Genomic DNA, 72,089 nt, shown 5'->3' on the forward strand with positions numbered 1-72,089 from the left:
TTGCATCCATGGGTCAAATGGTTGAGTAGGGATTGTAAGTAAGGTTAAACAAGTACGGTTGTTTTATTTAGAACTTCAAGAATCGAAGTAAGCTCATTACAAAGGGAAAAAAAAGAAAGACTATTCACTTTGGATGCAAATATTCCAGAGTTAAAATCAACCATGTTTTCACATAGCCATGGCATTGTGGAGGACATTGATATGTGGCATAAGTGAATATCCAAAAGCTAAAGTCTATGAAAACCAAAGGGATTATTGGTGATTTGCCACAAGATTCAAGTATGATGGAAGCAATCATGTATGTGATGCATGTTAGTTTAGTAAGCAGGCAAGACTTTCATTTCCACAGGCTAGTCAAATGAGTAGGAGGCCTTTGGAAATCATTCATAGTGATATTTGGGGGTCCAGCACAAACCCGATTCAAAAATGTTTGCAAGTATTATGTCACCTTCATTTAGGACTATAGTAGAATGACATGAATTTACTTCTTGAAAGAAAAAGGTGAACATTTGCAAAGTTCAAAGAGTTTATATGTTGAGAAGAAATATAGACAATGGATTAAATGTTTAAGGATATATGATGGAGGTGAGTTCACCTCACATGCATTTAATGATTTCTTGAGAGATCATGGGATACGAAGGCAACTTACATACAAGCACAAACCTCAACAAAATGGAGTTGCTGAGAGAAAGAAGAGAGTCATCGGTGAGTTAGTACAAGCCATGCTTAATGAGAAGAGTATGTCAAATTACTATTGGTGGATAGAAGCATGTGCAACAACAGTGTACTTGTTGAACAAGACACCTACAATAGCTATTCATGAGAGCACACTAGAAATGAGGATGACTGGCTATAGACCTAACATTGGACACTCGAAAGTTTTTGGTTGTGTGGCTTATGTACATGTGTCTAATGAGAAGAGAAGAAAATTGGATCCGAGGGTAGAAAAGTGTGTATTCATTGGGTATGCACAAGAAAGTATACAAGTGTTACAATTGAGTGACAAAACATGTCCTCTGATGTGATATTTGATACGATGGCTAGTTGGTATAAAAAAAGTGAGAATGTTATAGTTGATGACATTGATGCCAATGTGGATGTACACTTACCATTGGAGGAGTCTCCTAGTAGTGATAATGTGAGTGCATGGTCAGTCTAGGCCACATGCGACATCTAGTAGTGATTATGTGAGTCCATGGTCAAGGAGATTGAGACATGATGTGAGCACTAAAGAAGAAAGTTGAAGACATTGGCATTGAAAATGCAGATTATGAATCATCTAGTTCGGAGAGTCTTGAGGATAAGTTGAGAATTCCAATGATTAGGACTCCAAGTGTAAAGCATGGCACGTATATGTCGCCACATACTAGAGCTCATAATGCTCGTGATGACCCCCACAACCATTGAGGAGATCACACAAGGGTGAGATATCCAATGCAGAGGTTGACATATAAAGGATATACCATGCATTATGCATAAATGATATCTATACTGAAGCATGTGGAACCTACTTGTTTTGATGAGGCTATACGTAAAGAAGCTTGGAAATAAGCTATGCATTAAGAGATGGATACATTGGTATATAATAATGAGATATGGGATCTCATTCAATTACCAAATGGCAAGAATTTGATTGACTGTAAATGGATTTATAAGGTCTAATATAGGTTGGATGGATCTGTGGAAAGATATAAGACAAGGTTGGTCACCAAGGGTTATACACAAACTCATGAGCTTGATTATGATGAGACATTTAGTCCAGTGGCTAAGATGACTTCTGTAAGATCAATGATTTCATTGGCTACATCTAAAGGTTAGAAATTACATCAAACGAATGTTAAGAATGCTTTCTTGAATGGAGAGTTGCAAGAAGAGGTATTTATGGAACTACCACAAGATTATGTACATCCAAATTTTTCCACATGTATATAGATTGAAGAAAGCATTATATGGGGTGAAACAAGCACCATGTGCATGGAGTGACAAGATCAGCAAGTATCTCATTAGCATTGGATTTTATGTGAAAACTTTACTGTATGTGCAAAAAACACAGAATGGTATGATGGTGATTGTGATTTATGTGGATGACTTGATAGTCACATGTGATTGTTGGAATAACATTGCCAATGTGAAGGTATCATTAAGCAACTAGTTTAACATGAAAGATTTAAAAGACTTGAGATTCTTTCTTCGCACACGGATTATCAAGATATCAAATGGTATATGGTTGGTGCAAAGATAATATGCCTTGGATATCTTAGCAAAGTATGTCATGACTAGATGTAAGCTTATGGTGATACCATTGGAGCAAAACATAAAGCTAAGGGTTGATCTTGGTGATGAGTTGGATAATGTTACTATGTACATGAAGATGGTCAGCAGCTTGATTGTCACTAAACCAGATTTATGTTATGTGGTGGGACTAGTTCATTAGTTTATGCAGAGTTTCATGAAGCCACATTTAGATGTTAGAAGGATCATGAGAGATGTTAAAACCACTGCTCATTATGATTTATTTTATGAGCATGGAAAGGATGTGAGTGTATGGTTACACAGATGCAGATTGACAAGTAGTGCTTATGACAGGCCAGCAATAAGTAACCCACATTTCTTTATCTAGCACAGAGACAAAGTATACAGGAGCAGCTATGTAAAGTGGTATGGGTGAAAAAGTTACTTGATGATTTGGGATAGCGTCATGATAGGGTTGTCATATATCGTGGCAACATGAGCAATATTCAGTTGACTAGTAATCTAATTTATCATGCGAGGGCCAAACACATAGAGGTCCATTCTCATTTCATCAAGGAGAAGCAATTGGGTGGACAGGTTGACTGGACATATGTGTAGACACAAGAACAGATTGCAAATATCTTTACGAAATCACTCAATAGAGAGAAGTATAAGTACTTCAAAGACTTGACTTGGAGGACATGAGATAGACATGGTGAGCTTGAGGGAAAGTGTTGAGAATAAAAGCTCATCGACTACTGTTGGATAGCATTAGATGTATGACAGTAGTGTTGGATAGCATTAGATGTATGACAGTAGTTTAATGGTGTGTGGACAATAATGGTCATGCCCAACTAGCCAAATGTGTGTGAACATTAGTACTAGGCTATGTTATGCGTAAACTTATCACAATGTACTAATTTTGGTGAATGACAATGACACTAGCGATGGAGCTTCTCTACGTTTTGTGAGATGGATTAATGAGAGAAATTAAGATTTGTGTGCATCTTCTCCAATCTAATCTATTCTCTTTTCATCTCAATGTTCACAAAACATATATAAGTTCTCTCAATGTACAAAAAGAAAATCATGCCTTGCAAACCTACCAAACTTGATGCCAACCACGCTCTAATGTGCTTTCTATCCTTACAAACGCTCACAAACTATGAATTAAAAGATGATAAGTGCCACAATTTTGCATAGTCCACAACGCATTTGTGATCATCTTGCAAAACTCAACAAAAAAGTAAAAAACAAGAGGAAATGTTTATTGTTTGATTTGCTCTCAATATCAAACACCTGCCTTGATCTCACATATCAACCATGCCTTCAATTCAAGAGTTCCTTTTTACACAATGTCAATATCCACATACAAGAGTCCACTTAAAAATTAGAAAAACTCTTCTCAAAATGGTTGAAGCAAGAAAAACCCTTATCTAAAAATTTCAAGTTTTAGTTATAACTAGATGAAACTAATGCATGTTCGATTTTACCATTTCTCTTCAAGCCTTGGTAAAAAGAATTGATGTAATGTTAAGTAATTTTTGAAACACTATTCACAAAGATGCAAGTCAAGGATATGATCAACAAGATATAATAAGAAGGTGCCAAGGAAGAACACAATGAGTACACGTGTTTTTTTAATACCCAAAAAGCTAATAATGCAACATACAATAACTGGTACCACGTGAGGCAATTCATCCACCAGAAGTTTAGAAATAAATTAAATTATTTTAAATAAAATAATATAATGATTGAAGGATGTCTTTTGCATTAAAAAGGTGCCACGGAAGATAAAAAGGATTAGGGTAGCTCTATGGATCATATCATATTTGCAAGTTTTAGAAGCATTTGTGCCCATAAATTTTGAATTAATAATCGAAAAGCATTCACGCATTATCTAAAAACAAAGTTCAAATAAGTGTTAAATTACCTATAACAATATGTTTTGCATCTCAGTTAAAAGAAAATAACAACCTGAAAACAATTAGGGGAATGTTTCAAAGGGAATGAGCAATTTGCATAGTGCTAGATAACCTTTGAAAGGGTGTATTAAATTAAGGTCAAAAATTATCAAATCACCAGAATATGATAGATATTCACAACTTGAACACGTAGTAGGACAACTTACACCATCTCTTGCTTTTTGTAGCCACACGCACATACATATGCATGTATGTATGTATGTATTATATATATATATATATATGTATGTATGTATGTATGTATGTATGTATGTATGTATATAATACCTACATATATATATATATATATATATATATATATGTATATGTATTATATATATATAATACATGTATACATGTATTATATATATAATACATATACATATATATATATATATATATATATGTATATGTATTATATATATATAATACATGTATATATATATATGTATATGTATTATATATATAATACATGTATACATGTATTATATATATATAATACATATACATATATATATATATATATATATATATATATATATGTAGGTATATGTATTCTATATATATATATATATATATATGTAGGTATATGTATTCTATATATATATATATATATATATATATATATATATATATGTATGCACATACATATATGTATGTGCATACATATATATATATGCATATATATATATATATATATATATATGTATTATATATATATATATGTATGCACATATATATATATAATACATATATATATATATATATATATATATGCATATATATATATGTATGCACATACATATATGTATGTGCATACATATATATATATATAATACATATATATATATATATATATATATATATATATATATATGTATTATATATATATATACATATATACATATATATACATATATATATATATACACATATATATATATACACATATATATATATATGTATGCACATACATATATGTATGTGCATACATATATATATATATATATATATATATATATATATATATATATATATATATATATGTATATATGTATATATGTATTTATATATGTATATATGTATTTATATATATATATATATGCATACATATATATATATATATATATATATATATATATATGCATACATATATATATATATATATATATATATATATATATATATATATATATATATATATATAGAGAGAGAGAGAGAGAGAGAGAGAGAGAGAGAGAGAACCTACTTCAAATCACTATGATGATGACTGACATATTGGACCTAACCTCATTAAATATAAAATCAAGGCAATAGTGTAATTACACCAAAATTGATATCTGACATATTGGACCTAACCTCATTAAATATAAAATCAAGGCAACAGTGTAATTATCTTATAGCATCAAATCAATGGTGAGGGAGCACATGTTTTATAAACATGGACGTACAAAGGCTTAAGCAACAATATGTCAAACTAATGGTAAGTAGTTATTGCCATGTATACCCATCATCATCAAGTAAACAATCATGGTGACAACAAGGGAAGACCAAATTCTGGTGACCCATATGAGCACAATCAATCATCCTACCGTCTGCATCCAAGCCTACTTGGAGAGGCTTTGCCATTGCACCATCAAAACCCGCCCTGAAGATTATCTGCACCATGGACACTGGTCAGGGCCCCTTGGGAATCAGGGTGGAGTATGTATTTTGGTGGGAGAGTCAGTGGCTCCCCGGGCCGTGGACACAGACACAGTAGTCCCTGAAAGAGAAGTCGTTGATTCTGGGGAAACCCGACTTGACCTCCTCAACATCTAGACTCCTAATGGAGCAGCGGATCACACCACCTTTTGGATTCAAGTGGGCCATGGTCTACCCCCTGATGCTTCATGCAAGGGAGGAAACTTTAACATGCTTGAGGACCCTGAGGACCGCAGGGGCGGCAACCCAGACCCCACCATTTCAAGACCTGAGTGCTCTCCCCGGGTGGAGCTTGCTCTTCACATCAGAGGCCAGGATACCTGGCACCTCTGGGAATTTGGCTGGCATCTCCTTCTCCCGCTCAGACCACCAAATGGACAGCCCTAACTTGTCCCGTCTGCACCGCTTCTACGTGGATGAGTGGGGCTGTGACGGGGCCGGCGTGGTGGGCATCCTCACCGCCACCCCTCTTTCTGACCATGCCTGGTGATTCTTCATTTGGCTGATCTTTGGCAGCAGACTGCCAACAGTCAGTGCAGATCCTGGACGACCTCCTATAGGACCCCACCATCATTAGCGGATCAAGGAGATATGGTCCACTTGCTCCTTCCCCCACAGGGTGCCACACAGACCCCCTGGACGGCGCCCTCCATGAGGTTAGCCATTTCCTCCAGACGGCAGGCCAGGAGAAGCTCGGGGCTTTCAAAGAGCGAGAGTGAGGCGCCCTGCCGCAGCCTTGCCTCTCTTCAGCGCCTTCAGAAGTAGTCTCCAGATAGCCCTTTGGTTGGAGCTGAGAGCTTGAGACAGCCTGTACCACACTCACGAACTTGGAAGAGCAGAGACTGGAGTACAGATATCATGCTCATGTATCCTGGTCTCAGGGCCGCGACAAAATCTCCCAGGATTTTTTTGCCATTGCTGGGCCTCATTTCCACCGCGAGGGCATTCTATCCTTGAGGAGGCCAGACCAATCGATTGCAGCCCCTCCCCCAGACATTTGGACGTCACCTCGGAGTGTTACCAAACCTTGCTCTCTGCTGAGCCAGACCCCCCCCCAGCATGAGGAGGCCCCCAAGAAGGTCTAGCTAGTAGCACCACATTCACCTCTAACAATGTTGGATCTCTCTTTCTCCTCAGATGATCTTCTTCTTGCCCTCATAGCACTCCCTCGCAGGAGGTGCCTCGGGCAGGACAGACTCCCAATTTCTCTTTATGCAACATCTGGACCTCATGAAGGCTGGCCTCCAAGCAGCTTTCAACCAGGTTATGCAGTGGGCTCCCTTCCCGAGTGCATGGCGGGGAGTCTCGTTTGCCTCGTCACTAAGGAGGGAGGTGACAGACTCAAGATTCGCCAGTGGAGACCCATTGGCCTTTTAGGCATGGCCTATACGATCCTCGCCACCAAGGTGCTCAAGCCTCAGCCTCCGTCTTCAACCACACCTCTCGGGTCTGATCACTCGTCACAGACAGGCTTTACCTGGGATAGGAGCATCCTGGACAACATCTTCATTTTTTGGGAGGCCACCGCTAGACAGCAAGTATGCAGGGGGGAGGACCATGCAGTTCTCCTCGATTTCAATAATGTATTCAATAGAGTGGATTATGCCCTCTTGCATGGACCTGTGATCTATGATCCGGCTAGGCTTCTCACCATCTTGGAATTGAGGGGTCTCTGCCTTGTACTTTGTCATCCATAGCCAGGTCTTCAAACAGGGTGGGGGAGGGGATTATTAGCATCCAGGATCACACACATGAAGCTACGGAGGATGAAAGATATCCATGATACGGGTGTGGAAGTAGAATGCAAGTAGAGTGATGAGATTGGAAGCTCAAGCCATGACAATGGTGCCCCGGGGGGTGGGGGGGGGGGGGGTGGAGAAGAGAGAGAGGGCACAATGGAGAGAGATTGCACAACACAATGATGAATAAATTGTGATAATATTTCCCACCATGTACATTGCTTTTAGAGGCATAAGCCTCATCTTTTGACCTAGACCTTAAATAAGGGTTGTTCACACCCTAAGAGGTGTTTACACCACCTAACTCCGAAATACCCACAACAAACCCCCCTTCAGAGTGATGGAGGTAATGCTTGACAAATCTTCAATAGTCTCTATACTCCATCACTAGCAAAGAAACAAGACATGGTCCCTGCAACTGGCTCAAAAGCTCATGAGCAAGGCATAAAAGCACGGCTCAAAGGCTCATGTAGCATGGCCCAATGCGAAAGACTCAAGAGGTCCTGCCTTGGGAGACAAAGGCGTCCTACATCAATTCATCAGAGCCCGCCCCCCCCCCTCCGCGCCATAGGTAAAAAGGTGATGATGGAGTGTTACAAAATATTCAGATTTCGGGGGACTTCCCAGGAACAGAACACATGACTACAAAATATTCAGATTTTGGGGAACTTCCTGGGCAAAAAATCCATGACTAATAACTAGAAATAGATCCATTTTTGGAAGTTAAAAAACTTCCCGTCGTAGAGCATCGATGATGATCTGATGTTGTCTTCTTGCACGACGTTTCCAACATTTGGACACTTAATTGTCAAGTGTGGGAATCGTACTTGCAAACAACAAATATGTCATGATGATGCTTGCAGTACTCACAATGAAAGCCCATGTCGGTGCAGCAAGGAATGCATACATTGAACACCCGTGGCGATAATGGCCATAAGAATCAGAAGAAAGTATGGACAGCTCCATGTGATCATGCCATTAAAAGACAAGAATAATTTTAAAATTACAAACTTGCTATCTTTGATTTTTCTTTTTCTTTTTCTTTTTTATTTTTATTTATTTATTTATTTATTTTATTTTTTTTTTTGGGGGGGGGGGGGGGGGGGGCGGCAGAGGTGGGTGTGCAGCTGGACAACCTGCAGAGGGACTGGAACGGAGCAAAAAACGAAGCACAAGGACGGAACCTGTGGCGAACAGGCAGTTCAGCTGGCAGCTCCAATCCTGGATACACAGTGGGCTGACACGCACCTGAATGGGCGGAAAAAACGCAAGGTAGCTGGAGCGCAGACAGCAGGTGGAGAAGGTGGCAGTTGAGGCGGTTGCCCTGCAGGGGGTCTACGTGCGCAGAATAGTACAGGTGCCGGCAGGAGGTGGCACGAAGGGCAGCACGGTACGCTTAGCACTTGCGGGCCGCAGCACCTGCGCTTGGTGGAGATGGGGGGGCTGCCACTGCTCTCGGCACTAGAGCTGCTGGCATCTGGCGGTGATGTGGGACTGCGAGCTGGCAGCAGTGGAGCTCCAGGTAGTTGTGCCACCTATGGGAGTGGCGCGATTGCTGCAGGTCAACAAGAACGCACCATGGCTGTAGGCCAACAGAAAAGAGATGTAGTTCAGCCTAGCTCTGATACCATATTAGCATCCAAGATCACGCATCTGCAGCTATGGAGGATGAAAGATATCCATGACATGAGAGGTGTGTAGAAGTAGAATGCAAGTAGAGAGATGAGATGGAAGCTCAAGCCATGACAATGGTCCACAGGTGTCAGGGGGGGGGGGGGGGGAGAGAGAGAGAGAGAGAGAGAGGGCACCATGGAGAGAGATTGCACAACAGTGGTGAATGAATTATGATAATACTTCCACCTTGTACATTGCTTTTATAGGTATCAAGTCTCATCTTTTGACCTGTACCTTGATAAGGGCTGTTCACACCCTAAGAGGGTATTCACACCAACTAACTACAAAATACCCAACAAGAATGGCGTAGCCATTTCTCGCGCTCTGTGCGGCAGGGCTGTCACTAATGCCCTTTCTCTTCCTCTGTAGCGGAGGCGATGCATTTTTGCCTCCAGGCCACGACACACAACTCCAAGTCCTTTGCCTTCCCATCCACACTCTCAAGGAGCTCCTAGATAAGTTTGCCAGACACCTTTTCCCTGCTGCGTACTTAGAGGGCTCGGAGGCGATGCATTTTTGCCTTTAGGCACACGACACGGGACTCCAAGTCCTTTGCCTTCCCATCCACACTCTCAAGGAGCTCCTGGATAAATTTGCCAAAGACACCTTTTCCCCACTGCATACCTAGAGGGCTCGGGGGGTAACCTCCACCGGGCAGCGATCTGTTGGATATTCGGTCTAGCAGGTGGGAATGCCCTCTTAGGTGTGAACACCATCTATATGTGTACTTATTATGAGCATGTGAACACTCCCTATGAATCATAGGATAAGTGTGCCATGTGTCGTTAGCGCGCGTGTGTGTGTGTGTGTGTGTGTGTGTGTGTGTGTGTTATGTGCCATGCGTCCAACTATGCGTCAAAAGATAAGCCTACTCCCTAGCCTAAAAAAACCTGTACTTGGTGACGGCTTCAATCAATCAAATCATCATTGAGTGTCGTGCATGCATCGTGCAATACTCTGTCCCTTGTGCCTTGTCACATCTCTCTCTCTCTCTCTCTCTCTCTCTCTCTCTCTCTCTCAGCGGTATGGGCGCCAGGCCTTGCTACCCATTGGTGGACACAGATAGAGAGACCACAGGCCCTCATGATGGCACGCATGATACGCAGCAAACTGTCAATACCTCATGACATTATCCGAGCAGAGTTTGCTGCGCCTCCTATGATGGTAGAGGCCATATTTCAGACTATATGCCTGCTAGACAGATTCAGAGAGATGCCACAGGACAGATTGTCATACAGAGCTTTTGAGGCATCTAGACAGCTGGCTGAGGCAGGAGATAGAGGATCATGGTATGCACAAGTCACACATTGGTTCTCACAGCATGGCCTAGACATGGATCATCTCACACCATTCCAGTATGACAGGGATGCACCACATATCCGTCTCTCTCATAGTGAGAGGAACAAAGTATTGAGATAGGATCTATGGCAGCTCTATACACGAGAGACATGGATATCGCCTACACAGCCTCTTCCACCGAAGTTGCTATACTACAGAGATCACTTCATGAGTATCACTGATGATGGATTTATAGAGAGGCCTAGATACATGGAGGGCTTTTTACCACACGGCTCCCGAGTGGCTATTGGTCAGCTCAGAGTTTCATCACACCGATTGGAGATTGAGACTAGCAGAGCAGCACGGATCCCCCGAGAGGAGAGGGTATGCATATTGTGCAGAGAGGAGGTGGAGAGTGAGGAGCATTATGTATGCAGATGCAGAGCATATACAGCCATCAGAGAGAGATATCCCATTTTATTCAGAGAGCCACATTCCCTACGCCAGATCTTTGAGGCAATAGACCAGCGCATACTGGGGAGATACATTCTAGACATACAGTGCCACATAGAGACATTATTACAGGCTCAGACAACTCTAGAGGGGGGGCGACAGACACAGATTACTACATTTTTTCAAAGATCCATCCCCCTCCCAGCCCCTACACGGCAGGGAATTACTCTCCAGAGAGCAGAGACACTTAGAGCCCGCAGGAGACAGAGGACACCTGGCTTTCGGACACCACGCCTATACCAGAGAGAGATGACAGAGATCAGAGCTCAGTTTCACAGAGAGGGTGCGGAGCGACTGACTCGCTTCAGAGCACACCCAGGCATGTTCTTCAGGGAGCTGTGGACACCCCCTTCACTGATGTATACCATTTTATACCCCCAGTATGGTACAGGATGGAGCTAGCTAGGTTGCATATCATGATTGTATACTCCATGCATATAGCTTTGCATTCTCCTAGTAGTAGAGCTCCATCCCCTGCACACCCAGATTCAGCTTTTTTTGTTCAGTACTTTTTCATTTTGTTGGGATGACAGAGGATACCCCATACAGGTACTCCGATTTGTCTCATAGGCCGAGTTTGGTCTTTTGGAAGACGTTAATAAAATCTTTCTTTCTTTCTTTCTCTCTACACACACAACATGGATCTCTTTCATCCCCCATAGCTTAGGCTTGTACCTATGTAAATCCTAAATTCAATAATGGGTATCAGAGCTGGAAGAAGCTACAGAAGCCGCAGAATCCATACAGCTCTGTGCGCTGCAACTACAGAAAGTCTTGTACAATGGAGTGTGGTGAAGTCGGTTCCTATACATGTAGTGTGGAAAAATTGGATGTATATGAACCTGGTCGGTTGTCTGATGTAACTAGACTTTCCCGGATTCATTTCGGAGAGTGGAAATGTTTGAGGAGGGAAAGTATGTTACGTACCCGTACGTGATGCTAACCACAGGGTTAGCTGGCCTAATCTTAGATTAGGGGACCTTAAAGGTTAGTGCGACAGGCTGATTACATGGGCTATGGTGTTAATTAGTGTTATTCCATAAGTTATAGCTATTTATAGGTCTATAGTGACTATATAAGTGGGGTGAGCCTATTGAGTATGCCGCTTGGGACACAGTCCACTCCGAGCCTTAGCCCTTGTGCTCGGGGTTGGTCTGCAGATTCAGACCTACGGTTGATAGTGAGCTAGCCTGCACAACTGCTAATTTGGAAGCTAAATGGGTTTGTTCTGTATTTAGGAGATCCATGGTGGGCGTAACAATCCCACTCTCAACGTTGGACAGGCCAACCCTCATTCCAGCCCATAATTTTTACAAGCTCTTACTGTCAGACTCCCTGTATTTGTATGTGTCCGGCGTCCGCCCACAATGCCATAAGTGACTGCAAGCACTTTTATTTTTGCCAGCTGGTGTGATCACACATGAAACAGCCTCCATGACAAGACCTTCCGGAAGCCACCTGGCATTCTCTTCTTCAGGCCACAGCCCTTACACCAGCACTGTTTCCCTTGTACTCTTATAAAGAAATACTTCAACCTGGACCTGATTCATTATGGCTCAAATAAATCTCAAGCTAGTGTTAGCACAGTTCACGTGATGTGATCTGCCTGTTGCACTTATTTTTTTTCCATTTTCCGACACAGTTCTTGTTTACTTTACTCCATTTTTCTTTTAAACTTTCAAGCCAGGTGCACTTGTTTTTGCTTTCACTTTCTGCTTTCCACGTTGTCTATGTATTTAACCTTATATTTTCTGCTTTCCACATTGTCTATTATTTAACCTTATTACAAAGGTTTATCCAACTCAAAACACATACCATCACCAACGTCTGACAGGCAGAATTCACCTGCTCTGTGACATATGACTTTCAAGGAATTCCACACCCATCTCTATCAGCTTTGGACTCGGGGCTGTCGGTCCCTGCCATGTCCATGGCCCAAAGTCAGACATTCTCCAGAGAAAGGCTCTTGTATTTGCCAACTGCCCTTTTCTGGAAAATTTGCCTCCCCAGGGCAAATCATTCTTTTTACATCTGATTGAAAAATGCTTTAAAAAATACAATTTTGATGATAACCTTCCATGGAAACAACACACAAACAAATGGGCAAATAGAATCGGAGTAAAACCAAATATCCAAAGTCAAAAAGGTAATGGCATTCAAAAAAAAAACTTGTAGTTGGCCTTCACAAGACCATCGGAACAGTTGCTCATCACCCATTGCAACAGCTTGGACTCCTTGATAAGAGAGAAAGGAGTAGCCAGAACCAGGCATTTTGAAAGTTCTGAGAGGGGTCGAGAAAGCCACATTCCAATGGAAGCCTATTTGAAACCTTGTCCAGAACTACAAGTTGGGCAGTTCTACAAGGCCAATAGTGATGTAATCCACTAAAGAATACATGCATGATGATGAACGGACTAGCAGCTAACATTTAGACTACCCAATGTGTCAGAGCTTCCAAAGAGCACCATTAATGCCTCAACATGAAGCGCGGATGCAGCATTCATAATATTAATAGCATGAAAAGAGAAGAATTTCAATGGAGAGCTATTACAACCTTACAAATTTACAGAAGGTGATCCTCAAAAGTGCCCTCATAAATCAACATCCGTGTATCCTTTCAACACTTCATTTCTATCCGGTTGCTTCAACTTCCGCATGGCCTTGGCCTCGATCTGGCGAACTCTCTCTCGGGTCACATTGAACACTTTGCCTATCTCTTCAAGAGTCCTCATTCTACCATCTTCGAGCCCATAGCGCAGCTTCACCACGCCGATTTCTCTTTCATTCAGAGTTTTCAACACCTTATTCAAGTCTTGCTTTAGCAACTGCTTTGCAATTTTGGACTCTGGGTGCTCTAATGTCTCGTCGGCAATGAGCTCCTGCACAAGTACATTTTAGGTTATGAAAGGCCATTAAAGCTTCAGGATTCAAATGCATCAGCTCTAACTTTCAAATGCATGTGTCATGCTAGACAAGCTTGACTAGTTAGAATTTGAGACTTTTAACCGCAATTGTGAGCCCTAGTTGGTGAACTTTGTGTTGATTCACATCAGTTGGTTTAATTTGCATTAGTTGCAGACATTATGTCAAGACTACTTTAGTTTGTGTTAGTTGTGTTCACATTAGCCTCTTTTGTGCCTTGATAAATTAGATCTCACAACATGGGTTGATTCTTCTGCTGAACCATAAACCTGACTAGTGGAGACTTACCCTAACCCTAATTGGTAGCCTAGCATAATACATGTATGAGAGAGTTGAAGCTGAGGCATGTCACATAAGGTTTAAAGAACACAAATTGAGTAATAAACCAAACGATAAATTTCATGTAAAACCTATGCCAACTTTGGGCCCACACAAGGGATGAGAAAATTTACCCCCAAGGTTGAGTTCATATCTTTGCCAATTGGCTTTTCCAAAGACCTGCAGGACTTGGTTGACCTGGCAATCGACCTCAACTTTTCCACCGTCATCCCCATCAGCTCCGCAACATCACTTTCACGAGGTGGGCATCGATACTCTTGGGAGATTATTCTCTTTGCTTTTCGTATACGTGCCATAACCTCAAAAAGATGAGCCTGCAAATCACGGGATAAACTCAATTTCTTTTTGTATGTGTGGCATGCTTCGAACAGATGAGCCAGTAAATGCTGCTTGTGGTACAAAATGTCGTACAGGTAGACGAACAGTGCGAGACTGTTCGGATATTGCCCTTGTAACCGCCTGTCTTATCCACCAGTGTGCGTACGTGGAGAACTTAAACCCCTTCTCTGGATCAAACTTCTCACAGCCCCGAATGAGACCCATGCTTCCTTCCTGCCAAAAAACATAAGGGATCCAGACATATAAAAACAAAGGACTGTTCACTTCAAACGACATTATCCCTTCCTGAACAAGTGCAAAAAAGCAAGGTGCATTACACATATGCCCCACATGTATACGGCGAGTGATCTATGGATGAGGGCAATTTCCCGTCCATGAGCCCCAGTGTCGTTAGATATTCAGAGGTCTACAATCTAAAGTGTGTCCTAGCTTTCGAGCATGTCTCTCACACTGGTTTTAGGCTCTATATGTCCTCATCTTGATGACTGCATTGTTTTGTATGGCCATGGCACATGTGTCCACTCCTCCCCCTCCTATATATATATATATATATATATATATATATATATATATATATATATATACCTAGATGAATCCAAGAACATGCCCAAATTCACCTTTTAGGAACATGCATGTTATTACATCCCTAATATGCATGTTTTTACATCCCTAATTGGGCTAGGCGAGTATTCACGGAGGGTCAAGTAACCCAAACTCAACTAGGCTGAGGGTTAGGGCTAAAATGCTGAGGTCTCGAGTGGCCTTTGGTCAATCAAAAGCGAACTAGTGGCTATAAACAGCTAATAGCTAAATAATAGAGCTAGGGGCTGATTATAGCCAAGTTTGTATTATATACCTGGCACTGAAGTCCACCATGCCTTGGTTGACATCTCGATGTGAGGAGACCTCGTAATAATCACAAGTGAGCTGTAGGCACACTAGTAGCAGGCACACGGTCTAATGGTATGGGACTACACCTCATGCTCAGGGGTGATTCCAAAAGGGGGCCTACAGCTGGGAGAAGAGTCGCTAGCCAAATTCTATGGCTGTCATCAACATTTGATTCAGTGTGGGTTATCTTAACCCTGATAGGGTTCTCACATATGGGGCCCTAATATTGGTATCAGAGCCAGACCTACTGGTACGAAGCATCAGGAACTCCAAAGGGGAAAGGAGTGAATCTGTCACCACCCTGAAACACATATTAAACAGCACTTAATCATGCTTAAGATGTCTCCTTTCTGTTTTTGAGCCTCCCCCCTTCCATCCTGGGCCTCACAACACCACTATGGATCTTGGAAGTCTTGGTAATTAGCCCCTTCGCCAGATTAGGAGAGCTTAGTTTGATTAACCCATGGCCCTGGAAAATCATGCGCATGCTGCTCTGAGGGTCCTACATGGTGCCGAAGGTTGTATTGACATGAGCGTTGACTATACAGGGTGTATAGAGGACACATGGAGTCATATACAGACTGGCTGATTGGGGTCGAGATGGACGAAAAAGGACTGCATGTGGGCAGGCCTGATGGGAAAAAACTTGGGAAAAGGGGGCTTATGGAAGATCTTTGCACATGTACGCCTATAATTTATATATTTTAGAGTAGACGAAAAAGAATAGGCAGCGCCAGAGTGAAAAGGTGATATGCCCTTTTTGGCAAGCACTTGTGTGAAAACATGTAAGTCTAAAAAGTGCACACTAGCACACTCTTTAAAGATCGACCATTGAAAGGGGGACTTTTTGGCATGAGACACACAGCTTCACAAAGTTGTTTCAACTTCAAGACCATCTTATGAACTCTATATTATAGACCCAAATCCCTTGTGGGAAATATGATCTGCATTAAAAGGAAGACTAGAGTCTGAGAGCTTATAGTCTTTCGTTGAACTACTCTATGAATGCATGATGACTCTTGGAGTCAAGTCTTACTGGGCCTAGACTAAGTTTACTTGGGGAGAATCTCAATCTTCAAAGCAAGTTAGTTAACTTGGAAGAATCTTGATTCTTTGCAAATAAGTCGATTAACTTGAAAGAAATGACAATTCTTTTGTGGCAAGTTAACTAAGGACGAGAACTCTGAAGTGTCAAACTTGGTGACATAGATTTGAAGGTTTTTGGAACCTTCGAGCATAGAGTTTAGTACATGAGGTTTGGTATCACAGGCTACACTACACAATTTTGCGGTGCAGGGGTTTCAAGAATCTTTTCTAGGTTGTCTTTGGTGAGACTCATGGTATTGCCTTCTAGCTTTCTCATGCGAATCCATTTCCAGAGAATCTGATTCTGACACTCAGTCAACAGGAAACTCAATTGCTAAGTAGGTTACCTTGTAAGGATTCTGATGTTCAAGATATACTTGGAACACGTCCATAGAATTTGAGCTTCATAGCAGAGATCTACTCGTGATTGTATATAGTTCCATAAGCTAGCTAAGGTAAGGTCTAGGTAACTTAACATGGAATGCTTAACATGGATGATAATGCTATGGTGATAGCACTTCGTGCTACTAGCTCAACTCTAAGACACGTGCTTGTGCCAAAACCAGCTATGGCTCTGTCTACTAGAGTCAACTCTAAGTGAGTTTGTTGAGCAACTCGCTTGAAGATAACATCCTTTGTACCGTTGCAATCAAACACAACTACAACCTATTGGTCATTATGTCACCATTTGGCCACCCGAATGGTTCACTCTTGCTTTCACACTATGTACATATTGGATTGGTGTCCATGGCTTATGGAATGTGCCTATGCATGTGATTGACACGTGTCATGCTGTATAGTTGGATATGAATATTCCGCTGGGACTTGATGTTATCATGCCAGGAATATCTGGAGGACTTGGCTTTCCGCTGGGACTTGTGCCTTTGTGTACATGCCCGGAAACGCCTGGAGGATTGGCTTTCCACTGGGTCTGGTATCGCATAAACTTGCCTGGAAACGCCTGGTCTTATATGGTTTCATGAACGGAAATTGCTCATGCCAATGCTGCATTGCATAGCATCTTTATGTGCTTGCCTGCAAATGAAATTGCATGCTGTTTTCATGCCTGCATGACCTATGTGAAGTTCCGGGCTAGGGGACGCCCGTGCGTGTGAAACTGTCTGCTGACATGGTTGTGTGGCATGTGAACAGGTGGAAAGTATTACCCAATCTAGGCTCAAATAGCCCTTAGGACTTAGCCAATATTTATAAGTGAGTGCGTTCCCACTTCATTAAAGTTTGGGCGCCCAAAAGTCACTTTTAAATTATGACCGCTTCCAAGTTCACACTCACTGAAGTCCTGAGGCGGACAAGACTCAATGTCCAAGACTTGATCCTCCCTTTTTACTCATAAATGGGCATCTCCCCATGTCCCCTCACCTGATTGGACCCCAATTCACTTACTTATTAAGAGAAAATTCGTGTTTTCTCTTCATGAGGATTTTTGGAGACTGAAAACTCTGTTTTTCCACCATTTCTCTCCATTTCCAAGCTCTCCATAGCCATACCCAACTTGCTAGGGTGTTTTCCAAGCTTCCAAGAGTGCTTCCAAGTGCTAATCACTCTCCTACTCACTCCCAATGACTGAAATTCAATATAACAACTCTCATTTTTGTTGTAATTTCTAGTCTTTTTGCTGAAAACCCTAATTTCAGCCTTCCTTTCTCAAGTTGAACCATAAGGGAAGCTTTTCCAAGGTTCCCTTCAGCCTCTTGAAGACTTTTGTTGCGAAGGATTGCGGCAAATCGAAGATATCAACACTTCTAAAGCTTCCAATGCGAAGGCTTCCGCTTGCAACAACTTCTATGAAGACTGGTAAGCTAATTGGACAATGTGTTGTCATTACTTATTCAGTAGAAGGGCAGGACTCCTTGTTTAGCCGCCCTGTGTAGTATTTCTCTTGTCCTATGTGCTCTTGAAGATGTTGCTACCTTGCTTGGTAGAACATAGAGCCAATGGTAGAGAATTACGATTTTTCCAAACGCGTATAGATAGGTCCCATCATTCTTGGTCAACCAATTTTATTATTGTCAGGCAAATCAAAGGACCGCCCACAACCACTGTCCACTAGCCGACTGCCACATGGAAATTGTGCTTGTCAAATGGCTGATAGGTCCCATCATTCCTGATCAACGTATTTTATCATTGTCAGGAAGATCAAAGGATTGCCCACGACTAGTGTCCACTAGCCGACTACCACAACCAACTACCACATGGCAATTGCGCTTGTCAAATGGTTGCCCGCCTATACTGCATACCATAGTTGCAATGAAACGCATTTCATTCCGCTTGTTTCAACAGAAACGTTTCATTCGAATGAAACGTGTCATTCAAGTCCAGTTGGATAGTTGTATGATTTAGGCAATTTTTTTTATCCAAAGAGCCCTTTTTTTTAAAAAAATGTCTACTTGCACATGTGAAACGTTTGAAGGAGATGTTGCGTTGCAACAATCAGCTCCTTCCAACTCCTCCCGCACTTCTCAGCTTTCGTGCCTGCCATCTTTTGGGTTGGTTGTGCTAATCCGTGCCTTTTTTCTTCAATTTTGCCAAAACAAAATACTGATTTTGAAATTTGGGGGTTTTCATGCCAGGGTGCCAATCTTGCCCTGCCTTTCTCAAGATGCCTCACACTAAAGATGCCATGTGGGCCCATGTCACTCTTGTATCATGATATGGTGGTTCAGGCACCCAAAAGTGAAAATGTAATTTTGTGAGGTTTGCTCAAGAGGGTCCATAATCCATGTTAAGGCCCATTTCACAAGTTTAACCGGGGAATACATTGGTGCATGCAAATTGGTGCCTGCAAACATCAAAGCCGAGCTACAATAATGGAAAAGACAGCAATTGGTAGGATGCGGTTGTGGGCCTCTACCTGAGGATATTGAGGCTAGTGAGGATACAGGTGATGCATCAAAGAGAACACAATTGGGTTCATAGGAAGATGCACATAGCCAAGCAGGATTCAAGGGTGCTGGTAGTTCCACTCCCACAGCAACACAAAGCCCTTTGCGTCAGGACTTAGAGCCTCTCTAAAGAGAGCAGGCATTCAAGCAGGCATGCAAAAGCAGGCAATTAATAATGCAGCTATGAAACTCACTAGGCTTTTCATCCAATGCGCTTTGTCTTTTCACATTGTACACACCCCACGATGGAAAAAGGGCATGATGGTGATCAGCCGCATTGGATGTAAGTGGGAGGGACGCTCCTATGAGACCTTGGGCACTAAAGAGCTCAGAAGAGAGCAAGCAATGGAGGTGGAGATGTTAAAAGCCACTTGGACCAAGTATGGTTGCACATTGTTATGTGATGGGTGGTCAAATATACGCAAGAGGAATGTGTACAATGTTTTGGTGTCCTCTTGCAAGGGCACTATGTTTTTGCGTGCCAAGACAACTTGTTTCTCTTCTTTGTATGGAAGAGAGCCCATGTGCTCGAGTTCCTCTCACAAGGACCCTAACTGCAATCCAATGAGAAGACTCGAATGGTGAGGCATTTTTGCCATTAAAAGACAAACACCGAGGGCTACTAATCCCATACTTCTCCCGCCATGAGACTGGCTGAAGCTGTCTCTCTCACATGATAGCAGCCTGTCTTCCAAATGCGTGATTGGCACTCCGATACACTAGCCGCTTATCCTTCGAGCGTCTCATGAGCTCCACGTCGCCTCCTGTCCATTTCTGAATGTAATCTTGCCATCCGTCTTCCAACTCTTCATTAACATATTGCGCCTCACTCCATCAAAGAGGGTGCAATATGTGGGCAACCACGTGGATTGGTCTATGAAACCAATCCCACCAGTCATTCCAAACCCGTCGAATGTTCTCAACCTTGAAAATTAGCCATGAATGATCAAAGCTCTTAGCTAAAGCCTATGATACAAGTTACAACAAGAAGGCAACTAGTTGAAAGTCCAAACTTGGCATGTTGAGTACCTCTCATCTATCAAGAATGCATCGGTTAAGAGCCTCTCCAATCCGATCCATGAACTCGCACAAGAGTCCAAGAGTGCTACCCTCCATGTCAGTGATGCGAAGGACACTATAGATTGGTTGAAGAGTGCTCAACAAAGCCTCTATCTCCTTCCACCAACCTTCTTGCATCACTTTGCATGCAAAAGCAACTGGGGTCAGGTGCTCATACTCCTCCAAGCTCATCCACCCTCTCAACCACAATGAACATATATGCAAACCTGGTTTGTGAGAGCTTCAGAAGCTCAAGGTCACTATTTGCACGATATATTGCCAAGACCCTGGGCCTCTTGGTAACAAACTTCACCAAGCTACGCGCAATGTCAAAGATGTCAGCAATCCACCTAATCTTTGCAAGATCTTCAATAAGCAAGTCTAGGCTATGGGATGCACATGTAGTCCATGCAATATGCGAAAACTCGTCCTCTAGCATCCGTCCCATAGAGACACAGTTCCTACCATTGTCAGTGACCACCTGCACTATGTTTTGTGGGCCTATCTCCTTGATAGCCTCTTGGAGGTGTAACCATATAAACTCTCATGTCACCACTGTCCCAGGCACAGATGCATCAAACTGCTTAGTTGGAGCGGTTGGTGTATTGCCATTGCAATCTCCACCTAATTGAGCAATCGGGCAATCTAATAGAGCCTCGCCAAGTCAATGTCGATAAAATCGACATTGAGAAGGTGAAAGATGTCCCATAGATTCCTTTGGAGGAGTGCGACATACATGCCATGTTGTATGAGGAGTTGATGGCAGTTGCTCACACCACACGAGCATCAACACAAGCATTATCAAGCGGTGCTTGTACTAGTGCAACAACTAAGATGAGTGCAGTAGCAAGGCAACATCGTCCTTTTCTAAGAGTGATGCAGAGTCAACCAAGGATGCTACTAATGAGGACATTGAGGATGTTGAGGATTGAGTGCCCAGACTCCAGATTAAGGACTCTAATCTTTGGGGCTATCAGGCTCCTCTAGCTTGTCATGCATCTATCAGCATGCTTTACTTTGTGTATTTCAGATTTCAGTTGTCTTTTTTTGTATCAGCTCAGGATTTAGACTTTTTGTGATCACTTTGAGTGCTCAATGGACTATGGCACTCTTGCCTACAGGCTGCTTTATATTATTTCTGGAGTTTTGAGCAATTGCCATTATTGATGATGGAATCCGGATCTTGATTCTGCCAATTGGTCGGTTGGGTGTCCACTGTAATTGGGTCACCTAGATTCTTTAGTTTTAACTTGTAAACATGTTTTAATGTGTAAACGATGCATGTTTAATACTGTTTTACAAGGAAGGCAACATATTTTTTACATATTATAAACTTATATATAAATTTTGAAGCCTATATCCCCCCCTTTGTATGAAACGTATGGGATTTGAAAGAAACGTTTCTCAAACGTGTTTCAAAAAACCCCTCGCAACTATGTTGCACACCTAATCTGAGGCCGAGCTACTGTCCACGTGTACCTACACGTGAGATGTGTCACGCATCCCCCATGTTAACTCACTTGGAGTGCTGGGAAAAACAATGCACCTTTGCTCCTTTTCTAACCTGGTCTATCTATAGGCTCATCTCGAAATCCTTTTCAACTGCCACTACTACCTCCACCGGAACTATCGGCACTTCACGCTGCTTCGCTAATAGTTGCTCTTCCAAAAAAGAACTGAGGACATGAGAATCTCCTCTTATCACCATGGGAACTTCTGTAGCACTTGTTTCATTCTCCTCCATACTAACTCAATGAGACATACTTGAATTGTTGGTGTTGCCCAATGCCACCACTTTGGAAAACTGTTGGATCTCAGCCATTGGCTTTGGAAATAGTGCAATTGGATAATTGCACCTCTTGGCCGACCTTGACATGTGGATCCGACACTATTGCTGGACTATCTATGGTAACCCTTTGTCCTTGGTCTTAACTGTAGCACTCTAATCTTATCAACGTTATCTTCCACCGCTACTTCCTTGATTGTACTTGGCCTCATGATAGCCATTATGTTCTCCAACTCTTTCAAGCATCTTACTAGCTCTTGATCCTAGCGATTCTGCTCCTTATTTACCCACTTCCATTTGGCCATACGTTCTTCTCATTGCCATTTGAGCTCGGCTTCAATCTCTTCAACTCTTTGCCGATAGCAGGCATCTCTTTCCGGTTGTTCCTCTCGAAGAACAAGAAGAGAGGTTTTGGTCGAGGGAGTATCGGAAAGAAACCATTTCCTACCTAGGGTAGACGTAGGCTAAGACTTTTGCGAGTCCTAGACTACATGCAACCTATGCAAAGCCCTAAAAACGAATTTGCATTGAAACTATTCTTTATTACTTAAGTACATCTAAAGTGCAGTTTAGCTAAGGCTAAGGTTGTGTTATGACGGTCGTTTAATCCTCCCATGTCACACCCCCTCTTCTCCTGTGTGCTTTTTCTTCTTTCCACCTCCTTTCTTCCTCGGCGGCCCCAGCTTACTGCCTTCCTTCCCATTGTGCCCCAGTTTGCCTGATTTTCACCCTGCTATCCTAGCCCTTGTGCACCCTTGCCTCCAATTCTTCTCGCCTCGTCTTTCAAGTCTATCTTCCAGCCCTTCTTCTCCGCCTTCTCCTGCCTCAATGCCACCCTTTGTCCCCTCCTTTGTTCCTCCCCGCCCTCCACCCAGGCCTTTTCTTTCCGCACCCCTGCCCCGGCTCGTCCCCCCCCCCCCCCCCCAAACACCCTCTTTTTTGTTTTCCTGGTGAGGTGCTATTAGCTTTCAGGTACTTCTCTTAGGCAAGTTTCGACAACCTTTGGTCTTAAACCCCAAGAGGACTCCATGGCAACCGCTCCATCATCCCTAACCCAAGGCCGCCATCACTTGCCTCTCTTTCTCAGAAGCTGACCTCCAAACGGTCGCATCTTTGGAGGCCTCCACCTTGCTATGCAAGATTGTGGGTAGCCACCCGGAGCGCAGATAGCTCAGGGATCTCTTACTAGCAAGCCTTCTTGGCACACTTGGAAAGATCACTGAAAGATTGCGGGTAGCCACCCGGCGCGCGGATAGCTCAGGGATCTATTACAAGCAAGCCTTCTTGGCAAAACTTGGAAAGATCACTGAAATTCATCCCTTGGGGCATGGCTACCACCAAGTTGAGTTCGATTCACAAGCAAGCCTCCACCTTGGTATGCAAGACTGTGGGTAGCCACCTGGCGTGCGGATAGCTCAAGGATCTGTTACAAGCAACTTAGCAAGGCCTCTTGGCACACTTGGAAAGATCACTGAAACTCATCCCTTGGGGCATGGCTACTACCAAGTTGAGTTCGATTCACCTGAAGCTTCGGACACAGTCATGCAGCTGAGCCCCGTCGCATTGCGTATAGCCCAGGCCTTCTTTGCAAGGTGGCACCATGGCTTCGACCGAGCGTCTGACCCTTTGGTTGGCGTCTCAGGCTTTCCCGTGACAGTCTGCTTTCTAGGTCTTAGGAAGGAATATGTTCCTCTCCTCCCGGTGATAGGTGGGGCTATCGAAAGAAAGTGGACCCCCCCCCCCCAAAAAAAAAAACCGCCACCTCGGTTCTTGCTCGGACGGTTGGGATTCCATCCCTTCGTATCTGTATAGCCTCTCCGGAGTCAGTGCCTCATGCCATATCACTTCCTTGTCTCTCGAGGGACCCTATTTTGCAGAGAGTTGAGTACTCTAGCCTTCTAGGCCAATGTTTCATCTATCAACGTATAGGACACCTCATGTAACATGCGGAAGCTTGACGGGTAGAATTCGTAACTTCAATGGACAGAATTCAGCAATATTTCGCGCGACGAAGATAACACACAAGATAGTAGTATTAGCATTCGGCCATAGCATCATCATCAACATCATCATCATCAACCCATCATCATCACAATCAGCATTAATAGCATAAGAGGGGCATTGAAGACGAGTTATCAGACCCGGTCGGCTGGTTGTAGGGCTTCAAGGCAGCAGGTGGCAAGAACCAGGAGACAAGGCAGCATTTGTGGGCAGCATTCGCAGCAGTTTAGGGGATTTATTCCCATAATTTCAGGTCCACAACAGGCCGACAGCCTCTACAGCTGGCCAACCTGAACCTTAGTAGCATATTTGATGAAGGCATAAATCAAGTCATTCATCAAGGTCGTTTAGTTATTCATCATAGAAGTCATCAGTAGAGTCATGTGAAAGGCCAAGGGTCACCCCTTTGGGGCTGACCTAGGGCTCATCTGAAACCGATCCCGTCAAGTGGGAAAGACTCCGCTGGACACCCACACGCGTAATAGCACAACTTTAAAACCACAATTTGAAATGGACAACTTAATATAACTTGAAATTGAAAAGAAATGAAATGAAAAGATGTACACCAGCACTGGGGCCGGAACGGGCCGACCCCCCCCCCCCCTCAATATATGATATATTTATTGGGAGTATTTAATAAATACAATGCTCCATGGGTTCCAAGAACCAGATGATGTCCATGTACATATGAAAACAGTACCAAACAAATAGGCTCGAAGCCGAAATTCGATGTAGATACTCGAAGCAGAATGACCACTAGTGTGGTCCAGTCTCTACGGTCCTGTGCTTTCACTGGACTCCGCGGAGAGCGCCTCACTGGTGTTCCGAGACCACGCAACAGACAGGCGCTCTCGTACTAACGCCTGGCTCTCCCGATCTCAGCACCTTTGGACCGAGGTTCTCCAATAGAGCTTGGACTACCCGGCATCGAACGAGTGTTACCGTGGGGGAAGAATCCCTTATTAGATTTAACACAGAATACTTTATTTAAATCTGAAAATTCACTTACTTGTGGGTGGTAGAGGAAGTCCACTACCCATGTGTACAGTTACTTGAGTGAAACACCAGTTGTAGCCACTTGAAGATGTGCAACCTTGTTGAGATGGCACAGCTGCCTCGTAGAGAACTTAGCGCAGCCACCAGGATAAGTACAACCTCAAAGACCACAGCCGCCTGCTGTGAGAGGAGGAGTACCCACTAGCAAGGGAGGAGATGCCTGGCTGCTGTGTGGAGGAGCCGGCTGATTTGAATGTGCAGCCGTCAGAAGATGGTGGGCAGTCCTGTTGGAAGACAGGCGCTGCACGTGAGGTTTGCAGCCACCAGTAGATTGTGAGCAGCCGCCTATAGATGGTGGGGATGCAGTCGCCTGGGAGAAGTGCAGCCGTCTGCTAGGAACCGCCTGTAGTCTGCGCTGGCTGAAGGTACAGCCGCCTGTAGAAGTGCATGCGCAACAGTTCTTGAAGTGAAGGAGGAGGAGGCGCACCCAAAGTGTCTACTGTAGACAGGCGCAGCATACAGTCGTACAGCCTACAGTGCAGAGGGTACAGCCCGTTGAAGAACTAGCGCAGCCACCTCTAGCCTGTGGAGTTGCCAGCAACGATGGAGAAGGAAGCATGCACAACCGGCTCAGCCGTCAGCAAACGATGGAGCGCAAGGTGATGGAGGCGCACAAAATCATATCTTCAAAGGTGGTCGCCGGCTTCTTTTATTAAGGTTGGAGGAAGGGTAAACAAGATGTGCTGGCTGGCTCCCCACGCTTGCATGTGGGCGGCCAGCTCTTTGGGAGTGTGGGTATGTCATGTGCACAGTGGGTATCTATCGTGTGCTATACGCATGCAAGACTAGTTTCGAGGCTTGGGGAAGCTTGGAACTAGGCAGGCTGATTGACGAGCTGAGTTAGGGATATACTAACGGGCGGGCACCCAAGTATGGACGGGCGGGCGGCCAAGTGTGATGACCGGCCAAGAGCCTATAAAAGGGTGGCCAAGGTTAGTTATTGTATTATAGAGAGTCTCGCGAGTTTGTGAGAGCTCTATGGTCTTGGAGCCCGGATCTAGTGCAGACGTGCACCTGCTTTATGCAGCCAGCAATCTCGAGGCCCACGAGGGCAGCTTCGTGGCGGTATGGGACGTCACGAGGAGGAGATTGGTCGGTACGTCAACCTAGTTAGCTCAGCTCGTGGCTCGGTGGGGACAGCCAAGACTGTGGGCTTGCCCACGGCTGTCATGGTTGGGAGGTGAGTCAGGCCTGCACCCCCTTGCTTGTTTGTTTATTCGTTTGTTTGCAGGATTCGAGTTTCGAACCAAGATCGATCACGAGGGGATCCGTGGGGATTTGACAGTGGTATCAGAGCATACCTCGTGAACGAGCAAGTCGGTAGGTAGAGAAAAAGAGGTCGAAGAACGGTATGTGTTAAAAAGCTTGCTGTTTTTTCTGTGCATACTGCAGTTTTCAGATTAGTATGTGTTTTTTCTTCATCAAAGAACCCCATGTTGATGGGAGATGGTAGGTTTAGAAGGGTTGAATGCTTTTGCAAATAAGAGGAAACATGCAGTCGCATAAACTGCAGGGAGAGAAACTGAAAAAAGAGAGAGCGAAAAAGCAAGTTTGCTTTTCGTGGAGGAGGAGAGAGAGAGCACGTGTGTGTCTCGTTTGTACTGCCGGTTGAGTACTGATGTACTGGGCGTAAGCGTAGGCGTTGGGCTACTAGCAGATATAGGCCAGGCCAGGCGGCCTAGGCCTGCGTAGCCAGGCGGCCAGGCCTGCCAAGCCAGGCAGCGCCTAGGCCAGGCCTACGCAGCCTAGCGCAGGCGGCCCAGGCCACGTACAGCAGGTTGGCGCCCAGGCAGACCAGCGCTCACGCCAAGCAGTCGGCACCCAGACCACGCACAGCAGGCGGGCGCCCAGGCATTCGTGGCAGGCGCAGGTTGGCGCAAGGAAGTAGGCGACGTCAGCATCAGCACACGCCGGCGGGTATTTCCAGGAGAAGGAAAAAAAAACAACAAGGAAAGCACGTTTCTTTTTTAGCTTTCAGTTTTTTTTTTGGAGTTTAAAATTTTTAAGGTTTAAAAGTCCTCTCCTCTCTAAGGTTTCCAAGGTATTTTTTCTTTTTTAAGAAAAGAGAATATATATATATATCCATATATATATATATATATATATTTATTCAAGGAAAAAAAACACAAAAGCTAAAGCAAAAGCTAAGCATAGCTTTTCGAGATTTTTTTTGGCTTTTGGGAAACCTTTATAAACCCCCTCACGTGGGCTTCTTGCCACACATCTCTCGAGTTCTCAAGTCCTCAAGTTTTCAAGCTCTCAAGTTCGCTCGCACTTTCATTGTGCAAAGATCGAATTTTCTCTCTACGTACCCTCTTCACGATGTCGACCCAAGAATCAGAGTTGGAGCCCCTCGTGGAACGCGAAGGCTTGCCGGCTACGAAAGGAACCGATGCCGATCTTTTTGACGATTTTGTGTCAAAATCAGATTTCCAAGAGTTCAAAGTAGCTCTCGAAGCTTCTTCGTCGGAACGTCAAGCACAAATCGCAGCCCAGATGCAGGCTTTGCAGAACTCCATCACTCTATTGACCACTATCCTCTCTACTTTCTCGGGAATGGATACCTTGGCTTCAGCTTTAGGCCCCAATATTACTCCGGAACCGTTCAGGGGCGAGCAAAAGCAGCGAACCAAGGAGATCGTGGACACGTGGCTACACAAGTGGCAAGTTCACTTTCAGTTTCATCCATATGATGATGGAAAGAAGATTCAATTAGCAGCAGGTTTCCTGTCCGGCAAAGCTTTGCTTTGGTGGAAGAAACTGAACCCTAAGCCAACGACTTGGACACAATTTGAAGACATTTTCAAGAAAGAATTCCTCAAGAAAGAGGATGACTATGATGTTGTTGCCCGGTTTTCAGCTTTGACCATGACCTCGCAGCACCTCACTTATGAGGTCTACCTCCAGAAATTTCGTGACTTGCAGATGAAAGCTACAAAGATGGATCCCACTACTCTTTTGGGATTTTTCGTAGCTGGTTTACCAGACTCGTACCGTTTACAGGTTAAAAATAACAAATGCAAAACATTGGACGAGGCCATTCATTCAGCTCGTATCTATGATGATACGATGGTCTCTTCCAAGTCGAAACCCGTTACCGAGCAGGGGAACAAGCATAAAAGAAAGTTCTCCGCACCTAAGGCTAACACGACAGAAGGAAAGTCTTCGGACCAACCTTCGAAGAATTCCAGTTCGACACCAGCGAAGAAGAAACGACTCCTTCGGGCTCTGAAGCTCAAGAAGGAAGGACGTTGTTTTATTTGCAAAGAAAAAGGACACATGCGTAACGAGTGCCCGAAGCAAAAGGGTACCAAGTCAAACGCAGGACCCAAGCCAAAGACAGCTAACCAATTGTCTTTGACAGGTACGTCAATTACTGTACTTTCTCGCCCTAGTACTTGTTCTAATTGTCTGTTCAATTCTAAGGTATTTGGCATGCATGATCTTCTCCACGTTTATGGAGAAGTGAATGGCCATAAGGTTCACATTCTTTTAGACCCTGGCAGTTCGCATAACTTTGTTAACTACAAACTTGTGCAGAAATTGCGCCTTGATACGACACTCAGCGACCATACCTATGAGGTACGTCTACCTGCGGGCAGACAAGTTTGGGATCGCAAGGTGGAGATGCTTCCAATCCAGATTCAAGACTACAAAGATACTCTGGAATGCTATGTTATGCATCTCGAAAATGTAGACTTGTTATTAGGGATTGAGTGGTTTAAGACTCTTGACGTCCAGATAGATTGGTCTAGTCATATTTTTTCTTTTTAGCATAGGGACACCAAGTATAGTATTTTAGGTGATTGTATTCATCCCTCTCAGGGACCTCTTGTAAATACAATTGATTTTGGAAATATAATGAATTCTTCTTTGTATACCGCTTTCCATTGTGTATTGATTCCACTTTCTTCTTTTCTCATCCCTTCCATGGATGTGAATGAATTAAGTGTGTTTGAAAGCAAAGAATTACAGAAGATACTTGATTCGTTTCAAGATGTATTTCCTAAGGAATTGCCATCAGGTTTACCACCTGAACGGGCAGTAGATCATCGTATTGACTTGATCCCTGGTGCTCATCCTGTGAGTATTCCACCTTATAGAATGAGCCAAGCTGAGGAAGATGAGTTGGCTAAACAACTCGAAGATTATTTGAGGATGGGCCAGATCCGTCCAAGTAGATCACCTTGGGGTGCACTTGTGTTGCTTAGGAGAAAGAAGGACAATACTTGGAGAATGTGTATAGATTACAAAAGATTGAACAAGTTGACTGACTTATTTCAGTCATTGAGAGGGCTTTGCAGGACTGATAGTTATTTTGGTCCATTTTGGTAGAAGATCCAGGACGGGAGCTCATTGATTGACCAAGACTCGGTGACTGAGCAGTCTACTATTCAGGCTGCAGGAGGCCAGTGGATGATTCGGAATGGTTTGCTATTCCGTAATGACAAAATTTGTGTGCCACAGATCCCGGACATTAGGTCCAAGATTCTGAAGGAGTGTCACGACGCCCCTTCTGTTGGACACCCTGGGATACACAGGACACTATCATTAGTGAAACACACTTTTTATTGGCCGAAGATGAAAGGGTATGTAGAAGATTATGTTCTCAAGTGTCAGATTTGTCAGGCAAATAAAGCTGAACGCTTTAGACAGGCTGGGTTGTTGCATCCTTTGCAAATCCCAGGTAATAAATGGAAAAGTATTTCCATGGATTTTATTACCGAATTGCCAAGAACACATCAAGGCCACGATTCTATTTGGGTTGTGGTAGATCGCTTGACAAAAATGGCTAGATTTTTACCAACCCGGAAGACTATTACAGCTACGCAAAAGTCACTCGTAAACTTAGAGTCCCTATCACTGACTATGTCCTGCGGTAACCCGTACAGTCTAAACAATTGCTCGATAAACTGCCGAGCTAATTGCTGGAAACTTGTTTTTGAGAAGTTGGAAACAACTTTGAATTTGAGTTCCTCTGATCATCCTCAATCTGATGGCCAGACTGAAAGAGTGAATCAGATTTTGGAGGATATGCTTCGAGCATATGTATCCAAAAGACAGAGTTCATGGGAGGATTATCTTCCTATGTTAGAATTTGCATATAACAATACTAAGCATACGAGTACAGGGTTTAGTCCTTTCATGCTTATGTATGGTTTTCAACCTAGATCACCTGTTACAGTAGGATTCTCAGGACTTCAGCATGATGCAGCACGTAATTTTTTGCAAGATATGCAGGAAATGTTACAAGTTGCAAAGGAATCTATTAGAAGTGCTCAAGACCGAGACAGGTTTTATTCTAATAGACATCGTTCACCTAGAGAGTTCTCTAAAGGAACGATGGTGTATTTGCGAGTTCCGAAAGATTCCGAGACTTTACGGACAGGTAGATCTCCGAAATTATCCCCTAGATACTGTGGACCATTTCGTGTTACACGACGGATTGGTTCAGTTGCATATGAATTGGATTTGCCTTCGCATGTGAAAGTTCATCCTGTATTTCATGTCAGTAGACTTAAGGAAGTACTGGGTGGAGTAGATCAGTTAGTTACTCCTCAAGAAATTATAGATGTCCAGGACATGACATTTGTTCCACACGAATCTGAAAAGATTCTTGGCTTTCGTGAACGAAGATTGCATCATACGCTTATCACGGAATACAAGATCAAGTGGAAGGATGGTGTTGAGGAGGACGCTACATGGGAAACATTGACTTCTCTTCAGAGAGATTACCCTGGCTTTTTAGTGAGCTCAGGAGTGAGCTCTTAGAGGAAGGGGAGTATGTCATGTGCACAGTGGGTATCTACCATGTGCTATACGCATGCAAGACTAGTTTCGAGGCTTGGGGAAGCTTGGAACTAGGCAGGCTCATTGACGAGCTGAGTTAGGGATATACTAACGGGCGGGCACCCAAGTATGGACGAGCGGGCGGCCAAGTGTGGACGCCCGATGACCGGCCAAGAGCCTATAAAAGGGTGGCCGAGGTTAGTTATTGTATTATAGAGAGTCTCGCGAGTTTGTGAGAGCTCTATGGTCTTGGAGCCCGGATCTAGTGCAGACGTGCACCTGCTTTATGCAGCCGAGGCCGACAGCAATCTCGAGGCCTGCGAGGGCAACTTCGTGGCGGTATGGGACGTCACGAGGAGGAGATTGGTCGGTACGTCAACCTAGTTAGCTCAGCTCGTGGCTCGGTGGGGACAGCCAAGACTGTGGGCTTGCCCACGGCTGTCATGGTTGGGAGGTGAGTCAGGCCTGCACCCCCTTGCTTGTTTGTTTGTTCGTTTGTTTGCAGGATTCGAGTTTTGAACCAAGATCGATCACGAGGGGATTCGTGGGGATTTGACAGGGTAGGTGACCATGCACCCACCCCCACACACTCACTTAAGTGGGGCTCCCCACCTTGGCCCCTAAGTGGTTGCCCAAAGGGGGTGCCCACATTTAAGTGTGTGAACAAAAGACCTTATAAATCAAAGGGTTAAAAATTAAAATATTAAAACAACATGTGCGGTATACTTACCACCTGTTCACATACAACAAAACTCGTCAGAATACAGAACACACTTCACGACTCACTGGCAGGCGTCCCCGCTCAGTAAGTAACACGTCAAGCAGGCAAACACAAAAATACATTTCATGCAAAAACAGTTTCAAACATGCAGAACATGTGTGCATGTGCAAAAAGTAACATGGACATATCTCCCGTTCATGGAACAAGTACAAAATATCTGTCGGCACAAAAACTGGCATGACGTAAAACATAAAAACCTGGTCTTCCTATGGAGTGACAGTCCCATAGGTAAGACAGTTCCAGGCACGAGCCTCCCTATTGTGTGACAGTCCCATAAGCAAAACACGGCACGAATACTGGCTCTTCCATGGCGTGACAATCCCATGGGTCGAACACAGTCCAGGTCATACACGGGTGGCACCAGTCTGGCTCCCGTCCATGTCAGCAAAATACTGGCCTCTTCACATGAGACACCGGCCTGGCCTCAAGTGAACGAGACGCAAAAACTGGAGATGGACCAAATGGTCGGCCAATTGGTGACATCGTCCATGTACATATAATCAGCAACCTTTTTGTACCATACAAATACAAAGAAAAACCTAACACCAATCTCTCTCCTTTGTCTTAATCATGTTTAAATCAGCGTCTTGTTCTTAATCAAGCTTAGGGCTTTGGATCAGTACAGCACGGCTTCCGCGCATGTAACAAAAGAGACACTAGCCCCCAAGCACCAGAGTACCAGCCTCCAGGACCCGACCTTGGTTGATCTCGACGCAAGAGAGTGACGGACCGTTGGCCCAAGGCAGCACCGCAAACAAACTTCGAGATCAAATGGTGCCGCCAGGCATGCCAAGCTAGCAGGATTCAAGAGGATACGTTGTGTCGGAGAACCTTTACGAGCATTTATCTTAGCAACCCCCCCGATGGTGATGCCCCCCCCCCCTCCTCCTCCTCCCTCCTAAGTACCCTCGAGGAACCCGCCTCTAGGGCCCCCTATCTCGAGACCGTTTCCTCGTCCTAACCCCTCTCCACGTGTATTCCCATGAGGCTCTCTAACCCTTCAAAGCCTTGGGCGGGCCTAACCTCACCCCCCCCCCAAACACCCTCGCCTTCTACTAGGACTCTTCCCCCTACAGCTCCATCTTTATCGGAACCCCCTCCTCCCCCCCTCTCCGCCTCTCCGGAGCATTCCAATTGCCCTCCGAACGCCCTCGACCCGCAGCGGAGACACCCAACTCAATCCGTCGTTTGATCGATCGTTTCCACGAAGCCAGTAGAGATGACCATCACTACCTCTCCGATGGGGACTCTCCCTCGAGAGTCGCCAAGGGAACCCCCAAGATGCTGGGGCAACCAGTTGACTCGATCTTCTTCCGATGTCTTCCCATCAAAGAAGCTAGTATGTGTTTAAGGAGACGGTGGCTCCCATTCATATGTGTGGTGTTACATCACTCCAAACCTTCCACCCCAGAGAGTGGTGCTATGATCTTCTCCTCCCCCTAAGTGCAACGTAGGAACCGGATTGGAGCACGGAGTCGATGTCCGCCGCTATTCATGGGCAGGCAATAGACACCCTTTGCATGAAATGCGTATCACTGATGTGCTTACCCACCTAGGGCCTTTCGCGTGGATGGAGTTGGGTGGCTCTGGCAATAGAGACCACGGAGGGGAGATGGTCTCCTCCAGCCTAGAGGTGCTTCTTTTTGTGTTTCTTCATGTTTCAATGGCAGTACCACTTCCCCCCTCCAACAAATACCTGCATTGCGACAAGTGGAGTCCAGAGTATGCATACTCTGGGGCAACGACAAAGTGGCTCCACATGGAGGGCAGGATTTGTACCCATCTGGCAGTGTGGCTTCACCCCGAGACCGATAGCGACTACTCTCCATCGAAACCCACACCCAAGACTCTTCAAGTGGAGGGCAACAATTCTACCTCTCACAAATCTTAGTTATGCAAATTATCTCATGGAACATCCAGAGTTTGGGAGATCCACAATGCTTTCAGGGGCATGGTGTCCTTAGAGAGGAGCTTCACAGAGCAGCAGTTGGTGGACCCGTTGACATTCTCTTCATTCAAGAGCACCATCTTTCAGAGGGGTGTGCCCACCACTACGAGAAGATCCTACAGGGCAGGAGTTACACCTTTTGGTCCCATTCTTTTGGCCCCTCCGAGACATACAGTGGAATATGCATTTCCAACAGTGAGCATCTATTGCTAGCAGTGGTCGAACCTGGCACCATTGTAACTAGACGAGCTCAATGGATGACCACCAGGATTGGAGAGGACTATGTGGGCTTTCTTAACGTATATGCACCGAACACCGCAACAAGCAGAGCCACCCTTTGGAGTACAGTTCGTCAATCCCTCCTATATGCGGATTTCTAGTGTATGGGTGGGGATTTTAACATGCTAGAGTTGGACTCGAAGGTGGCATGGCTACAATTTCTGGTAGAGTACTCGGCCTGGGAGGAGTTGATTTTGGCTCTTAGGAGGCAGAAGCCTAGGAAGACTCCCTGATTCATGGTCTCTTCCTACTGACTCATTGTGGGAAGATTTGACAGTTTTCTCGAAGCGCAAGTAAACAATCCACTAGAGACGTAGTGGCTGACTCTAGGATATATTCCCCTGAGCTTGTACAAACCATCCACTAGAAAAAAAAATCCTTATACTTTTACAAGGAAGAAAGGGGAAAGCGGAAGGGAAAGCTCATGATAATAGATTGGTCCCAATTACAGGCCCCCACCCATAGGTGTATTTGCTTTATTGCTGATGATGCAAAACTGAAGTACAGTGGTTGTTGCTTGAACTACACTCGACTTCGACCTGTGTTTCCCCTTTATGGACAAAAGAACACGCATAGAGCTCTGGCTCTCTTCTGCTGCTGCCCCACTGGACTGCTTGAGGCTGCTTCTGCAACAAGAGGACCACGTTTAGCTACTGCACCAAATGCCTGCTTGTCTCATGAATTGAAAACACTAGTGAACTCTAGATCATGCGATGATGGAGATGGAGTGCCCCGCATCATTTTTATGCACACATAAGAGCTAGTCAACCCCCTTACAATCCACCCAAGTCACCCATAGGGCTGGTCATGAGGTTGGCTGGCTGGCCCAACAGCTATTATTTAAAGTGATTTAAGGTTCGGCCAACCCATCAAGGTGGGGCCTTCATACTTGGGCACCCGCAGGTAGCATGATGGGCCACCTTTGTGCCCATGTCCCATATCCCCTTTTTTTCCAATCTTAAAAGATTATCTCCATTACAGAGGTATCTTGCTTGCTAGCGCTATTGCTTGGTACCTAAGTTTCGCACCCAGCCTTGACCAACAAACGGACTTTGACTGCCCTTACTGGAATTCTGGTGCCTGGCAACTACCTAATAAGCACCCAGAATCCATGTACCGCTTTACATCATACAAGTGGGTTACAATACCTATGCGGGACTTCCACAACCAATTTGTGCTACACTCGCAAAACTTGACCTAACCAACCCTCACAATGCACGTGAGAGTCTTATCCCTTGTTTGCACCACCTTGACATAGAATTCAAGGTGGCTATCCAAGCAATCAACTGCAACAGAGGCTTTATTGAATGCTAGTGTAACTTGGTTGAACACAATGCTAATCAATACACTTAAATACACCAAGATTTAATGGACAACATGCTCAATACAAGAAGTAATTTACTGAATTGACAAGAGACACACAATGAGCCGGAATGGCCGGACCCTCCCTAAAATAAAGTATATTGATCTTGGGAGAATCAAGTACATACCAATGCATATGAATACAGTATTGCAAACAATGTGGTTGTCAGTGTAGACTTACAACTCACACTACCCTCTCAAATGCCCATGTTCCCTACCATTTGCTCTCTATCGTTCCACCAACACATGGTAGCAACAATCTGCAAGAGAGCACATAGGACAAGAGAACACTACACAGGGTATGTGATCATGGAGTCCAGTTCCTCCCTCCTGCTACTTGCTTCCATATTTAAGCATCAAAGCTTACCAATTGCAAGTAAAGTCGATGACACTGGAAGTCTTTGCGATGCAAGAGCTTGGAGTGTTGAAATCTTCGATTTGTCGCAATCCTCCGCGACAAAAGTCTTCAAAGTTCAAGAGGATGAATTTGTTCCGAGTTCATTGTTCGAGGCTTTTTGGGACGTGAAGTGTTTTCCGTCCACTGTTGGGGATTATGGGCGCGGTGTGTCCAGCAGCTCATCATCTATTCTTGGAGTTCACTACACACTTGTGTGGGAATTTGTAGCCAGGCAAAGTTCCTTGATATTCGTGGTGGTATTTTGTTTCAAGGAAACAGGTTGGCGCGTACTCTCTCCGAGGTGATTCTAGTATTCGCGTTGCTAGAGGGTCCATGGTTGCATCTTCATCAGCTTATCTTCTTCAGACTCTTGCACACTATGAGCTGCAGAGGGGGTGTTAGAATTTATGCATCTCATTGTATTTGGGGTTGTCCCGTTAACTAGGTATTTTAGTCCTTTTTCTCCTATTTTAGGAGTCGTGGAGCTATCGGTCAGCTCTATGCGCAGTCGGCCAGTTTCCACACTACACTATAAAAGGGGTCTCCCCACTGTGCACTTTCCTATCCACTCCTTGCACAAGTTCAACATTCTCTTGCTGGCTATTGCCATTGTAAAGCTTCAAGCTATTATAAACGGTGATCTTGTCCACAAGCTCTCTCTACTCTCTCTCTAGTTTTGTTTATACTTCCGCCTGTGCATTCTCCAACAAAATAGACGTGCTCCAAGCAAGTACACGAGGTACCAGACCCAATGGAACACCAATCCTCCAAGCATTTCCGAGTATGTACACAGGCACAAGTCCCAACGGAAAGCCCAAGTCTCGAGTATCACATAAGTGGCATCAATCCCCGGCATATGTAACTGCCATGGATGCCAGTCCAATGTACATACATAATGAGAAAGCACGCGTGGACCAATTGGGTGGCCAAATGGTGACAACTGGCATGCCCGGTGCCCAGTGGACACTGAGCTAGCTGTCAAACCACTCTTGATTTTGAAGGCTTCGAAAAAAATTCTGGATCCCGAAAGTTATTTGAAAACAGCTATACACGTACAACAATCTCGACAGCAAAGGCATGTGGCTCTACAAGCTCTGGAGACATACATGTTTCTTTAGATTATGTACGCACACCCCCCAATGCAACAACTCCACCAGTGACCATTCCATCATGATGGCCTAAGTGTCGTGGTTTTTCTTTCAACTGCAAACAGCAATCATATTCAACTTCCTCCCATGCAATCAACGAGCCTTCTTTCCTGTTGGGAAAAGTATAATAAGTGATAATGCAAGCTTAATGAGAGCATGGAGTGATGAAAGAGCTATGGTGGTTCAAGATAAGCCATGATGGTCACATGAGCAAAAGTGTAATTAACTAGTACTTAATCAAAGATTAAGAGATCATAATAACAGCACAATAAGGAGCATCACATAGCATATAAATTCGTGTTTTTCTCATTAGGAGGGCCACCATTTTATAGCCAAAGTGTACATGATTGAATGACATCATTGCTTACATTTCATCAAGAGCATCCAAGGCCATCTCCCCCCACATGGCTCCCTAGAATATAGCCTCCATGGAATCTTCTGAAACTCGCCTACTTCAAGTGGGGTTTGACCCTTACATTCACCTGGATTCTCTTCACATTACATGGTCCTTTTACATTTTATTGTGTGCTTTAACCTTAGACCATGACATTGATCATAAATTCCAACATATTCCAACACCCTTCCTTGATCATGGCATGGTATATTGCCCTCCCTTGATCCAAACATTACATGAAAGAAAAAGCTTAACTCATAAGGAGTATAGCTCTACAGTACATAAAAGAAATTAGCATCGCTCATAGGGAGCATAGCTTCTACATTGCGAAAAGAAAATGACATGACATGAAAACATTCCTACATGAAAACATTCCTCTCCCATACCCCATCATCATCATAGCATCATCATCATCATATCCATGGGCATCATCATCATCATTTGTTGGTCATGGAGACCCAACTCCCCATCAATCCCCCCTTGAGGGCTACATGGCCTACTGAGAGATATTGTGGGCATCATAATAACACATAACCTACATCATCGGTGGTTAGAGGTGTCCATACATAAACATTTGGGTAAGAGAGGGCATAAACATTGTTGGCTTTAGAAAGCCCATTCTGCATCTACCTCTGCATCAAAAGAGGTAGTAACATTGTTACATGCTTGAATTGCTTCTTCGGAATCATTCGAAATGCTTGCCATATTTGCCTGGTTGGTGTAACATTTGTCGGCGAGGTGACCTGGCTTTCCACATTTGGTGCATATTCGCTTTGGCTTGTCTTTGTGGTAGCAATTCTTGGCAAGATGTCCTGTCCTTCCACAATGTGTACATTGGAGTGGTTTGCCGGTTTGCTTTTGAACAAGGTATGCCTGGTTTGAGACAAGATCAATGGCTCTACCTTTAAACTTCTTCTCCTTCTCTTCTTCTAAGAGAACACTCTCTATTCCCTCCAAAGTGGGATCCTGCATGTACTTTAAGGTCGGCATGAGTGTATCATACTCGGATGGCATTGACTTTAGGAGGATGGCTATGGCATCACTCTCCTTGACTGGTTCATTGATGGCTTCGAGCTGGGCCATCAAGCTCTTCATGGTGTTGATGTGAGATGCAAGTGTCTCATCAATCTTGTACTCTAGACTGTAAAAGTCTACTTTGAGCCTGATTTTGCTGTGGAGGCCTTGAGCACCAAAAGATTTATCCAGTGAATTCCAAGCAATTTGTGAAGATGTTCCATTACCAATGTAATGTATATAACTATCTTCAACTCCAAGGGCAATGAGAGCTAATGCTTTCTTATCCTTGGTTTGCCAAGAGATTTCTCCTTCTCGTGTGGCAGGTTTAGGTATAGTACCATTGACTATGCCCCAAACTCCTTCTTTCATTAGTAAAAATCTCATTTTGACTTCCAAGTGTGGAAGTCATGACCGTTGAATTTCTTGATGAAAGAGGATGATATGTAAGTTGACCCCATGATTGGAACTGAACAATGCAATAGATTAAAAGCTAGAATCCCCCTTCACCATATAGATGCATGAAATTACTCAAGAATTCCCCAAACCCATAAGCCTTTGCATAGTGATAATAACTGGGCCTAGACTTGATCCTAGGTTTTCTAGTTTTGCTTTTGGATTTCAATGATTTCTTGATATAATCTTCATTAGATGATTCAGCATCCGAATGCATGACTACAAAGAGATATTCAACTCAATATGCATATTAGAATGTCATCTCAATAGATAATTATATGATGATTAGTGGAGATGATTAATTCAAAGAGGAAAAAAACTGCCCCCAAAAATAGAGTGAGCTTTGAGCAATTGAATGAGGCTCTTCCCAAATGAGAAACATAAAATGCTTTAAACCAAGTGAAAACCAAGGTATTGGCTCTAAGCTCAGCACTCAAACATGCCAAGATGTTGCTTCAATCTCTGTAAATCTGCTTTGCAACACAGCATGTACTGTCACTGATAAATTAGTTCAAACAGCAGCTACAGTGGACCATTGCTCATGAAAATCAATACGTGGGAGCTTCATAGCATCAATGTTATGCTCACAAGAGGAATTAGCAAACCATTCTTTGTACAGCTCCAATTTGATGAATTTCGCAGCGCAGAGGCGGGCTGTTGCAGGGCTGAATTCGCCGCGTGTACTTCGTGGGAGCTCAAATGGAGCTAGGTGTAGAATGCGCCGGCTGTTAGCTCTCTTTTGAATCAAAAAGCTTGAGATTTGATGGAGTATAGAGCTCATATGAAGCAAAAGACCAGCAGGGGGTGCAGTGAAGCTTTAATGGAAAGCTTGAAAAAATGAAAAACTAATCAATGTGGTTAATTACTATGCCTAGGAATAATCATGGCTCTGATACCATGTTGGGAAAAGTATAATAAGTGATAATGCAAGCTTAATGAGAGCATGGAGTGATGAAAGAGCTATGGTGGTTCAAGATAAGCCATGATGGTCATATGAGCAAAAGTGTAATTAACTAGTACTTAATCAAAGATTAAGAGATCATAATAACAGCACAATAAGGAGCATCACATAGCATATAAATTCGTGTTTTTCTCATTAGGAGGGCCACCATTTTATAGCCAAAGTGTACATGATTGAATGACATCATTGCTTACATTTCATCAAGAGCATCCAAGGCCATCTCCCCCCACATGGCTCCCTAGAATATAGCCTCCATGGAATCTTCTGAAACTCGCCTACTTCAAGTGGGGTTTGACCCTTACATTCACCTGGATTCTCTTCACATTACATGGTCCTTTTACATTTTATTGTGTGCTTTAACCTTAGACCATGACATTGATCATAAATTCCAACATATTCCAACATTTCCATCGTAGACAAAGGGCTTCTACCGCTCTCAGAGACATTCAACTTCCTCCCATGCAATCAACGAGCCTTCTTTCCATCGTAGACAAAGGGCTTCTATCGCTCTCAGAGGCATTCTACACCAATTTGCTCAAACCCTGTCTTTCTAAATCATTGATAGCTTGTCTTCCCATGCTTTCTTTGCAAATGCAGTGGAATCTACTCGCTTGTTGGCACTCAGTTTCTTGACTTAAATCCAACGTAGTAAGAGGTTCCAATAGAGAGCCAAACATATGATTGCTTTTTGAGTAGTAAGCCAGAATTACTGTTATGGAATAACGAGAAAAAGGCAATATAAAATCATGGATAATCATTTTAACTTATTAAACTCTGTGATCTTCTTCAAATTGCATTGTTAGGCCTCCTCCTATCTCAGCCAAAGCTGTCTGTCTTTGACATCACATGCAAGCTTGCAGCTCCTCTCCAGCTTTTTTCTTCTCAACGCTGCTCGTCTTCTAGAAATGCTCATGAAACATCTTCTGCATGTTCACACCATTGGAACCCCACAAGAAACAGGCATCTGAATCTGGGTGGCTAGAGGTAGTGTACCTGTAAAGAACCCACTTGCCCAAAACTCAAGACTTCTTGGTGTGAGATGTCCACTGGTGCTTGTCCGTGGGGGCCATGCCTGTAGGTAACACTAGTGCAATACTGCTCTAAAGTGCCTGGAAATGCTTCTAGCCCCATTCCCTATGTACTTGAAGGGATACAGCGCCAGCACCGAGTCCTGATGACAACCACCCACACCGGCCCCCCCGCCCCTCCCAAAAAAACAAACACCCCCACAAAGTATTTGCTATACTGAATTGAAAATGAAGGTACAAACATGCCACCATAATCTGCTGACCCCATGGTGCAGCAACCCAACCAATGTTTAATTTGCAGGTTCCCAAATGATTCATGGATACAATTGCAACATACTCCTTGCCTCATGCACACATTGTGAGGGCTCTATTGGCACCTGCTATGTGCATACCAAAAATTCAACCATCTTAACTTCACACCTCACTCCACTTTCCTACCACTTAAGCTGCTTTTTAATCTGTTACGAGCAGAAGTTTTCTTCCCATTATATATTAACCTACTTACCATTATAATCCTGTTGTATAAAAGCCCTTACATGCTAATTCTCAAGCACTTTATTTGATTTTACTAGAGAAACAGTGAGACCAAAGAACGTAAAGAGAAACAGTGAGACCAAAGAACATAACCTACTTACCATTATAATCCTGTTGTATAAAAGCCCTTACATGCTAATTCTCAAGCACTTTATTTGATTTTACTAGAGAAACAGTGAGACCAAAGAACATAAAGAGACTCTTCCAAACCTGGATAAGATCTTGCACGCTCATTCCTCTCCCCTGGTACTTTTTGGCCACTGAGACCACAAGTCTAAGGTTGCACTGTATCATTCTGTCCTTTGACTGCCGGCCATCATTCAGCCGGGTTGAAAAGGCTCCAACTTCCATGCCCACAGCCTTTGCCCATTCTGCTAATGTTGGTTCCCTGCCTATCTGCTCCTGTAGGCTTCCTTTCACTGCCTCCAATGCTAGAAGGTCCTGCAGAACCACCAACAGATGTTGCAATCCCAAAGAGAGCAAGTTAGTACAGATAACTGTGCATTACATCACCCTTATATCCTGAATGACTCATTGCAAGCTACAGAGACATGAAACTAGGTTATCACCTGAACCTTCCGAGACAGCTCGATTTCCTCAGTGGCCGTAAGAAGCTTAGATCTTCTTGAGCCATTTGTTGCTAAAAATGATCTAATGGGATCCATTGAAGAATTCTGACTTGATACCTTCCTTGATCTACCCTGTTTAGGTGGTGGAGTTGTTAGAGCTGCAGCAGCCGCAGCAGTAGCCGCTGCTGCCTTTCCAGCTTTTGTGCTTGCTCGTGTCCGTTTTGCTAACCTCTCACTGCGTCGCTTAGATCTTGCTGCAACTGGCTCCCTCTTTTCCAAGAGTAATGCTGACCCATTTTCTTGGGGTAATAAGCCTCCTTGCATAGCATGAGAAGATTCCAATGCTGAAGATGATGGTTGATCACAGGGAGAAACCCAAACCTGCCCCCCATAATCCATGATGGACCTCTCCTCAGGAACCTCAAATATATTGATCTCCATTTCACTCAACCTTGCTCTTTCTAGCCGCAGAAGGTCTATTTCTGAGGGAAAGTCAACTACTGATTCCTGCCAACCACTAGAACTTGCAAGAGCTGCCGCGTCTTTAGCAGCTTGAGCAGCTGCTCTCGCTAAGGCTACAGCTGCTGCGGCTTCTGCTGCCCTTGCCCGAGCCACTGCTTCTGCCGCAGCAGCTGCCGCTTCATCACTGGTTACTATCCTAGGTTCAACAGCTAAAGTTGCTTCAACCTTGACACCAGGCAAGGCATTCTTGTGCTTCCACGCCAGACAAGGCCCATGCCCAAACGTCCCAAATCCTCTGAACTGAGATGAAGCTGCTGCAAGCCTGGACCAAATTGAAATCCATTATGAGGGTGCATTGGAAAAGAAGACAGCGGTATCATGTCAGAAAGCAAGAGCACATCATGCAGAAAAAGCAAAACGCAAATGTTTGATTACCTTGTTGAGGAGCACCTGGTGAGAGGGGTAGCACAGATTTCTGGAGTCCGGCCTTGCACAATGTTACAAGAGCAATGGTGAAGTGCAACAGGCACCATTATCCCACATGGGTAGAGATGCTATACAGTGATAACCACAAGCTCAAACAGGAAAAGCCCACTGACAGAAAAACGTGTAAAAAAGGAATTTGCTTGATGAGCAGCTAGGCAGAAAAACACTTGTATCTGGGGTTTATATATATGTATTCACATAAATATGGCAATTTCTGTGAGCGTTAACGCAGTCGCATGGGAGGGGCGGGGGGGGGGGCGGGGGCGGGGAACTTTAGCTTACGCCCCAAAGTGAGGGCCTTATTGAAAGATAAGGCGACAAACAAACAAACAAACAAACAAAAAAAAGGGGACCGTTTGCTTAGCATATAATCCTGCTGTGACTAAACGCAATGCAGGAAATGGGCTGAGAGGAGAGCGGCAGCTCCCTTAAACCGCCCCTAAACCCGAGATTAAAGGGCTATATCGGACAAAACCCACTTCCACAATCCTGTTTTTGCATACTGGGTCCAAGTTAAATTATGGAATTAAGCCAACTTCACCTCCACGCTCCCGCCATAGCCAGCAGCAGCACCGAGGCCCGACAGCAAGAAGTGTTTCTATAAAAGTGAGGGCTGGCTAGCGATTACCCACCGTTGGATCTTAGATCTCACGGCTCACACCCTGCCACGCGTGCTTCGCCTCCCAAGTGTTCTCCTCTCCACAAAACCCCCCCTCCTTGTTTTCACTGGATAGCATATGCAATAAGCCACGTGTACCTGACCTGATTTTGTGCATCTTGGCCAGGATTCTGGCCTTTTGGGAGATTCATCCTTTTCAAATTTGTCCCTTGAAAGCTGAGTGTGAACAACCATATTGAATCGTCGAGCTCGGTCGCTAGCGTAGAGGCCTAAGGGGCCCATTAAAAAACACCCACTTTATTTTTTTTATTTTATTCCGTTTTGATCTTGGCATCTCCCCTGTGCGAACGATGGCCCATGTGTGTGTGGGTGATAACATGTGCACCCCCACCTTCATCGAATTGATGGTCCAAAAGTGTATTGAACAAACTCTGGTGATAAAACAAAAAGGCTGCAGTGTCTCATTAGCTGAAAATATATCATACTAATACTCCTTCCTTGGTGTGACATTATGGGGGCAGTTGGTTTTAATGGTTATATCTCTTGGAAATTTATACCCACATTCTTATTGTTGCAAGAGTGACTGTGAAAAAAAAATGATCATGATAATCGGAAGGCCTTTATCAAAGAGTCCCATTGAAATTTAAGTAAATGTCCTAAATAGGTTGCGCTGTGTAAGTGAGATTTGGATTTTCTTGCCATAAGGTTGTGGAAACTTGATAAGAGCAGGTGGGTTTACTGATTCCATGATAATTGAGATTGTGAATCGACGATGTTCCTTTTAAGGTAGGCATTTCTACCCCCTTGTGTGATCAATTTATGATCCAACAAGACTATAGGGGTTGCAGAACCTAATGACTTGACAAGATACATAGGTGTGGTGCTAATGTCTTTAGCCTACTTGACAATGGAAATTTAATACATAAGTTACACATCCAAATACTTTAGAGAGAAGTTGTACATCAAATGTCAAAGGATCTTGCATATGGAGATTTGCCTTGCCCGTATCAACTAAATAAATAGAAGAATGAAGGGAACATCAAACCTTGCACCAAGCATAAACACGTAAGACAAACACATAAGATAATATAACCAAAATATATAAGATTGGGTGCAATCTCCCCCCAACATGTGTGGCTCCTCCTCTCACACGTGGTATTTTAATCAAATTATGAAAAATAGCCCCCCAACATGTGTGGCTCCTCCTCTCACACGTAGTATTTTAATCAAATTATGAAAAATAGCCTTTGAAGCCATTAGTAGAGTACTTTTCCAAAACTGAGTTTTTTTTAAAACAAAAGTAACATTTGTCCAATATCTAAGGTACAAAATAACATAACCTTTGCCAAACAATTTTGTACAATAGGCCTAATCATAATAAATCAAAATGGTGCACGCATGTGCACTTAGACAAAAATAATCCAGACACCTAGGCAGGTGTTCACATCCAGTGCTCATCATTGTCATCCTCATACTCATTGCCTGTACTCATACAATCCACAATGTTAGGTCACAATTAAATTGGAATAACTCAACATAATAATACTAACATGTGGTAGCCATTAATTGGACTCACTCACAACCAATTACTATCATGAGAATATGGAATTATTTGGACTCACTCACAACCAATTACTGTCATGAGAATATGGAATTATTTGGACTCACTCAACAAATATGTAAAGGTGGGAACCATAAAAGCAAAAGAAAATTATTATGCACATGTAAATCAAGAACACCATAACCATAGCATGTGTATGTATCTCCATCATGTATTATATGAAAGTGACAAACAATATAGTAAAAGGGGTATGGGTCTAAGCTATACCCAAGGAAGACGTGATAACCCTCGCATGAGTGGTCATGATGAGCGAGCTCCCATGAAAGCCCAAGTGTGGTAGTACACAAGTACTCTAAGAAGGACACAAGGTCAAATGTAAAATGATCCAAAAGTTCCCTTCCATGGGCCACCACCCCTATTTATAGCCCTAGCCCAAAACTACTCATAATCCAAATATTTACAATTTGAAAACAACCTACCCCAAAACCCTTCATTACAATCCATCCCGTCCTATAAGATTTTGTCCCCAAAATTACTAATCTCATAAAAATGTAGTAGTCCTCCAATGAGTAGGTCTTCAAAGCTTCATATGCTATCACCTTTGGTCTCCTCCTTGGCTGCAAGTTCCTACACATACTCCAAAATAACCTCCAAGTAGAAGTCATAGACAAACTCATGTACATCATCTTCTTTAAAGATCATTAAAGGCACATGCACGTTATAACCATAAAGAGCTTCAAAGGGTGACATGCCAATGCTTGAATGAGTGGTATCACTGTAGCAAAATTCAGCCAAGTAGAGCCATCTATCCCAAGAGATTTGGGTGTCATGGCAATAAAGCCTCAAGTAGGTCTCTTACCACTTATTGACTCTCTCCGATTAGCCATGGGTTTAAGGGTGATAGGCAGTGCTTGGAGTAAGCTTGATGCCCATACCTTCAAGCAAGCTCTTCCAAAAAGAACCCATAAACTTTGGATCTATATCACTTACAATTTGCAAAGGCATCACATGTAGCTTAAACACATGTTCCATAAATTGAGTGGCCACTTGAGATGCTGAAAATTGGGTCTTTGTGAGGATAAAATGAGAGGCTTTAGTGAGTCTGTCCACCATAATTCCATCCATGCCTTGTGAGAGGCAAGTCGTTGATGAAGTCCATGGCTATGTGAGTCCATTTACCTTGTGCAACATGCAAAGGTTGAAGCAACCCACTTTGGCTTATGAGTAGCTTCAACACATGTTCCCCATAAATTGAGTGGCCACTTGAGATGCTGAAAATTAGGTCTTCGTGAGAATAAAATGAGAGGTTTTTAGTGAATCTATCCACCAACACATAAATGGAATTCCATCCATGCCTTGTGAGAGGCAAGTTGGTGATTTACCTTGTGGAATAGGAAAAGGTTGTAGCAACCCACCTAGCTTATGATTAGAGTCCTTGTTTTTTTGATAATGTAGACATAGAGAAACATACTCATATGTTCCTCCACAAACCCTTCCAATAAAAGCTTTGCCTCAATTTGTTATAGGTTTCCCCAAATGGGCCGAAAGTGGAGAAGAATGCATCTCTTACAAACTTTCACCTTGTATGATGAGTTGGGTACCAAATACACCTTGCCACGCTACCATAGGAGCCCACTGTGCACCTTATATTGAGGAAATTCTTCATTGTTACATTGCTGTAATTTCTGAAAAAGTGGGGCAATCACATAATCAAGTAAATATTCATCTTAAATATCCACAATCCAGTCCTTATACACCTCTGAGAGATAGAAGAAAAAGTGCATGTCCACATATGAGAGAGAGCATCGGCCCACCACATTGTCTTTGCCCACTATACAAGATATCTCAAAGTCATAACTTTGGAGAGTGGCCAACCACCATCTTTGCTTGGGAGAAAGATTGGGTTGAGACATGAAATACTTGAGAACCCTATGATCAGTTCTCACTTTGAAATGACTCCCATAGATGTAGCGATGCCACTTCTTAATTGCATATATGATGGCCAACATCTCTTGCTCATAAACGTGCAAAGCCCTTTGCTTATCGGTGAGCTTCCTACTCTCATATATAACCACTCCATGCTCTTGGTACAAAATAGCCCCAATGCCACTCCCACATGCATCCACTCTTGGTAAAAGGGAGGGAAATATCGGGGCAAACCAAGATAGGGATTGAAAGTAAGGATTTCCTTAAGCTCTTGGAAGCTCTTTTTGCTATGGCATCCCAAAAGAAGGCCTCTTTCTTGAGCCTATCAATAAGGGGAGCGGCAATGGATGCATAATGCTCAATAAACCTTCTATAAAAGGAAGAGATCCCAATTGAGTGGTGCCGGTTGGAGTAGGTCACTCTTTGACACATTACACCTTCTATAAAAGGAAGAGACCCCAATTGAGTGGTGCCAGTTGGAGTAGGTCACTCTTTGACACATTGCAGCACCTTCTATAAAAGGAAGATAATGCTCAATGAACCTTCTATGAAAGGAAGAGACCCCAATTGAGTGGTGCCGTGGTTGGAGTAGGTCACTCTTTGACACATTACACCTTCAATGGAAGAGAATCTCCTTAATTAAGTAGTGTTGGTTGGAGTAGGCCACTCTTTGACACATTGCACCTTCTTTGGGTCGCCAGCTTGACACTATGTGCCCCAAATACTCCACCTCATGCTCCATAAAAGAACACTTGCTCTCCTTAGTATAGAATTTGTGCTTCCTCAAGGCATCCAAGACTTGCAACAAATGATCCCCTTTGTTCTTGCTATGGATGAGGATAACATCATATTATGGGAGGTTGACATGAACCCAAAGTAGTGACTATTGTGTCCAATTTACCTCGCACAAGAGTGAGCCCACGCTTCCTCTTGATGTACTTAAATATATTTCTTGGGATAGCTTTTGGGGCTCAAAATAGTGTGCTTTTCAAATATGTCGACTTCTTCAAGAATAGCTTGCTTTAAAAATAGCTTTCTGAGTGTGCAAGCTAGACTTCTTTAAAAATAGATATGAGCCTTGAACCATATAAATTGTACATATCTTGAAAAATCAAATATGCACAAGGGAGCTTTCTCATGTCCCAAATATTATATACATTGCTAATAAATATAAAGGGTACCCAAGATAAATTAATGACTTTTGTTGTCACAAAATTGAATATTATTCGTCGACACTAAAAATCGGTCATCTCAAGATATTATTGACCAACACCAGCTCGCCTCCATTATCCGGTCCAATGATCTACACTTACATCAACTAAGATAATTAATTAATAAATTAATTGATTAAAAATAAATAACCATACAAAACTTTATATCATCAAGATGTTGCAACCATGCATGTATGAATTTACTCGCGTATGCTGCTCGAATTTAGAAAGGTGTCCCAATCTAAACCTATTTCAGAGAATTCATAAAAGTGGGAAACATGGAGATATATATTCTATGGATTAACTCAAATCCATGGAATCTAAACCCATCTAGGAGAATTCATAAAAGTGGGAAATGTGAGAATATATATTCCATGGATTAACTCCAATCCATAAATAATAGAAAACATAGGAATACATATTCCATTGGAGATTATGTAAGACCTTAGTAAATCTAAGATGGTACTACTAGTTGCTTTGGTCTGGTCATTGCTTTTAGGATGGAAAGCAGATATGAAATCAATTTTAGATCTTAGATTTGAAAATAAAGCAATCAAAAAATGATTACAAGAACTAGAGTCATGATTAGGTATAATAACTTTAGGTAAACCATGGTGTGTGAAGACATGTTTAATGAAAAGATGTGCAGCTTGCGAAGCAGTTAATGTCTTTTTGCATGCGATGAAATATGCTTGCTTTAGGTATAATAACTTTAGGTAAACCATGATGTGTGAAGACATGTTTAATGAAAAGATGTGCAGCTTGCGAAGCAGTTAATGTCTTTTTGCATGCGATGAAATATGCTTGCTTATTAAATTTATGCAATGAAATATGCTTTCTTACTAAATTTATCAACAATAGTCCAAAGCATATCATTTTGTACAAAAGTAATAGGTAAACCAATAATGAAATCTACAGATATTTCTCGCAAGGACCTTCAAGAATAGGCTGTTACCATATTATAGTAGTGATGTGTGTGAACACACTTAGGACCGCCGGGGCATTTTTTCCCTCACTAGGAGGTTTTTTCCCCCGTGCATTGTATATACGCCCATTATCTTCTAGGGCTTGTGATCTTTCATTTTTGGCACTCATAATACACTACTGTGTTGTGCTCAAGCTTCCTCATCTTCTTGAAGTTGTGTGTGCATTCCTGCAACCCTAATTCCAACAATTGGTATCAGAGCAGGCTTCCTCCTCCCGGGCAGCATCACCGGCACCTGCCGCTTCATCTCCTCCGATTGCGACGAGGTTTCACGAGCGTCTGCAGGTTAGTATATGCCGTGGGACAGCCCATAGGGCTTGTTCGTTTCAGAATTTTGATCTGAAGTCATTTCGCCCTCCGTTTTTGCATTCCAAGTACTGCGCAGGCAAAATCGTCCTACTGTGCAGATTTTCTGTCAAGATTAAAATCTGCAGGACAGGTGCCCATTCGTCTGTTTTGGGCTGTGCTATATAGCACAGGTCGATTTTATACAGGTTTACCTCTTACAGACAGCATTTACATCTAGTAGTACAGTCATTGGCCATGGCTGACAACAATGATGTATTCCGCATGTTGGCTGCTGAGGATAAGTTGGATGGCACCAACTATCCATTGTGGGCATATATGATGCGACATGTATTGGTAGCAAAGGGGTTATGGAACATTGTGCAGGGTATTGATGCACGTCCTATTGTGGCTGGGAATGCTGCAAACACATCAGAAACAGGTACTGTTGATGATGGTGCAGGCACAAGTGCTGTAGCAGCTGTTCGAGAACCACCACTTTCAGCAGAGCAGATTCGTTGGGATGGTAGAGATGCGCAGGCTCATGCCTTGATTGCGCTGTCTGTCAAACGTACCATTATCCCACATATTCGCTCCTGCAGGACTTCTAAGGATGCTTGGGATGTACTTGCCACATTGTATCAGGCAAGAAATGAGGCTCGTGTTGCTTACCTCCGAAAACAGTTGGAGAGTGAGCATATGAACGAAGGTGATTCTATGGATAGCTTTTTGACAAAGATCAAGGATTTCAAAGAGCAGCTCATTTCTGCAGATGAAATCCTGTCAGACAGTTCACTTGTGCAGACTGTTTTGAATGGTCTACCAGATTCTTATCAGGGTTTTGCTTCCACTCTTCGCTTGATGATGAAAGGCAATCCCAATGCCTTATCATTTGAGGAGTTAGTTTCTGTTTTGCTGCAAGAAGACCAGTCAAGGCAAAACAGGAATATTATGCGTGTCGCAGCTCAAGCTTTTGTTGCTAGTTAGAGAAGCGGGAAAGGTAAAGCTGGCTTTTCTTCTAGTAAGCAGAAATCTGCAAATGCTGCGCAACCAAAGAAGGAAGACAAAGATGAGAAGAAGGGTGACAAACAGAAGACATTTTGCAAGTACTGTAAGGGAAATGATCATGTCATCAAAGCGTGTCCTAAGCTGGCTGCGAAAGAGGCTAAGAAGAAAGAGGCTGGTATGGCTGTTGCAGATGCCTCTCCTTCTAACAATGAATCTGCTAATGTTGTTCAAGATACAGAATGGGCATTCAATGCGCAGTGCAGTTATGACCCATCTTTGCATGACACATGTATGTCTGTAGTAGATTCAGATGTATGGTACTTTGACAGTGGTGCCACTAAGCATATCACCTCGCAGCGCAGTTTATTCACTTTCCTTGAGTCTGCTCCCACAGGGAATACTGTCACTTGTGCCAATAACTCCTCTTATCCCGTTAAAGGAGTTGGACAGATTGTGCTGAATGTTGCAAATTGCAACACCTTTACACTTTTTGATGCATTGTATGTGCCAGGGATCAAAAAGAATCTGCTGTCAGTCTCCGCATTTGCCAAAACAGGTTTGGTTGTAAAATTTGTGGATGACAGATGTACTGTTCATGATCTCTCTTGTGGTGACATCATTGTAGCATCTGGTTCACTATGTCGAGGGCTGTATAAGCTCAATATGGATGGCAAATGTGTAGAGGATTCAGCATGTGCTATTATGGATACGCAGGCTATTTCAAATGCAAAACTGTGGCATGCACGTTTTGGTCATCTGAATTTTGCAAGTTTGCTGCGCCTGCAGAAATCTGAAATGGTGTCTTCTTTGCCTAAGCTTGAGGCACCTGTCAAGCATGTTTGTGAGGGCTGCATATTGGGTAAAATGCAGCGTGCTTCCTTTCCCAAAGATGGATCAGTGAGAGCTGAACGCAGATTGCAGCTTGTTCACAGTGATGTTTGTGGTCCCATGCAAACTCCATCATTTGGAAACTACCTTTACTTCGTGACTTTCATTGATGATTTTACCAGGCATGCATGGGTATATCCTTTGAAGGCAAAGTCCGAAGTGTTTTTGTGCTTCAAACAGTTTTTGGTTATGGCTGAAAATGTGTCAGAAAGTAAGATGGGCACCCTCCGTTCAGATCGAGGGGGGGAGTATATGTCTTCAGAATTTAATGCATTTCTGGCTGAGCGTGGGATAAAACACCAATGTACAGTGCCGTATACACCACAGCAAAATGGTGTGGCTGAGAGAAAAAACAGGTCTCTCATGGAAATGGCAAGATGTATGGTTAAGAGTCAAAGTCTACCACATGGTTTTTGGCTTGAGGCTGTCATGTGTGCCACTTATGTACTAAACAGGTGTCCCACCAAAGCATTACAGGTTGTCACTCCATATGAGGCTTGGCATAGCCGCAAGCCATCTGTTGGCCATTTACGTGTTTTTGGTTGCCTGGCATATGCATTAGTGCCTGTGCAACATCGCAGAAAATTGGATGACAAAGCTGTCAAATGTATTTTTGTTGGATATAGTGCTGAGAGCAAAGGCTATCGTTTGTATCATCCACAGACAAAGCGCATTTTGGTTAGCCGTGATGTTGTATTTGTGGAAGATGCAGTTCAGCCCTTGGTTTCATGTACTAAGGAGACAGATATCAGCTCACGTGATGTCTATGATACATTGTTGCCTCTTTTCAGTGGTGCACAGTCAAGTGCAATACCTCATGAGGCAGTTTTTCAGCCTATGCAGGTTTTAAATGATGGCACAGATCAGCCTATATCTGATGCAGATGTGCATGATGCACTTGAGGATGAGAGACAAGAGATTGAGGGCTCTAAGAACATGCCTAGATGGCTGGTGCAGACTTTGCGTGACAGCAAGTTGGATGCCCCTTTGTCTAGTCGCACTCGTTCTGGCTCTCATGGTGCCTCTTATGCGTCAGATTGTTATGCATTGGCTGTTTCTAGTATGTGCGATGAAAGTGAGCCTGTTTCATTTGATGAGGCACAAAGTTCAGAAAATTGGATGGCTGCTATGCAAGCAGAATACGATGCTATTATGAAGAATAGTACATGGTCTTTATGTGACTTGCCCCCTGGCAAGAAGGCCATTGGCACTAAGTGGGTATACAAATTGAAGCGTAAGCCTGATGGCACAGTGGATCGCCATAAGGCTAGGCTTGTTGCAAAAGGTTATGCTCAAGAGAAGGGCATTGATTTTGATGAGACTTTTGCTCCCACATGTCGTATGACCACTGTTCGTAGCATCTGTGCATTAGCAGCTCATAATGGTTGGAATGTACATCAGCTGGACATAAAGACTGCGTTCTTAAATGGAGATTTGCATGAGGAGGTGTATGTATCGCAGCCTCGTGGTTTTGTTCAAAGAGGGCAGGAAAACAAAGTGTGCAGGTTAAAAAAGGCTTTATATGGTTTAAAGCAAGCTCCACGAGCTTGGTATGAAAAAATACATGCATATTTGACTGCACATGGGTTTCAAAATAGTCCAACAGAAAGCACTTTGTATGTTAAACGTGTGGATGGTGTACATCTAATCATTGCTCTCTATGTCGATGACATGCTGCTCACAGGACCAAATGAGAGTCATATTGCTGATTTTAAGGCTGATTTGAATGCCTCTTTTGAGATGTCAGATTTGGGGCATTTGCATCATTATTTGGGGATACAATTTAAGCAGTGTGATGGAGGTATTGCTTTGTGTCAGACAAAGTATATTGAAACATTGTTGCGGAGATTTGGCCTTGAAGACTGCAAGCCTATTGCTACTCCAATGGAGACAGGTTTGAAGTTGAGTCTTCATGATGCTGGAGATCACTTTGATGTCACACTCTATCAGACAGCTGTTGGTTGCCTCATTTATGTATGCATTACGAGGCCAGACATTTAGTTTGCAGTCTCACAGGTGAGCAGATTTATGCATAGCCCAGGCATTAAGCATTGGCAGGCAGTAAAGCGTATCTTTCGCTATTTGAGTGGTACTCGGCATCTTGGGTTGTTTTATCCCAAGGGGGGATCATTGCCGCCAGATTTACATGTTTTTTCAGATTCTGACTGGGCTGGTTGTTATGACACACGCGTGTCCACGAGTGGTTTTTGCTTCATGCTTGGAAGCTCATGCATATCATGGTTGAGCAAGAAGCAGCCTACTGTGGCCACTTCTAGTTGTGAAGCTGAGTACAGGGCAGCTTTCACAGCTACGGTTGAGTGTGTGTGGCTCAGACGCCTTATGGCTGATTTGGGTGTTGGGCAGCCATCTGCCACCACCATCTTCACTGACAGTCAGAGCGCATTGGCAGTTGCGCGGAACCCAGTGTTCCATGCTCGTACGAAGCACATTGAAGTGCACTACCATTATGTCAGGGAGAGACTCTCTGCAGGAGAGATCAGTTTGGCTTATGTGCCAACACAGGATAACCTTGCAGACCTTTTCACAAAGGCTCTGCCTCGTGAGAAGTTCGAAGCTTTTCGCAAAGCTTTGGGCTTACTCCCTTTTGTGGATTCGTCCACATAGCTAGACACTTCCCTATACATGAGTGCTAGCTCTTGTTCACCGCATCACTCCAGGGGGGATTTGTTACCATATTATAGTAGTGATGTGTGTGAACACACTTAGGACCGCCGGGGCACTTTTTCCCTCACTAGGAGGTTTTTTCCCCCGTGCATTGTATATACGCCCATTATCTTCTAGGGCTTGTGATCTTTCATTTTTGGCACTCATAATACACTACTGTGTTGTGCTCAAGCTTCCTCATCTTCTTGAAGTTGTGTGTGCATTCCTGCAACCCTAATTCCAACATAGGCAAAGGCATTAGTAAACCATGTTTTTTTACATGATGTTTCTTGACTCATTGGCAAATAAGACATTTAGAAACAAAGTTGAAAACATCATTCTTTATGTTAGGCCAATAAAATCATTTAGTATAGTTTGAGAGTAGTAATGATTCCTCTATGTGACCACTGTAAGGGGGTTATGCAATTCTTCTAGAAGCAATTGTCTAAATGGAAGAGTTATGCATAAACGTTTTTCAAAGAAAAGGAATCCATCATGATATAAATAATTATCAAATGGTAAATAATTAATAGAGTGTAGTTTCAACCATACAGGCAAATAATTATTAGAGTGCACTTTCAACCATACATTATGAAAGTCAAGATCATTTTCATAAGTATCACGCATAGTATTAAAAGAATGCATATCAAGAAGAGAAACGTTTGCAATTGAAGGACGTCTACTTATTGCATCAGTCATAATATTTTCTTTTCCTAGTCGATATTAAACGAGAGGATGAAAAATTTGAATAAATGAGGTTCATTTAATGTGATGTGGTCAAATATAACGATTGAGTAAGTAGATGTCGTATGCTTCGTTGGTTTGTTTTAATAAGGAATTTAGAACCCATTAAATAATGTTTCCACATTCAAAGTGTGTGAACAACAACAAGTTCTTTGTCATAAGTGCTATATTTAGTTTCCGGATGGTTTATGTTCACGACTCTCATGTGCAAGAGGATGATTTGCATAAGGACTACACCAATACAAGATCCACTAGCATCGGTGACAACAAGGAAGAAAGTTCTAGAAAAATCAGGTAATTGAAGTACGGAGGTATGTGTCGAAATATGCTTAAGCATGTCAAAGGAATTTTATTGGTGTCCTCCCCAACGAAAAATAGTCTGCTTACAAAGAAGCATAGTCAAAGGTAATTTAATTAAAGAGAAGTTGCGAGCAAATTTTATGTAATAGCTGCATAAACCTAGAAAAGAACACAAACCTCAGTAATATTCTTTGGAGTAGGTCATCTTAATAGTGTGGATCTTTTTGGAATCTACTCTAATTCCTTCAGCCGAGCAGCTAAAAATTTGATTTCCTTTTTAAAGAACGAACTTTTCTCTAGATTAGCATATAATTGATTTTCTTTCAAAAGTTTGAAAACAAAGGCAAGATGTTGTTTATGCTCTTCTTTATTTTGACTAAAAACAAGAATGTCATCAAAGAGAATAACGACAAATTGTTGGTGTTTCAAGAAAACACGATTCATCATTCGACTAAGCATGGTAGGTGCATTAGTAAGACCAAAAGGCATAACAAGATATTCATAATGTTCGGATAGAGTGTGAAAAGCAGTCTTATATATATCAAATGTATGCATATAAACTTGATGATATCCGGATTTCAAATCTATCTTACTAAATATAGATGCACTGCGAGTTTATCTAGCAAGTCGTCAACACGAGGAATAGGATATTTGTTTTTAACAGTCATCTTATTCAAAGCTCTATAGTCAATGCACATGTGGTAGGCTTCGTTCTTTTTCTAAACTAAGAGTACCGAGGTACCAAAAGGAGAACTACTAGGTTGTATGAGTTTACGATCTAAAAGTTCTTCTATTTGTTATTCGATCTCTTTTTGTTGAATTTGATTTATAAGGAGCCTTATGAGATGGTTGACTACTAGGAAGAATCTCAATTGTGTGGTCGTCTAGACGAGATGTGGGTAGTTTTGGAAGTAGGTCATTGGCAAAAGAGTCTTTGAATTGCTCTAGAAAAAGTTGTTGACTAGGTGATAAACTATGGTCAGTCCCTTCAATTTTATTTACATATATCATGTAAGCTTTGTCTCATTTTACATAAAGCACGTTTGGCTTGAGTGTGTGATAGGAGTGGAAAAATTTCATGTGTGGCATCGTTTGTGAAGAGTTAAAGTTTTGTTTTGGTGTGTGATCCACATCTTATGTGTGTAATCCACAGTGTGTGTGTGTGTGTCATAATCAATTTGAGGATTCAATTGATGATGAAAGGACATACCTAGAATGATATCACTTATGTGCAATGGTGTAATTAAGAAGTCTCTTTTCTCTTTATAAGGACCAATAACAATCTCTAGTGGCTTAATCTCCTTAGTACCATTGTAACACGTACCTTAGATTGTAGATTTAACCTTATAAAGTAATGGGTATGTTTCTAATTGTAACTTCTTAACAACACGTTCTGAAATAAAATCATATGTACTACTATCATCATGCAGCATAGTAATTTCATAACCATTGATTTTACCCTTCATTTTAAGCAAAGAATAAAATGAAATTGGGTTACCTGGCATATTTCTTTGTTCAAGGTTACCATCACCATGTAGCGTGTCTTTGGACAAATTTGTAGCGTAATCACCATCATTGTTGGGCATCTCTTTGATGTTGAAAAGTTGAGCAATTGGTGGTTTTGCATTCTTCCAACATCGAGTAGCAAAGTGGTTTGGTTGGTTGTGCTTGTAGCATGTAGGGTGAGGTTTCTTGGTAGTATTAGTGTTGTGACTGATAGGCTTGGGTTGCTTTGATCATTAATAGTCTTTACATTTTGATCCTTTACATTTTGATTAGGATTTGTGTGTGTATTGCTAGGTGCTACCCAAGGCTTTCTATTTGCATTAAAATTATTAAAAGAACATGGCCCAATAGGAGTACCATAATTATGAGGCATTGGTTATCAATTGTTATTGAATTTGATAAAGAGGCATTGAATTGTTGAGGGGGTTTATGCAAACCTCTTTTGCATTCTACGTCATGGGTTAAAGAAATAGCTTCATGAAGTGTAGTACGTTTGAACATGTTTACCTCTACTTGAATAGTCTCTTCGAGGCCCAAATCGTAATGATGTAAATTGTATCTTAAGTACTTTTTCAAGCATATAGAGTTGAAGTAAAGTTTGCCAAAATTTCTTCGTGTATTGTGATATCTTCTCACAATCATAGTCAAAGTATCCCATGTACGGCGTGCTTTGAGAGTAAATTGGGGTGGCAAAAAGCTTAACTTCACTTTACGTTAAAATTCCACCCAAGTAGTTGGTTTATCACTGATTTTACAAAGAACCTTCCACCATAATGATGCACGATCAACCATGTGGTTGGCAGCAAATTTGTTCATATCTCTTTTTGAAAAGGTCTCCTCAGAAAAATAGTCATCCAGTTAACCATGAAAGCACAACACGAGCATCCTTTTTGCCATCAAATTTGATAAAAGAGAAAGTACGACATCTAATCTTACTGTCCTTTTTTGTTTGTTGACCAACCATTGAAAGTAGACTCGATGATTTTGGCGATGCGTACATCTTCAGATTGTGGAGTAGTAACTTCATTACCATCAAGTCATTGCTCGAGGACGAGAATAGTCCACTCCTCAAACTCATTAAGGATTGAACCATTTCCCTTGAAATTGGATAGGGTGACCTTGTCTTTCATATCCTTTGGAGTGTTGGAAGAGGGATCATCTTTGTTGTTGGGAGACTTGTGCTTTTACCATTGGCAAGAGGATAGGAATTGAGAAAAATCCTTGTATTCTCTCTTGATGTAAGGTGGAAGCTCCACCCAATGAGCATAAGCCACTCTTTGCATGTGAATATGTTCATTAGATTGAAACACATCACTCACATAGCATCTTCTTCCACATGTGCGGGCTGAATTGGGTTGGGTGTGGCATTGGAACCCTCCTATCACATCACCAAAGCCCATGCTTATTGATTCATTGTTGGAAACTATGTCTCCCATGCATGTGTGAAGAAATGGGCTAAATTGGAAAGCTTTTTGGTACTTCCTCACCATGAGGTCTTCTTGCATCTGCCATAAAGCTCACATGTGGTGTATTCTTCATGCTGGCTTCATGAGGTTCCTTCATCGCTTGCTTGCCCTCTCTATGAGTAGATGTACCTCCTTCTTGTACAATTAATTTGCTCTCCATAGCATCAAATTTTGTCACAATGTTGGCACCCCTGGATTGAATCCTTTGAGTAAGGGCATCAAATTTATGCACAAGCATGTGAACAAGCATGTCATTGGAAACGGTTGGATTAGGCCCATGAGAAGTGGATTTTTGAGCACTACCCACCATCATGGTTTCCTCTCCAGCCTCTCTTGACACTTGTCCCAAGGCATCGCCATACTCCTCCAATGCATCCATATTGTCTTCCATAGTGCCTAGGTCTTGCTCATGCAATCCTTCACCTTTAACTTTATCCAAGAAGGGACTTTCTTGGTCTCCCCCTTGGCTTGCCAGCTATAGAAGTGCTGTTTTCAAGAAAATGGCAAATAATAAGTGGATCTAGGGTTATCGTATTACAAGCTAAGGCTCTTTAAAAAGGTACTAAGATGGGGAATAACCCTATATGATTAGTTTAGGTTCAGTCTAGGCCCTAGAAAGGTACTGAGATGAGGAATAAGCCTATGTGATTTGTTTAGGTTCGGGCCCTAATATTCTCTGTTTTGGGTTTTTATAAAATAGGCTTTCAACAAAAATGGGTTATAGCTCCCCACTTGAGAGTCCAATTCGGGAATTCTTTAGCTTTTTAGGATCCTATTGGGAGGTACTACACACCCATTAAATTTAGTCCTTGAGATTACTTTTGGTGTACAAACTGCCAAAATAGGGCTACTCCGCAAAATAGGGTGTAACCACTTAACGGTAGCTTCAAAAAATATGTCGTTTGGCTTGTTTGGAAGATGATGGGATGAGTAATGAAGCCTAGGTGTTAATTTAGGTTCATTCCTAAGTGGTTTGGGACTGAATCAAGGTTTAAGGTTTCAGGTGAAAGTGGTTAGAATTTGCCCATAGTTTCACTTATTTGCCATTGATCTTGTATCCTTACATGCCAACTGACATAAGAAGCGCAATTCCATATGCTAATCCTTATATGAATATCCTTTTACCATGTGCATAGGTCTCTTGAAAAAAACTTACCGTAGTCTCCTTTGTTTCTAGAGATAATTTTTACTTTCCAAAAGAATCCCAATTTATAGAAACCATTTGCTCACAAAGTGCCAAAGCCAATACAAGGCTTATCATGCATCACATTGCCAATATAGGTTCCACTTATGCATCAATTGTACAGTCCTTTGTGTCTAAGCCATTGCAATTTTCCCAACACATGTGCAAATTGTTGATGAAGATTTTGTTACTGCCATACGGCCTTGTAGCCGCCTCTACTCCCCCTGTGCTAATCCTCCTCCTTACCACTTTCCCATGGCACTCATGGGGCAAAGAGGATTCATTGCAACTTTCTCCCATGACTCGTCTTTACCTCACAAAGTAGATTCTAGGAAGGTGTGTAACTTGCTTGAAATGATTGGATGGAATCCACTTCAATTTGGATGCATATACTCACACAATTTCAACCATATGGCATGACTCATGCCCCATTTTCACCATTCATAGCATAAACCATCCATCTCATGATTGTCCTTTGCTTCCAAAGATTAACAACAAAAGACCAATACAATATATTGGTCCCTTCTTTTCATCAATTCTTTAACCCCTTCTCCCTTGTGTAGTCAACATTCCTCTTTGGTCACTTGAGTTGATTAGAGTGATAAGGGAGGGTTAAAGAATTGGAAAGAAGCTTGATTAGGTTCAAGGCATCAGGTAATGCTTCAATATAAAGAAAAGCACTCAAGTCAAGATTATTACCCCAAAACCCTAATCTTCAAGAAAACCCTAATAGGTTCAAGCAAATAAAGTGTGCAATGCATAGATGGGAAGAGGGATGCATAGGGAAGAGGTTTATCACCTTGGATCTCAAGACTTAATGGAAGAGGTTTATCACCTTGGATCTCAAGACTTAATGGTAGAAACCCTAAATTTAAAAAAAACCCCAAATCCTTCAAGAGGAACAAGAAACCCTAAATCTTAGTTGGAATCAGGCATTGAACAAATGTATAGGTAGAGGAAGGTTGGGAGAGCCACATTATGCAAGAAATTCATGAAGAAGATGACCACAAACCCTAATTTCCCATGAAAGCCCTAGTGTCAAGAAAGTGAGCATTGAAGGTATCTTTGAGAAGCTTACACATTAGATATTCATTTGCCATGCTTGAAGCACAAAAGGACACCATCTTCATCACCAAATGAGCTTGAAAGAAGTCAGCTCATAAAAGTAACCTCATGGGCTGAAATTGCCTAGTTCCCATGGCTAAGAAAGAGCTCTATGTGTAGCTTGGAACATGTAACATCATTATCCTAAGCTTAGGCAAGCTTAAGTGCCTTGTAGGAGGAGCCATATCCATGGAAAAGCTCAAGCAAGAAGAGGGAAGAAGAAAAACATGAGATGTTGAAAATTTCCCCCAAATCTTCCCTAATTTTGGTCCACAACTCAAAAAATTTGATCCTATGCCCAAAATTTGGTCCCCATATTCAAAATTTGGCCCAAATCTTACACAAAAACCTTTGAAAATGGCTAAATGAAGATAATTCTTGCATTTCTACCATCTTCCCCATCCACATCCAATAAATTTCAAGAAAATGTAGAGATTACAGTGTGCAAAATCAAGAAAACACCTAAGACACATGTAAACACTCAATTTCCTTGCAATTTCTTGTCCAAATGCACATAAAAGCTCCCCAAAATCAATTCCAAGCTCTGATACCAATGTAAAGGTAGGAACCATAAATCATATGTATCTCCATCATGTATCATATGAAAGTGACAAATAATATAGAAAAAGGGGTATAGGTCTAAGCTATATCCAAGGAAGCCACTTCCTTCCATGAAAGCCCAAGTGTGGCACTACACAAGTACTCCAAGAAGTGACACGAAGTTAAATGTAAAATGATCTAAAAGTTTCCTACCATGGGCCACCACCCTTATTTAAACAAAACTACTCATAATCCTAATATTTACAACTTTAGGGCATTAAAATAACCCTTGGTTATACAAAATTAACTCTAACATGTATGGTACAAGTATAAACACAACAACCTAAATCCATGCAAACATATATTCGGCATCAAGTAGGTAAAGGTCCTTTAAAATGTCTAAGAGGGCTCATGTGAAAAGAGTTATGAATCTGCCATGGCCCATAAAACCTCGATGCCAATTTCACAATTGCATGTTTCTCTATGCTTTGTAAGCATCTCTTTTCAATCCTTAAAATTACATAGTCACTTCTTTAAAAGATATGTATTTATGTTTCTTGAATGAATAATGTTCTTGTGTGGAATGAATAGCTGTACGTACCTCTCAGAGAATAGAATCAAAATTAATAGTGAGATCATCAGTTGTTGCTTGGATCCTATGTGAAAGCCTCATAGTCAAAATGGGCAAGGATTTTCTATAAACAATTGCAAATGGTACTCTGTGACTATGTGAGGTGTGTTATTATAAACATATTGTAGAAGATGAATATAATGATCCCAAAGTTTTGGTTGAGATGACATATAAGCTTTAAGTAAATCTGTATGGTGCTATTGGTCACTTCAATTTGACCATTAGCTTCCAAATGGAAAGAAATTGTGAAACTAACTTACTAACTTAATTCTGAAACAAGATTCTCCAAAAGTGATTTTAAAATTTAGAATCTCTGTAGGATACGATCACTTTTGGCAAGCCATGACGTACAAAGATGTATTTGATGAACATATTCACGCTCTTATTGGAATAATAAAGTTTTCTTTCATGGAATAAAATAGGTTTTCTTACTTAGGCAGTCTACTATAGTCCAAATTCAAGGGGGTCACTCATAAATATGTAAGCATAACACGTGGGTTCAACATAAGGGGTTTTTTAATTCCCTTTTTTTACACATTTTTTTACATACAGAAGGGTACCATTTAAAGGGGGTATTCACAGGTTGAATAGAAAAAGGGTGCGGTTTATTCATTAAAAATTCATAGATAAGGAGTTTTTTAAACAGGCCTTGAACAAACATGATACAAAGGGTTTACATATAATGAACATCTCGAGAGTCCAAATCATAGCATTTTGACCAGCCCATGGTAGGTAAGCCTGTAATAAAATCCATAGATATTCTCTCGAGACTTAGTAGGTATTGGTAAAGGCATTAAAAGTCCTTGAGTCTTGCACTTACAGTTCTTAATCTTTTATCATACCATGCATTTGGCTACAAATTGAACAATATCTTTCTTTATAGAAGGGCCAATAGAATTCTTTTATAACAATAAAGTGGAGGAAAAAGCTATATGTCCCATATACAAAGTTTGATACATCTCTTCCATGACCATTCATCTAAATGGTTGTGTTACGCATAATTTATGTTCATAAAAGTAATAACCTTCATGATGGAATAATTACCCTTAGGTTTCAACCATTATCATGCATACTAGTCCAAATTGCAAAGAAATCAGGATGATTATCATATATCTCTTTCATAGCTTTAAATGGTTCACTCGTCAATGGCAGAAATATGATTAATAAGAGCATCAACCCCACTACATTTTCTTTTCTAAGATGTCCATCTAGCATAAGAACAGCACCAAAGCCTTGTCCACTAGTATCAGTAACTACAACGAAGAATAGTCGTTGAAAATCTGGTAATGTAAGAATTGGTGCATGGGTCAATGCTTTCTTAAGTTCAGCAAAGGAATGATCCTGTTGACTACTCCAATCAAAATGTCTAGCTTTCTTAAGAAGTTTAGTCAAAGGATGTGCAATATATGCAAACTTTCTAACGAACTTCTTGTAGTAACTACATAATCCAAGAAAAGATTGGAGTTCCTGAATATCACGTGGTCTAGACAATTAGTAATGCTTTCAATCTTTTTAGGATCTACTCTAATACCATTAGCAGAGACAATATGTCCTAGATATTCAATTTCTTGAAAGAATTTTCTCTTTTCAAGATTGATATAGAGTTGATTCTCTTGAAGAAGTGAGAATACTTTTTCTAAATGTTGTTCATGCTCTTGATGATTCTTATTGAAAACTAAGATATCGTCGAAAAACACTATAATAAAATTTTGATATTTCAAGAATATCCTATTCATCATTCTGTTGAAAGTAGCTAGAGCATTAGTCAAACCAAATGTCTAACTAAAAACTCATAATGGCAAGTTTGGGTCCTGAAGGCAGTTTTGTATAGATATCTCCTTCTTCCATTTGAATTTGATGATAACTAGACTTTAGGTCGATCTTGCTAAAGACTCAGGCTCCTTTAAGTTATTCTAGCAAGTCATCCACTCGAGGTATTGGATATCGATTCTTAACATTAATTTTGTTTAGTGCATGATAATCGATACACAATCGATATGTACCATTCTTTTCTTAAAACGAGAAGAATTGGAGCACCAAATGGAGAACTACTGGGTCGAATCAATTCTTTATCTAATAGTTCTTCGACTTGCCTTTGAATCTTCTTTTGCTCGAGCATGTTAACTCTATAAGGAGCTTTACATGGCGGTGAGCTACCAAGAATTATCTCAATTTTATGGTCTTCTGGACGAGGTCTTGGTAAGACAAGTGGTAAATCGTTTATGAAGCAAATAGAGAATTTAGAGACGAAAGGGTCATGAGACATATTTGATTTGGATTCATCTTGGGCAGTAAGCTGGTTGAAAAAAATCAAAAATGTATTCTCCTTCTCCGTACAACTCTTTTTGCTTGAGTATGAGTAAAAAATGGGCCTAGTTCACCTTTGTTTTGGCATTGAAGACAAATTTCTTGGTCATCTTTTATTAACCATATGGTATGGGTGTCATAGTTAATATGGGGGTTATGCTCATGTCTCCACGGCATACCTAAGATGACATCCACACCTTGTAAAGGTGCCACTAAGAATGTTCTCTTTTCTTTGTAATTCTAAATCTTTAACCTCCTTGGTGCAGTTGTACCTAGTACCTTGAAATGCAGCTTTTACTTTGTAACTAGAGTACGATGCATCTACGTTAAGCGCTTTCAATGCTTTCTCAGAAATAAAAAATCATGCAAACTACCATCATCATGCAATATAGAAATTGATTTTCTTTTATTTTTCCTTGAATTTTCAATAAAGCATGAATTAAAGACTTACCTTGATCTGAATAGTCGGGATTAGAGTTACCCTCTTGCTTGAAAGAATCTTCATCGTCTTCTTCAATAATGTTGAGTCAAGCCATCGATGTGGAATTCTTCTTTGATTTGAATAATCGGGATCAGAGTTACCCTCTTGAAAGAATCTTCATCATCTTCTTCAATAATGTTGAGTCAAGCCATCGATGTGGAATTCTTCTTTTTGTCAAGGCAATCTTACTCGAGGCGTCCTTCCTTATGACAATTGTAGCATCTGAAGACTCGACTGTTTGGTTGTCCATTCGAAGGTTTGTTGTTGTTGTTGTCCTTTCGAGTACTTCCTTCAGCCATATCTTTACCCTTTTGCATCCTGGATTTATCAAAAGTACTAGAAGGGAAAGAAGATTTAGTAGATTTTGTAAAAGATTTATCTTGCATCTTGAAATCTCTAGATATATCTGTTTTACGTTCTGAATTTAAGGTAAGGTCCATAGCAGTGCTAAGGTCATGTGGGGATGAAACATGTTAACATCAGCCCTAATAGTAGACTTAAGTTCTGCAATGAATTTTCTGCGTTTCTCTTTTTCCTTAACTTTTTTAAATAGTTCTACTTATAAAAGAATATCCCAAAATTTGTCAATATAACCTTAGACATTCTCTTTATCAATCTGGCGTAGAGTGTCCCATCATTGACATCCTTTAGCTTTGTACTACGATGGTAGAAAATGTTTCTTTAAGAGTTTCTGAAACTCTTTCCATGTTGAAGGTTGATCTTTACCTTGCTTAATCACGTTCCACCATAAAGCCGCACTTTCGATCGAATGATTACAAGCACATTTAATTTTATTCTTTTCTGAAAACTTCTCGCCAGAGAAATAGTCATCTAGTTGGCTAATTCAAGCAATGAGGACTCGTGCATCCTTCTTGCCATCATAATTTTGGAAAGTGAATGCCTTTCGACTGATTTGTGAATCTTTCTTAGAATTTTGAACACACAATGTAGCTTTAACAGTGCGTCTAACATGATCACTTTCCTCCTCATCCGAGTTGGAAGAATTATAAGCATCACGTTTACGTTTGGTATGCTTGACTTGACGTTCTAATTTGCGTCGGAGTTCTTGTTCACTAGTAATTTATTCTTGATGTGCTAAGATTTGTTCTTGTACCGTGGGCGGAATAGGTAAAGTGGCCATTAAGACGGAGAATTTAGCCTTTGAATTAGTCACGAAATGATTGGCTCGATTCCATCTTCTAAAAGATTTGAAATTTGTGAATTGTTGCCTTTTTGTGGGGAGTGATAAGTTCCCTTGAATTGTATTTTAAGGATAGGCTTTATAGGTTTCTAAAGCTTACTGGCAAAGTTTAATTGCAAAGCTTATTTTAAGAAAAACAATGGAGTTTCTCTCCTTGGATTTAGCCACCCAGATGCACTAAAAAAAGAAGTAAAGTGGATTATATATATATATATATATATATATATATATATATATATATATATATATATATATATATAAAGCTTTATTATCAAAAGCTTTGCTACGCTTTAAGTCGACTTCTTCTCTTGCTTGGAGTAATTCGTGCAGCGCATCCCAACGCGGGTTTAATTGAAGGAAAAAATAATTCTTGGAGGCTCTTTGCCAGTCTCGTCACCGCCATGGATAGAAAGGAAGAAAAATATATATAATTAACTAAATCTCTTTTTCTAAAAACCTTCCAGTCTGTATATTTCTCACAAATTGACTTATGGAGACACAAACACTGTCCATTATAGATTTCTCCCTCCAACAATGGTTTAGCAATCCAAAAGCTAAGCTGGATTTCCTATCAATTATAGATTTCATCCATATAAACAGATCAGGATGAGGTTAAGAATCTAGGAAAACCGATTTTCAAGTATAAAGTGGTTTCATGGTTTTCTGCAAAAAGTGGTTTACCATCCTTCTCTTAACCTTTGGTTTTTGCCCTTTGGTTAATAGAAGCAATCCTTCAAAAACATTTGAATTTAGCATTTTACCACTCAATTCTTGTCCCCTTCTCCCTAGGTCTAGCTCTGATACCATTGTCACGGATCTAAATTTCTAGGGAGATAGAATTTAAATAAATTTACAAGAATTGATTTAAAATCAAACAATTCATCAAACACCACATGATCATGTGATCAATATATTCAAAAACAAATAAAAATACCTAGCTCACAAAAGCTCGACTCCAAGATTGGGTGCAATCATCCCCCCTCATGTGTGTATAGCATATTTTTTCCCCCACATGAGTATTTACGAGATACTTTATTCCAATTTAGGCCATAGCCTCCAAAAATACAAAAAGGGTGCTTTTCTTGCACGACACTCTCTTATCTTCAAAAATAGAGTGCCCATAAATTGAGGCTTGGGTTTAAAGCATATCATGCTTTACAAAATATTAAAGATCAAGTCTATGCTTGATAAACTATGGCTTTTTTTTCAAAATAAATCAAAATGTGTACAAACTAGCACATGTATATACAAAGCTTGTTTATAAAAATAGTGTGCCAACAAGTAATAAATTTGTGTGACCTCTTCAATCCTTGAAATCCTCTTCACCTATAAAATAACCAACAATAAATTGGTGAAATAAATATTTGTGCCAACAAGTAATAAATTTGTGTGACCTCTTCAATCCTTGAAATCCTCTTCACCTATAAAATAACCAACAATAAATTGGTGAAATAAATTTGTGTGACCTCTTCAATCCTTGAAATCCTCTTCACCTATAAAATAACCAACAATAAATTGGTGAAATAAATTTGTGTGACCTCTTCAATCCTTGAAATCCTCTTCACCTATAAAATAACCAACAATAAATTGGTGAAATAAATATTTCATAAGCATACAAGCCATCATCACACACACATGTTTGCCTAGGCATAAGTAACCCGGGAATCACCCCTCCATACGAACCAACTGAAACAAACATTGGAGACCCCAAGCATATGTCAATATCCACCAAACATATTAATATTTATAATGGTATCACCCATGATATTTGTTGAAGTGGGTGATGCTAGAGTGCCAAGTCACCTAGCCAAGATTATCCCACATGAGCTATCATAGCTTTGTTGTACTTTCCTCATATAAAAGGAGGACATTTGAGGCATTGAAATACAAGCACAACATCTCAAGTCTTTCTATGAGTACAAATTTCCATCTTATAACCAAACTGAACTTAAGTCCAAACTTAATTAGCTCACACTTATCACTATGAGTATTGTTCATTTTTATCCACCTTAGATTAGTGTTGTCGTTAGTATAGGATTAGATTAGTATTAAGATCTAATTAGGTAGGTGATTAGGGAGCTTGATCTATGACTTCAACATGGTATCAGAGCTTGGGTTAATCTCCCTATAGCTTAGCATTCATCTTTCCTAACTCCACATTAGCCTAATCTCTTCACAAATCACCTCATTAGTCACTAATCACACTCTTATCTTCTCTTCTACTTGTGGTCCAAAATTGCTCAAGCTTGTTCTCCTCAATCTCTCCACCGTTGGCCAAGCATTTCAAGAGGCATCTCAGACAAGCCTAGGCTAACCTCCAACTCTAGCCATTCACTCCAATAATGTGACTCCGATCGCTCAATTTTCGCGCTAAATGCCATTCTGGTTTTTTCACCTATTCGTCGTCTGTGCTTGCAATTAGGTCAAGCCCTTCTACCCCAAGCTAACACATGCCCCAAGGTCTCTACAGCTTGAATATCATAGCTCTTGGTGCTGAATATCGACCAAGGGAAGCAAAAAACCAGTCGAAATCGACGATTTTTGTCATTTTCTGAAGTGTTTGAAGAGAAAATTCAACATAATCCTCTTCTCCTCATCAAGTTCATCAAGTAAGTATAAAAAGCTCCTTCAACGACAAATTTCACGAGCTCAATTGAAGCCTCCAAAAATCAGGCTGCTAATCATCATGATTAAGCACTTATAACCATCATTAGTGTTGCATTATCAAAAATTGAGCTAAACCAAAGACAAAATTGAAAATTTAGAGTGCTATTCCATTGTGGGAAACTTTTGTTGCATCAAAATTCATCTCAATCATTCTCATTGCTCAAACTTAAGTGATTTTTCACCGTATTGTTTATCTCTAGTTGCAAATCACTTGTAAAAGGGTTAGACACTGCCAGAGCACTAAAATCAAGGCTCAAGGTAAGACCCCCTTCTCATCATGGAGCATGTAGAAGTCATCTCAAGATTTAATAGTGATGGTTTTTTCACATGGCAAAGCAAGACCATGTACTTGCTTATGCGTAAGGGGCTTTGGCACCTTATTGGAGGATGAAGAAGTGGAGTTTGAGCCACTTCAAAACAACAAAGCATTGGGCCTCATTGCTCAAAATCTTGGTGACGATGTGATTAGTCACATTGCTGGAATCTCAAGGATTCCAAGTTGACATGGCAGGAACTTAACAAGATTTTCGGCATCGACTCAAAGAGCTCAAAGATCAACCTTCTCATGCAGTTCTACAAGCTCGATAAGAAGGAGTTAGAGATCATGGCACAACACATCAGTAAATTCAAAGGTATCAAACAGCAACTTAGTGCATTAAAGAAAGTCATCCATTGCTGTATTGCTAAAAAGTGTTGACAAAGAACCTTATGAATCAATTGTTGCTACAAATGTGTCCAACACTAAACTTCAAGATGTAGAATCATCTCTACTTGAATAAGAATCCAAATTCAGAGAATCATTCAAAACACATTCAAGTGAGCAAGCACTGTACACAAAGGGTGGGAGATTTCAAAGGACAAATCAATCAACATCTCAACTTCCAAGATGCTATCACTATGGAAAACTTAGTTATAACAAGAATGAATGTCACAATAAAGATAAACCAAAGCTTGTTTGTGACTATTGTGGAAAAATTGGTCACCTAAGAAGATTGCTATAAAAAAAAGAAGCAGGCAAACTACATCGAGGTCAAAGCTGCCCCAACTAAAGAAGCACTCTTCTAGAGAAAGAACCATTGTAGTTTTCGCTCCTATTATCTCTACAAAAAGTGTGATATAATCAGCCTCTAAGGCCATATGATGCACTCAAGCTGAAATTCATAGACCAAAGTAGCTATAATGCCAAAGTAGCATCAAGGCCAAAGTAGCCTAGCACAAGGGGGGAGAGAGAGGAAGAGTGAAAGCCTAAAAATTGTACCCAATCTAACATTAAGGGGGGGTGTTGAAATGAGTGATGCTAGAGTGCCAAGTTACCTAGCCAAGATTATCCCACATGAGCTATCATAGCTTTGTTGTACTTTCCTCATATAAAAGGAGAACATTTGAAGCATTGAAATACAAGCACAACATCTCAAGTCTTTCTATGAGTACAAGTTTCCATCTTGTAACCTAGCTGAACTTGAGTCCAAACTTAATTAGCTCACACTCATCACTATGAGTATTGTTCATTTTTATCCACCTTAGATTAGTGTTGTTGTTAGTATAGGATTAGATTAAGATTAAGATCTAATTAGATAGGTGATAAGAGAGCTTGATCCATGATTTCAACAATATTAACATAATTTGGCATGACACAAAGATAATCCAAGCGTCCCCGAATTATCTAAGAGGGTAGAATAATAAATTTTAAGAGGGCTTAAAATATATTCCCATAACACATGCTCCACTCATCATAGGGAGTAGCACCTATTGCACTCATAATGGAGTACACACATAGATTCTCAAGAGGGAGAAGTTCACCATGGAAGCTTAGAGCTCCAAAAGAGTAAGAGTACTCATGAAAATGTATATGATCAAAAGGTTACAATGTCCATGAGCCCTATGCCTAATATAGCGCAAGGCCCCCCAAAAGTACACATGTAAATGTTCCTAAGCCTAAGTGCCTAGGCCCCATTCCCCATGTGCATGTGCAACCAAATCTACTTCATTACACTACCGGATATCGGGTTGAAACCCATATATAAGCATGAAAGGACTAAAGCCTGTAGCATAATGCTTTACACTATTGTATAGGCAAATTCTAAAATTGGTAAGTAATCTTTCCAATTTGTTTGCCGTTTACTCACATATGCTCTTAGCATATCCTCAAGTACTTGGGTTGACTTGTTCTCTCTGACCATCACTCTAGGGGTGGTCAGCTATGCTCATACTGAGCATTGTGTCCAACCTTTCGAACACTGCCTTCCAGAAGTGACTATTAAACTTATGGTCTCTATCACTGACTATGTTGGCTGGCAGCCCATAAAGTCGATAGATATTCTCAATGAAAAGCCGAGCTAACTCTGGGGTTTTCATCGTGGTTTTAATTGAAATGAACCGAGATATCTTGGTCAACCTATTCACTACAACCCAAATGGCATCATGGCCTCTACCAGTTGTAGGTAGATCTACAATAAAATCCATAGAGATGCTTTCCCACTTACCATCAGGGATTTCTAATGGTTGTAATATCCCACCTATCTTAAGATCTCACTAAGGCATAGGTGTTCCTAATTCCAAGATGACCTGCACTTAGACTACCATGATAACTCATACAGTATGCTGGAGTCCGAGGGTAGACACACTCTTCCTTTGTGTAACAAGTACCCATTATCGATGGAAAAATGCTTCCAACGATTAAGCTCATTCCTAGAAAGAGGAGAGCTAGGTGTGGAACTATCATCTGCACTCGCTACTGCGGAGTGGGAGGGATCCTTGCGTATAACAACTTTCCACACGTATGCATATAACTAATCATGCTCGCACTTGCCTTTGAGTGAATCTAAAAATTGACTTTTCAACGTTGTGAAACTCAACGAGTTGACTTGAGGCATGTGACATAAGGCATTAGCACGATATTTTATCGGCCCTTCCAAAATACCTTAATTGAAAGTCAAATTCTTAGAGGATTTCTACTCACCGAGCTTTACGACCTTTCAAAACAATTTGAGTTATCAACCATTTGATACTCTCATGATCGAAGACAATCTCAAACTTAGCATCGTAGAGATAATGTCTCTACTTGCCTAGAGCATAAATGATGGCATAAAGCTCACGCTCATATGCAGAATAATTCCACTGAGCTCTATCCAAATTCTTGCTCTCAAAAGCTACATGCCTTCCTCCTTGAAGAAGCACAACACCCTCCTTGAAGAAGCACAGCACCCACCACTGCATGGTCACTAGCATTCGTTTCAACCACAAATGGTTGATTACTATTGCTGTGCTTCTTCCTCCTTGAAGAAGCACAGCACCCACTGCATGGCCACTAGCATCCGTTTCAACCACAAATGGTTGATTAGGATCTACTATTGTTGTCCTTATTCCTCCTTGAAGAAGCACAACACCCACTGCATGGTCACTAGCATCCGTTTCAACCACAAACGGTTGATTATGATCTGCTATTGCCAACACAGGTGTGATAGCTATGGCAACTTTTTGTTGTTGGTCAGTACTCCAAACAAAGTTGTGACCCTTAGCCTTTAATTGGTCCGTCTCATGGAAACCGTTAACTTAGCATAATCTCCAATGAATTTACGATAGAACCCTCCCAACCCAAGGAATATCTGTAACTCCTTCAAATTGGTTGGATGAGGCCACTTATGGATTGCCTCTACTTTTGCACGATCCATCTGAATTCCCTCTGCCGAGATGATGTGACCCAAATAATGGATCTCA

General features: G+C 41.9%; 1 protein-coding gene across 2 annotated transcripts; it reads right to left on the reverse strand.

Moving 5' to 3' along the window:
- Positions 1–12,886: 12,886 nt before the first annotated feature.
- Positions 12,887–43,865, reverse strand: LOC147630474 (uncharacterized). Of its 2 annotated transcripts, XM_086810352.1 has the most exons (7): positions 43,045–43,860; positions 42,148–42,931; positions 41,789–42,019; positions 14,777–14,917; positions 14,479–14,679; positions 13,659–13,983; positions 12,887–13,023 (listed from the first exon to the last, which is right to left on the reverse strand). In XM_086810352.1, exons 1-6 carry the CDS (start codon positions 43,140–43,142, stop codon positions 13,696–13,698), a joined length of 1,743 nt encoding a protein of 580 aa, XP_086666478.1. In that variant the 5' UTR covers positions 43,143–43,860; the 3' UTR covers positions 12,887–13,023; positions 13,659–13,695. The 2 variants fall into 2 exon arrangements, with proteins under 2 accessions (XP_086666478.1, XP_086666477.1); XM_086810351.1 differs by lacking the exon at positions 12,887–13,023 and having other exon boundaries at positions 13,205–13,983; positions 43,045–43,865.
- Between the last annotated feature and the right edge of the window lie 28,224 nt (positions 43,866–72,089).

Source organism: Cibotium barometz, chromosome 16 (assembly GCF_041138505.1).
Source record: "Cibotium barometz isolate CiBa-2024 chromosome 16, ASM4113850v1, whole genome shotgun sequence".
Classification (NCBI taxonomy): Eukaryota; Viridiplantae; Streptophyta; class Polypodiopsida; order Cyatheales; family Cibotiaceae; genus Cibotium; species Cibotium barometz.

Bases quoted from the DNA above. Each gene is read 5' to 3' on its own strand.
- LOC147630474 (XM_086810352.1), bottom strand. From the start codon at position 43,142: ATGGTGCCTGTTGCACTTCACCATTGCTCTTGTAACATTGTGCAAGGC. The intron at 42,932-43,044 runs GTAATCAAACAT...AATTTGGTCCAG, and splicing joins ACCAGGTGCTCCTCAACAAG to GCTTGCAGCAGCTTCATCTC. The intron at 14,918-41,788 runs GTTTGGAAGAGT...GTTTTTTGGCAG, and splicing joins GCGTGCAAGATCTTATCCAG to GAAGGAAGCATGGGTCTCAT.